Source organism: Camponotus vicinus, unplaced genomic scaffold (genome assembly GCF_025532165.1).
Source record: "Camponotus vicinus isolate PSW18456_S1 unplaced genomic scaffold, iyCamVici1.0 SCAF_4, whole genome shotgun sequence".
NCBI classification, from domain to species: Eukaryota; Metazoa; Arthropoda; class Insecta; order Hymenoptera; family Formicidae; genus Camponotus; species Camponotus vicinus.
The window spans coordinates 1,286,991-1,348,806 of NW_028141976.1; the positions used below are offsets into that span (position 1 = coordinate 1,286,991).

At 34.0% G+C, this 61,816-nt stretch overlaps 4 protein-coding genes and 1 long non-coding RNA gene across 9 annotated transcripts; 1 reads left to right on the forward strand and 4 right to left on the reverse strand.

Moving 5' to 3' along the window:
* Positions 1-3,416: 3,416 nt before the first annotated feature.
* LOC145970958 (protein transport protein Sec23B-like) lies at positions 3,417-7,611 on the reverse strand. 3 transcript variants are annotated; one of them, XR_014438693.1, is made up of 8 exons: positions 7,331-7,605; positions 6,423-6,675; positions 5,461-5,672; positions 5,118-5,367; positions 4,380-5,036; positions 4,114-4,264; positions 3,830-3,978; positions 3,417-3,772 (listed from the first exon to the last, which is right to left on the reverse strand). XR_014438693.1 is itself a non-coding variant. In XM_083098073.1 (8 exons), exons 5-6 carry the CDS (start codon positions 4,417-4,419, stop codon positions 4,144-4,146), a joined length of 180 nt encoding a protein of 59 aa, XP_082954199.1. In that variant the 5' UTR covers positions 4,420-5,036; positions 5,118-5,367; positions 5,461-5,672; positions 6,423-6,675; positions 7,331-7,611; the 3' UTR covers positions 3,417-3,772; positions 3,830-3,978; positions 4,114-4,143. The 3 variants fall into 3 exon arrangements, 1 of the variants encoding a protein (XP_082954199.1); XR_014438692.1 differs by having other exon boundaries at positions 4,114-4,283; positions 5,461-5,609; positions 7,331-7,599; XM_083098073.1 differs by having other exon boundaries at positions 4,114-4,283; positions 7,331-7,611.
* A 4,207-nt stretch (positions 7,612-11,818) lies between these two features.
* LOC145970959 (uncharacterized) lies at positions 11,819-15,015 on the forward strand. Of its 2 annotated transcripts, none has more exons than XR_014438695.1 (5): positions 11,819-13,423; positions 13,570-13,981; positions 14,089-14,228; positions 14,600-14,669; positions 14,895-15,015. It is a non-coding gene; the product is annotated as an uncharacterized LOC145970959 (long non-coding RNA). The 2 variants fall into 2 exon arrangements; XR_014438694.1 differs by having other exon boundaries at positions 13,570-13,648; positions 13,851-13,981; positions 14,600-14,971.
* A 547-nt stretch (positions 15,016-15,562) lies between these two features.
* Positions 15,563-35,672, reverse strand: LOC145970945 (uncharacterized). The gene is made up of 11 exons (XM_083098030.1): positions 35,451-35,672; positions 33,785-34,449; positions 21,902-22,405; positions 18,963-19,914; positions 17,388-18,038; positions 16,860-17,175; positions 16,702-16,772; positions 16,312-16,505; positions 16,106-16,233; positions 15,854-16,033; positions 15,563-15,773 (listed from the first exon to the last, which is right to left on the reverse strand). The coding sequence occupies exons 2-11, from the start codon at positions 33,933-33,935 to the stop codon at positions 15,600-15,602; spliced, it is 3,321 nt and encodes a 1,106-aa protein (XP_082954156.1). The 5' UTR covers positions 33,936-34,449; positions 35,451-35,672; the 3' UTR covers positions 15,563-15,599.
* A 2,568-nt stretch (positions 35,673-38,240) lies between these two features.
* LOC145969833 (uncharacterized) lies at positions 38,241-39,431 on the reverse strand. The gene has a single exon (XM_083096110.1). It carries the CDS (start codon positions 39,429-39,431, stop codon positions 38,241-38,243), a length of 1,191 nt encoding a protein of 396 aa, XP_082952236.1.
* Positions 39,432-45,167: 5,736 nt separating this feature from the next.
* Positions 45,168-56,075, reverse strand: LOC145970943 (transcription elongation regulator 1). Of its 2 annotated transcripts, none has more exons than XM_083098022.1 (18): positions 55,690-56,075; positions 54,858-55,101; positions 54,665-54,754; positions 54,055-54,249; positions 53,516-53,756; positions 53,139-53,357; positions 52,840-53,043; positions 52,326-52,596; positions 52,009-52,241; positions 51,769-51,929; positions 50,984-51,192; positions 50,761-50,911; positions 46,740-47,186; positions 46,410-46,619; positions 46,060-46,326; positions 45,864-45,941; positions 45,578-45,801; positions 45,168-45,461 (listed from the first exon to the last, which is right to left on the reverse strand). In XM_083098022.1, exons 1-18 carry the CDS (start codon positions 55,848-55,850, stop codon positions 45,458-45,460), a joined length of 3,609 nt encoding a protein of 1,202 aa, XP_082954148.1. In that variant the 5' UTR covers positions 55,851-56,075; the 3' UTR covers positions 45,168-45,457. The 2 variants fall into 2 exon arrangements, with proteins under 2 accessions (XP_082954148.1, XP_082954147.1); XM_083098021.1 differs by having other exon boundaries at positions 54,858-55,113.
* Positions 56,076-61,816: the final 5,741 nt, after the last annotated feature.

Here is a 61,816-nt window from a genome sequence, read left to right on the forward strand (position 1 = left end):
AACTACGAAGCCAAGGTGCACGAATGTTCTCAGAGGGTAACATATAAGGTGCACAATTTCTGGTTGTTCCGTGCTATGTGCACAAAATGTCGGTAGCACCAGTGCTGTACAGCAAGGTGCTCACGTATATCAAATAAATTTTAATATAAATGAGAAATGACGAATTTGCGATCCTCTCTCTCTCTCTCTCTCTCTCTCTCTCTATATATATATATATATATATATATATATATATATATATATATACAGGGCGATCCTGAAAAACGTTATGTCTTTAAAATGACGTATTCCTGACACCATTCTAAGACAATTTTTCCTTTACCAAAATTTGATTTGAAGCGTAGTTTTTGAATTATGAGCAAAAATAGTTAGTAAATCACGCGTCGGGTACAGAAGGCAGGCAGGAGCGGCGCGGCGTGCCGCGAGCGCGGGCGCAGCTGACCGCCCGGGTGATTATCACCGCATGAGTCGCTAACTATTTTATCTTATAACATAAAATTATGCTTTAAATAAAATTTTGGTAAAGAAGAAAATGTCTTAGAATTACGTCAGAAATACGTGTTCCTTAAAATAACGTTATTTTAATAATGAAAAGTTGTTCCGGATCGCCGGCCGTCCGACGTTGCAATCAGCTGATTGCTACACGCGATGTGTGTATGGCGGAGTGTGTGCGTAAGAGAGAGAGAGAAAGAGAGAGAGAGAGGGAGGGTAGGAGGGACAGACATTCATACACACGCACGCACTTTTTTCTCTCCCTCTTTCTCTCTTTTACGCAACACTCATACACTCTCTCATTCAGTCTCTCACTCACACTCTCTCGGTCACTCACTCACTCACTCACCTGCTTACTCACTTGCTCACTCACCTTGTAGCAGCGTAGCGAATCTTCATGCTATGTATTGTTGTTATCTGCTGCACGGTTATGATTGCTAGAGATGCGCGACACATCGAAATTTTTTCGATTATTAGTCTCACACTCGATTGACACAATACAGATTACACGATAACGAGTTTACTGTTTATTCACTCACTATTGATTTATCGATACCAAAAATTACTTTCAAAGAAACGCGAATGCAAACAGCACATGACTCGACGCGAAGCGACGGACCGCGGAGACTGCGCGACCACAAGAGTTATGTAAATAAATAAAAATATGTAATTTGCAATTAACAATTCCATATTTTTTCTTAAAAACAACTATGTGTTTTCTTTACACCAATTGATTCCTCTCATTATTTTGTACATAAAACTATTAAGGTAAGGTAATCGAAAAATAAATATTTTACAAGATATTTTACGGTTTATGTAAAATTAAGAAATTATTTCAAGCCTCATAACTCAAAAAGTACTTAACGAAAATGTACTTAATTATAGTGTTTTGGAAAGCTCTCGAGATGAGCTACAAGAATGTACAAAAATATATAGTATGTTCCATTTAAAAAAATTGAAGTGACCTTCACGTGACCTTCAAATGACTCTTCAAGGTCAAACCAATGATACCATCTTATGGCCCCCTCGAAACCATACAACTTTTGTCTAAAACATTTTTCTCTCCCGGGCTTGGTTTTCGAGATATTCGACTGGTCGGATTAAAATGAAACACCCTGTATATACAGGGTGTTTCATTTTAATCCGACCAGTCGAATATCTCGAAAACCAAGCCCAGGAGAGAAAAATATTTCAGACAAAAGTTGTTTGGTTTCGAGGGGGCCATAAGATGGTATCACTGGTTTGACCTTGAAGAGTCATTTGAAGGTCACGTGAAGGTCACTTCAATTTTTTTAAATGGAACACCCTATATATTTTTGCACATTCTTGTAGCTTATCTCGAGAGCTTTCCAAAACACTATCATTAAGTACCTTTTCGTTAAGTACTTTTTGAGTTATGAGGCTTGAAATAATTTCTTAATTTTACATAAACCGTAAAATATCTTGTAAAATATTCATTTTTCGATTATCTTATCTTAATACTTTTACGTACAAAATAATGAGAGGAATCAATTGGTGTAAAGAAAACACATAGTTGTTTTTAAGAAAAAATATGGAATTGTTAATTGCAAATTACATATTTTTTCTTCAAAACAACTATGTGTTTTCTTTACACCAATTGATTCCTCTCATTATTTTGTACGTAAAAGTATTAAGGTAAGATAATCGAAAAATGAATATTTTACTAGATATTTTACGGTTTATGTAGAATTAAGAAATTATTTCAAGCCTCATAACTCAAAAAGTACTTAACGAAAAGGTACTTAATTATAGTGTTTTGGAAAGCTCTCGATGTCAGCTACAAGAATGTGCAAAAATATATAGGGTATTCCATTTAAGAAATTTAAGGTGACCTTTATGTGACCTTCAAATGACTGTTCAAGGTCAAATCATTGTCACCATCTTATGGCCCCCTCGAAACCAAACAACTTTTGTCTGAAATATTTTTCTCTCCCGGGGTTGGTTTTCGAGATATTCGACTGGTAAGATTAAAATGAAACACCCTGTATATATATATACAGGGTGATTCTAAATAACTTTATGCTTTTGCAAAAACATAATCTTGACCGAATTCTAAGACGATTTTTCCTTTGGCAAAATTTCATCCGAAGCTTAGTTTTTGAATTATTAAAGGAAGTAGTTAACGTATGACGGGTCGAATACAAGAGGCAAGCAAGGGTGACGCGATTCACCGTCAGACGCGGGTGCTTACGCGGGGCGCCTGCTGCGATCAGCTGGTCGCTATACACATACAGACACACATGCGAACACATACATTCTCTCTCTGTCTGTCTGTCTCTTTCTCTCTCTCCCCCCCCTCTCTCGCTCATTCGCCCACTCACCTGTTTTTTTTTTTTTTTTTTTTTTTTTACGAGAGGGGAAAATGCATTTTATGCATACCCACCGGTCGATCCAGTGAGTTATGTGGGACTCGAGTACCAAGTCGAATTACCAACTCGGTACTCCCTACCCACTAAAAACCCCTCTCTTTTCACGAATTTCCTTTGACACACTGTCCCTCTGACTTCCCGAGATCTGTTTTCACATAACGTCAAAAAATAGTTATTATTACCTTGTTCGATGACTTTTGATGTATTGCTGTAATTGCTTGAAGGAGAAATGAATTTTCCGATAGATCGTACGTTCTCAAATTTAACGTAGATATCACGTTGCAAAAGACAAGAAATCCACACTAAATTATTAACTGAAAGTTTTTCTCCTTTCATGAACTGTATTCTTTTATAAACTTTAACGTAATCACATTTATTTACTCACTCGATGAGACGAGAAATTTACTAATGACTCTCACTAATCACTATCACTTACACCTTGTATATAGAACGACCACCATTTTCAATTTTCATACACCGATTGTTTCGAAACTTTATCAATACTAAAATCTATCTATTCGTAGTTTACGTTACCTTTATTTCTTCGAATCGAAAGATTTTCTTCAGCTTGCACAACCACAATCACAATCGCACTCGATGAAAGATGGGAACAAAGGAGCATCTCAGATAAAGTTTTCATTTATCTTATGATAGCAGTCATTTGTCATAAGTTGCTAGTGTATTCGCAATATATACTGTGTCCATTTTGTGTGCAACATTCAATTTAATTTCAAATAACTGCATTATTGCATATTTGCAATACATGCACTAGCAACTTATGACAAATGCTGCTATCATAAGATAAATGAAAACTTTATCTGAGATGCTCCTTTCTTCTTTCAGTTAAAAAGAATGTCAAAAAATATATATTGATATATGAAATATGAGACCTAAAAGAATCAATAAGTTTTAAATATATCATGTGTTTTATACAAATAACAACTTACCTATAAAAACTAGTTTTATTTGGGGAATTATTGAATACTTGAATACGTGATCTGCGTAAATGATACATAAATTGTGGATACAAGGAAAAATTTTCTGCCAATCTAAAGCTAGTTGGATCATCTTTTGCATATTCTCCGAATTTTTGATACTGCAATAATAAGATTTTACACCTCAAAATAGATACAATATATATTTATGTGTAAATCTATATGTATAAATATATAAAGTTTAAGCTTTATATTAAGTGTAATTGGGCACAATTTTAATGATAGAAACTACTAACAAGTCTAATCAGAATATGATCAACCCATCTTCAAACATTTGGACCATCATCACTTTCTGCTCGAAATACAGTTAAACGTGATATAAAAACAGCTGTTGCTTCCTCAAATTCTATGCTTACATGATGCAAAGATGATGATTCATCTGCCCAACTGATAATTAAAGATATTCCTATAACATCATAAATATTTATGATATTATATTATTATTTATGATATTATAAATATTTATGATATACATATAATGTATAATAAAAAATATATTTACTTTCTTGCAATAGTAGTAACTCTAATTCGCCTTTGTCCATTACTATGTTAATATTGGATAATGAATTGAATACAGCCTCTTCCACTTTGCGGAATTGGGGCTGTATGTTAATTTGCAACTTCAAAGAATAATGCTGTTGTTGTAGATGGTGTCAATGAACAAAATTTCCACTGACAAGTAAGCCTACTTCTTGTAGTACTCCAACACTTGATCCTTTCTCCCACTGACATACAAAAGATCCAATTGCTCCAGGAACTTTAATTTTCTGAGATGTTTTTACTTCTAAGATTGCATTGAATGCTATTTTCAAATCACCCTTGGCATCTGTAGCAAATATTCGTTGAAAAGTTTGTTTGAATAATGAAGAATTAAATGAATCCCCCATCATCATATGACCACCAGTAGAGTTGCAATATTGTCGCCTTTCTAATAAACCAGTTTGGTGTCAAGAGCACAAAAATAAATATCTATTATAAATATCTATTATGGCCATTAGTTGCAGCACGTGATGCAAGTGTATCATAATGCTTAATTGCCTTTTTATGCTTAGCATTATCTTTTTGAATATCATGATGTGATCTGATTGGTTGTCATAAATCATCAGTTACAACTTGGCCAGGTCCTTGAGAACATGGTCCGCCAACAAATAGCATAATCCTTAAATACATTGATAGCATTATATGTAGGATTACAATGAAAAACATAACATATATACATCATATTACAACAAATAAATACCTAGCATCAGTATTTGCATAACTAGCTTCTAAGAGACCCGTGGCGACTGCTAATGCCACACTTGTAGATCGCAATGAACGTTTCTCTGGCCCAACAGACCATGGATCACGTTACAGTTCTCCTAAAAGATCTGTCGAACTGTCTCATATCACACTTATGTACTGGTTACAAAAAGCGATTAGCAGCTGGCAATAGATACGCACCAGGTCCTCTTGATTTGGATTTTGTCCAGGAATTAGTCTACCTATACCTATCAAAATGTAATGTGAATAAAATGCTAAAGTAATCATGAAGAACAATGACTAATATAGTAAATATAACTTGGGACTTATTCTATTCGTACCTAACATATCTTGAACTTTTGGTTGAAGATCCTTTGTGCTTCTAATTCATGAACTTGAATCATTTTGCCAAATGTGATAAGACCGATAAGAGCATTGAGTGAAAGCAGAGACAATGACATTTGTAATGAATCTTTAAGTGCCTCTAATTCTTCATCATCCAGACATATGTATCCGCAAAAAGTAAAAATATTAATGGCAAACATTGGGCACGCTAAATAATACATATAAATACATACAATTGGACTGAGATAGAATAATATTTAAAGTAATATATAAGTAACATATATATATATATATCATAAATTTATATATAATAAAAACTATAATAAATTATGTAATGTCAATAAATGATAATAAAAAAATGTTCGAAAAGAATCAAATCTTAAAAAAAGTAAAATCAAAAATATTTGTTTCATAATATAACTATTCAACATATATAACACATATATAACACTATTATTCAAATAAATGCATACATTTTGATCATTTAAATATATTTCCCTTTTGTTTCTTATTTCGAAGAATTTCCTCATAAATTCTTTTTGCAAAGTTTTTTTCTCATAATTATTAATATAACTCACAATATGTGTATTATAATGTAACTTAAAAAAAATAATATATAATGATAACACAAATTTAGAATTTATTGAAATATAAAAATACCTTTACAATATTTTTATGAATACTATATGCTCCTAATAAATAATTTGATTTTTTAAATTATCTTATATGATATAGACAGAAAATTACAAGAGAATTATGCATTAAATAAAATACGAATTTAAATGAAGTATAAAGAATAATAAAGAATATGAATGTAAATACATCGTAATAAAGAAACACATTAAAATATACTTTAATTTCTAATAGAAATAAACTACTTTAATATTTTTCAAAATGTTTCTTGTGATAAATAAAAAATGATTTTTGTTCTATTCATTTATAATATCTTATTACTTACCACGATAGTTTACTTGATATAATGGATTTAAAATAGCTCTGCATGTAGATCTTGTACATAAAACTGGATCATATTGAATTGGCGGAAGATCTACTTGTTCCTTAATTGGTTGAGACAAAGTTTTCAATAGTACAACTAGTCTAGTAGTATCAATACGCGATGATGGCCAAGCATTCCATTTATGGAACGCACACCGTCACAATCTTGTTGAATAAAATTTTGTTGAATAAAATCTTCATATGTTGTCATAATGCTGCAAAAAAAATATACAAAAGATAATTAATATATTTTTTTACAATATAGAGTTTAATTTTTTTACACATACATACATATACATATATATATATAACGTAGCATAAAGTTGTAAGCGAAATGAACCAAATCCATTTCCTACTATGGCCATGTTCCAAAATTCACTGCCAGCGATGAAAATATATAATATACGTAACGTGAACTAAAGATTTTCAGCGCTGATAGTGAATTTTGGAACACGCCCTAAGCCCATTCTACAATGGCAATAACAAGGCTGTAGGAGTAAAGAATAAACTGTTTCTAATGAAGTAAAGACAAGAAGTAACGAAATAGAAATTCTCATTAGTACTCTAAGGTAATAGTAGTACAAAATGAGAATTGTCTATTTCATTACTTCTTCTTCTTTACTTCACTAAAAACGATTTAATCTCTACTCCTACAGTCTTGTTACTGCCATTGTAGAATGGGCTCTATGTATGTTCTACGGCGGACGCGCAATAAGAATTAAGAACGCAGAATTCTTCCGTGACTGCGTATGCGAGACCACCGTAGAACGCACGAAATCCATAGGAAATGGATTTGGTTATTTCGCTTACATCTTACAACCTTATGCTATGGCCATTGCAGACCCGGCTTTAAATATCATTAATTCTTACCTGTGCAAAGCACTGCTCAACTTTGGTAAATGGAATAATTTATTTTCCAACTCGATCCCGTCTAATGCCTGGCTGGCCTGGCACCGCGGCCATCTTAAAAATGGCGTCTTAAAGTAAATGTTCTTAAAAACATCAGAAAGACGTCTATTGGTCAGGTCTTAAAGACGTCATAAGAAAGGCATGTTTAAGACGTTTAAAAAAATACGTCTTAAATTGAATGTCTTACAGACGTTAGAAAGACGTCTATTGGTCAGGTCTTAAAGGCGTCATAAGAAAGGCATGTTTAAGACGTTTAAAAAAATACGTCTTAAATTGAATGTCTTAAAAACATCAGAAAGACGTCAATTGGTCAAGTCTTAAAGGCGTCATAAGAAAGGCATCTTTAAGACGTTTAAAAAAATACGTCTTAAATTGAATGTCTTAAAAACATCAGAAAGACGTCAATTGGACAAGTCTTAAAGGCGTCATAAGAAAGACATGTTTAAGACGTCTTCAAGACATGCATGTTGTGTGGGCAGTCTTTTTCTTTGTTAAGATATCATAAAAAAGACACCATTAAGGCAACAGTTAAATAGATATCGATTTAAAGACATACATAGGTTATCTTAAGGTAAAAGCACATAAAACTGCATAGGCGCATAACCATAAGCATAAGGAAATTGATTGGTCCACAAATATATGCATAAGAAAATGAACCAATCAATTTTCTTATGCTTATGGTTATGTGCTCCTGCAATTTTATGTGCTTCCACCTTTATAGTAAAATCGTAAAGGCAACCTTAAAACGATAACTTATAGACATCGAATGGACATTAATGCTACCTGGGATCATTTTGCTACCTGGGGCGGCTTTAAGCCGTTCGGCTAAATTAGCCGTAAACGACCGAGCGTCGCCGATGCGGCCCGAACCGCCGACCGGCGAAAGCCCGCGTTCGGCGCACTTCTCGAACCCCTCCGAACGGGCCCAACCGTACCGCTTTTCCGAAACCCGTTCGGAAGGGGTAATACCGCCGCGCGCCGACGCGGGTAATTAGCCGGTATAAAAAGGCCGAGTTCGGCGAATTAGACACCTATTTTCCTATCCGCTCACGCAAGTGATACGATCCGAAACCTAGACCGCTCCAAAGAATTAGCCAGCTATCAAGATCAGGAGGTAGAGAGAACTCTTCCTCCATCGAGCACTCTCGATTCTTGACACAGGCTCCTTCCATCTGAGCATTATCCGACCGAGAGAAACCGAATCAGAGTGCACTCCGGTTCGATCGAGGGATCTAGATATCGGTCTACCATCCGACCGCCTAAACGCCGGTGCATACACCTCGAGGTTGAGAGGAGAGCTACCTCGGACGAGGCATTCTCGTCGGCACGGCGTTCCCGGAATTGCCTATCTCCGTCAAGGAAATACTCGCGAATTTCCAAGAACCGTACACTTATCACCTGCGTAAAAACGGGGCTAGACCGAAAGCCCAGACGCGCGACAAAAAACGCGAGCCACGCTACGTCAAACGGTCGTTGACCGTGTCGTTTGTAAACACACGCGGTATACGCGCATTCCAGCGTACGAACCCGCGAATAACGCACGGGTTACTTGTGCATCGCGACCGCATACCCGCTGCGTCGTACCATCGTGCCACACACACACACACGCCGTTACATACATACGCACTGCAACGTGCAGTCACATCATTCTATTAGACAAACTATACATTTCACTTTTGTACACACTCAACGTGAATAAAGTATCGCTTTTATTTCTGACGAAAATTCCGAGCGTAATCTTTAAGCTTGCCTAACCGACAACCGAATCCTGATCCCGGCTGCGATTATCCGCCGGCACGCGCGGAGTTCGTCCGTGACACATTTAAGCTTATAAATTCTCGATGGTCCGCAGCTACTACCACATTATAGTAATCTTTGATATAAAATTTTCTCCGTGTTGCGAAGAGTAGTCGGTGGCTGCGTGGTACGGCGAGACGCGCGGCAAGACGTTCGAGAATTGAAAAGAGATAATTACGGCTCGTCGGGGAACTGCACGGATTTCACGAGAAGGCGAATAAATTAACTACGACCATGAAATCGGAATGAAACGTTACCCATCGAGAATACGAGTAAATTCTAAAATAATCAGTAATAATAAGTAAGATATGAAAACTTGGCGTGCCCCCCCCCCCCACTCCGTCGTTCACATATCTCGAATAAAATAAAAAATTTGATTATACAATATACATATATACAATATATGTATATTTGTTAATCCTTTCATTTAGTAAGTACAATTTACATTTTTATAAAATAAGCTTTAGACTACGAATGTGCAACAGGCAGCCTGTGGGTAAGAAACGACTTGCGAAGCTTTTCAATCCGACTTACAACAATTAAACTTTACTTGCAGAGAAAATAAAAAAAACTCATACAAAAAGAGATTTTACTTTGCTTAATCTCTATGTGATGATTTCCAGGTAATACAGAGGAGACAAGATATATTAGTTCGAAATTTAGCTACACGCGTGCGCGGTCCGTAGTATAATTTTAAATTTTACATTGGGCCCATCAAAAATCTAGCTTTTTCTTGTTTTAAACTATATGATTAGTAGTTAGGACTAGGCCGGTTCTAACCCAGGTCCTCTCAGGGGGGGTGAGGCGCAAACTGATTTTCGTGTACAAAGCACGGATTCTTCTTGGTTAAACCAAGTTAAATTTTTTAACCATTTTTTTAACCACTGAACTATTCAGACTCTATGCCCCGATATTTACCCTTTGCCTATATATAAATGTCTATTGTAAATAATAACACCTCTCTCGCCGGTGTGATAACGAATTAAGAAGATAGAATAATGCTCGATTTCACCAACCGCGTTTAACTTTAATCTTGTTAGTTTAACTGACTCTTTGTCTCTTTCTAAAGAAACAGTTAGAAGGACACAAAGAGTGAGTTAAACTAATTGAAAGATTAAAGTTAAACGCGGTTGGTGAAATCAGGCATAAGAGGCTCTGTGTGAAAATACAATTATTAAGTATTATAGGCTATAAAAACCAGACGTGGATGTAGTAAGAGTGGTAAGAGCAGTCGCCTGGCAAACGAAAGCTCGGGCCCGTATTCATAGTCGAAACTTATATACATATAAGTAAGATTCAAGTAAATGCTTAAGTTTGCGACTTGATGCAGAGACGAAACTACGCTTGAACTTAAGTCGATATGAATAAGATTTGCTTGACGAAGTTGGACTTATTTAGATTTTGACTTAATCGGATTTTTAATAATTCATAGTCGTAACTTATTTATAATAAATAATACCTTAAGCATGAACGTATTCATAGTTATTTAGCATGAACTTATTAAGCAATAAGTCCACGAATAAGTTTTACTTTGTCAAGTCAAGGTATAATATGACTTAAGTATGTATATGCTTAATTTTAAATAATAGCATTATTATATAAAAGATTATTAGTATTTCCTAATCTTGTTGTATAATATTAATTTATTGATATTTTTTACATCTTTATTTACAAAAAATTCTAAATATATATAAAAATATTTAAGAAATAAAGATTTTATGTTAGGAAAAAATCACATTAATGCTTAAATAAAAATGGCATAAATTATAAAAATTTTTCCACTTGGAAGCTTAAAGTCAAAATGTATTTATAATATGAAATTAATGATGTTATGATATTATGAAATTAATTTTTCATATATATTTTCGTAATCAGTAACCTAAAAACATCAAAAATTAATTAAATAAAAACAAAATTAATTTAATAAAAATGAAAATTTTTATATGTAATTTATTCATTATATTAGATTTATTATTTTAAATTTTTAAATTATATGTAAGATTCCTAATCACGATTTCAAACATAGCTACATAACTACATACACATAACATTTGAATATGACAGAACAAATACTATCATCAATAATTAAGTTGGTTGATTTATTAATTTGTAATTTTATATTTTCTTCCTCTTTTTCCTCAGAATCCAGTGTACTTTCAAGACTATTATTTCGAATCTGCTGCTTGTGTTCTAAAATTATTGCAAAAAATATATTTATTACATACAATCAAATTATCAATTAATTAACATTAGTAGGATTCATATGATTCACATTCACCATGTATCTCAGTTTCTGATAAATCAGATGAAAATTGTGTTGGTGCCATCTCAAGTAAATTCGATACAACGATCGCAATATTTGGATCAATTTTAGGAGTTTTTTCCTCTGAACCACTTCTTGTACTCAATCTCATTTGCCGTTCTTTTATTAAAGCGTTTCGTTGTGTCGCTTTCATATTTGCCCATAATTTTTTAAATTGTTATACCGATCTCTATAATTAAATAAAATAATACATGTATATGTGTATATACTTTACTATTATGTATTATATTAATATTATAATGTGTTACAATTTAAAATAATACTAACCTCTTGAGTTACATCACGCGACAAATTATATTCTTCAGCAATTTTACTCCATATTATCCCTTTTTCTTTTAAAGTGTGAGAATCACTTTTCCTGTTTTCAATAATGTCGTTATATATTTTTAGTATTTCAATAAGTATATTTCTTTCGAGTACGGTATAATGTACGGTGTTTGCCACTTCTTTGCTTAGACATATTGCCGAAAATAAAATAATATATAATATAAAACATAACAAATTTCCATGATTATAAATTTCAAATTTCAACGCTGACATACAACTGTCAAAGAACAAGGAAAGATCGTTATACATATTTAGAAAAATTCTAATCGTGAGCAGCGATTGGTGGATACATCGGAAAACTTTCGAATATACCCGAACGCGCTTAAGAACATGTTTAAGCATGTGCTTGATCAAGATAGACTTGATGCCAATAAGTCAAGCTCAGTCAATGACTTCTTCACGAAGTCCGACTTATTTCAGGAATATTTAATTTATTATTAAAATTGTCTAAAGAATTAAAAAAAACAATTAATACACAAAAACTTATAAAGGCCGCAAATAAATGCTGATTAATAATCAAACTGTGTACAGCACATATTTGATCTGGTTGGGTACAAAGGGCTACTAAACAAATTAGCCAAAGTATCTGTAGATAGTTAGAAAAATACATGTTTTGAAACAAATTGTTTATTATTATTATAATGTACAGAATAATAAAAGGTAAATGTTTACTTTAGGTTACACAGCTCGAGAAATTTTTATTTTGACGTATATTGTAGAGAGTTCATTCCGGAGTAATGTACCGTTTGAATTTTGCGGCGGTCTCTTCGTTCCTGAGATATGCAATTTTGAAATTTCATTTTTATTGTTTCATTCTTACCTGTATTATCTTTTCGCGATATCCTAAATATGCTTATATTTTTGTTGTTTACATTTACCGAGATCATCTTTCTGAATAACTTTCAGAAGGTTATTGTAGCCGCTTGTTATTTATTAACGAAAAAAGTCTCATGAATAGAACATAATTATACGACACCATGTACATTTAAGAAGAAATATATTTAATGGAATATATGTATGTTTGTATGTAACTTTGCTTCGTCTTGCAAAATACATGCATGGGCACTTATTAAAAGTGTAGGTAAAATAAAAAGTGCAATTTTTATATTTTATTAAAGTATATTTATCTTATAGATTGTGTAGGGGATATAATTCTGCCATAATGTTAAAGAAATATAAACACATAAATAAGATATAATGAAAAGGTGATATAAGTAAGTGCAAAATTTCAAAATCACAGGAACGAAGAGAGATTGCCGAAAAATTCAAACAGCGTATTACTTAGGAATGTATCTTCTACAATATATGTCAAAGTAAAAATTTTTCGTGCTGTGTAACCTAAAATAAATGCAATCAAAAGATTATTTCTATATGTTTTAACAAATTACACATTTAATTATATATTCCAATACATTAAATCAGACTACGGGTTATTTGTCTATCATTATCGACAATGGTCATCTTCAGGAATTCTTTAAAGACTTAGCTGGTGATTTGTACTTACATGAATGAAGAAAAATGGATCGAAATTTTGATGTAGTGGATGATTGGATGATTGTCCCACAAAACACAAATGCTCACGCATGTAGACCTTATTTTTGCGAAGGGTACATTTTTTTACATATCTACATCTTTTACATAAAATAATACGAATGAAAGATGTGCTTGTAAATAATAATTATCATAAATAATCTGTCTCTAATTAATGGTGAATTTTCGCACACACATTTTTTGATATAATGCCTGCATGAAGAATAAGTCCCATTCTTCGTCTAAAACACTATGTTGGTCCAAAGATTGACATACCCATTGACATACCGTATTTATGACTAGTAAGTATTAATTATGACACAAGTTTATATCTCTCTCTCTCTCTCTCTCTATCTGGATTCCTTTCTGCCCAATAGAAAGTAAGAAGTGAGTGTTATATATACATTTCCTTTATTGCGACATAGGAATATTTATTTTAATCTTTCATTTTTTTTAAGTATTGAATATATTGATAATTATACTTGATACATCACATTTGATTAGGGACGCTATTAAAGAGAGGAGCGAAGAATTCGTTATATCAAATTAACAATGACAAACGTGGGAAAGCGGCCGCTTGTATGGATCGATCACTCAATGGGAGAATATTAGTTAAAAAGATGCTTGTAGAAGGGGTAAATTGAATTTATATATATTTTTATATGTTTTAATGTATATCAAGAAACTATTATTATATTGCTATTGTTATTGTTAATATTATTACAAAACATATTGCTTATAGAGTGGAAAAACTGGAGATAAACATGATATTTGAAAGAATACCAAAAGTATTTTATTTTACGATACTCCTCACCGAGGTTCTCATGTGGCAGCTCTGAAGCAAATGTTGACTAACAGTTGAAGTTCAAGAACTGCGCGAAGGTAATCTTCTTGATTTATCTTAATAAATAACTATATATACTATTCTAACGTTACAGATCGCCACAATTGCTAAGATTGCATGACGAATTCCTAGAAATGTTAAAAGAATATCATAGAGATTGTTAGTTTTGCCGAAGCCAAACCTACGCTTGTATCCGCGCTAAAATTTCCCTTCCAATTCGTCAGTTTTAATTCGACAGATAATACATTAATACATTTTAATACATAAGATTAGATTTTTTATATATGATTTATAATATGTTTAAGTTTTAATGTAACTTAATGTGTATTAAATCTAAGCTGCTATCATCACAAGATAATATATGTCTATATTAACTAATTCGTACTATATATTATATATGTCTTTCCAGACCCTGATAGAGAAGAATTCTTCGAGATTTCACAGGATCATTTATCAATATGCAATTTAGCTAGCAATAGGTAATTTAGCATTTAAAATACACATTATTGATAAAGAAAAAAGATATTCCAAATGATCTTAAACTTTATTTTAAAATGTAAGATCCAGCATGTGTTGAGTTTGTATTTAATTGCCAATGATGTTTTGAAATTGTATATTTATTAAATATATTCTTTTATTGGAAATTAAGTACAACACGAAAGAAAAAATAGTAAATTCATGCTATTTTATATTTTTATGGATAGGCTATCATTTTTATATCAAAAACTTTTGAGCGTGCTCAAATACCATGTAAATCCTCAAGAAAAAACGACGATTTCATCGATTGGAAACTTATTTTCGCTCAAATAAATTATTTTAGATCTATATATAAGAGTTTTATATATTTTTTTATACAAATTTGAATATGTCAAAACAATGTATATATGAATAATTGTTCAAAAAAATTTGTACAACATGTAATAACTTAGTCTTAATATCTCGTTATTTATAAATTCGTTGTCAACTTTTTTATCACCTAATTCTATATCCACAATTCTAAATATATCGCGATATCACATAGATGTGATCTATCGCTGGACCAATTATACAAATATTATCGATTATTTATTATTCTGACTAGAATAAATAAATTCATATTAAAGTGAAGAAAAGATTATGAATAAATGAATAAATTCTCGATGACAATTTTCGCGAAATAATGTATAAACTCGAAATATTAACATATGTGTGTGAAAATACAAAATAACAAATTCATATATTTAACATTTTTGCACAAAGGGATGTGTAAAATTTTGTATCAAGATACTGCGATATGCACATTTTTAGAAGAACAGTATATATATATATTTTTTTTAGGATCTTTCTCGTAACTGCTTACCTGAGACGCCGAATAAATTAAATAAAATCTGTATTGATAGAAAAAATTGCAGTTTTTATTGCCGTTAAATTTAAAAGTTCGTGTCATAATCAGGATGGTGACGACTCGATAAGTTCGTGGTACTATCATAACCATACTTGCTGCTCGTATGCGAAGGATTGTAATAATAACCATTCCATTCAGATCGCCAACTATCATATAGATTGTACTTTTTGTTGTCCTGGAAAGATTTATCAACCAGAATCTGAAAAGCAATAGGATCGATGTAAACATATGCGATTATATGTGAATTAGGTCATAACATGTGTCTACGCGTATGTTTACCTTGTTAGAGGTTGATTCGAAAGATTTATCATTCCAAGAAACGTCGGGATCGGACCATATTGTATGCACCGGTTTCGAGTAATCGCTCGATCGGTGACTCGACGTGTGCTTGACTATTTCTTCATCGTAAATAGTGGATATGGTCGGCTTCAACTTGGATCCGTTTTGTCTATTGACGAGCTGGAAATAATTTCGTTTATTAGTTCTAGTTCGAATTATACATAAAGCTTCAAACAGTTTTGATTAAATTACCACAGATACACCAAACACGATAATGAATAGTAAACCTCCGACGCCTATCACTATCACTGCGATGGCCCACTGAGGAATCAATCTATCGTCCTTGTCGATATACTGTGGTGTAATCGCTTTAGGTATTACTGAAAATACATAATAATGTATAACAAACATTCAAGAAACAAGAATATTTGACAAAAATTTTGCATGTGATAGCGTACCTACAAAATCAGTGTATTTAGGATCGATAGTAAAAATTCCCATCCTTAATGCACCCTTTGAACCTGTTTCATTCCACCGATTGGCATTGTATGTTCTGAGCGAATCGTGGAAAATCACTTTTAGCTCCTGCGTGTTCACTTTTTGTTCTATATTAGCTAATTCGACAAAGTAGTCTACCAGGATGCTACCTTGACTGAAAATGGTTATTACATCTTTTATTATATTTTATATGACATCATGTAATTTGTAGTAATAATGTTCAAAATATGCCAAAAATTTTAATACGAAAATTCCATTATTCGTGAAATTAAAATGTTAGATTTAATTTTAATTATTTTTTTATCTATTTCAACGTCACTACTTCAAACTACATTTACAAAATTAATTACCTGAAGGAGTCAATCCTTATTTTTTTATACCAATTCATTAAAACACTAGACTTTGAGAATATAAAGTCTACCTAAAAATACAATATTGATTTAGTGATTTAATAAATTAAAAACTTAGTGAATATTTCACGAAATATAGGAAGCTTATTAAAAGATACCTCTCGTTCCACCTGATTCGCAAGCTCCTGCCACTCACGAGTGTTCCGATCGAACAGTTCTGGCACCCACGTCGCGTTTCCGATGATGCGTATCGTGCCGGCGACCTCGCATTCATCGTCGCATATACCGGGAGTCGTTGGTCTCGGCGTCGTTGTAGTCGTTGTCGATGTCGATGTGCTTGAGATCTCGTTTGTACTGGGAATCAGCGACATATTCACCGATGCTACCGTAGCTGTGCGCGCAGCTTCCAGCAGCTTTTCGATAGAAATCGGCGTTGTAGACGGAGTTGGCCACCCAGTGAATTCCGTAGTAGCTCTGAAAATCGCATGATTTAATGATTACTAAAATGTTGACACTATAATATATGTACACTGGACACTGTTATTTTATAGTAATTTCTTTATCGCGAATTATTATCAAAGGACGTAGAACGTGAATGAAATTACATCTGCAATGAATAGATGAGACATCATTTTGAATTGTTTAAATGTAATAGAGATGTAAAAAATTATAAAACATCGATTTACCTAATTGGCCATCCCTTTTGTATTTTTAGCGTCACCGCACCTGGACCATCTCCACGTGGAGTGTGTGGAGTAGTTATTTTGTGGATAGGCTTGCGACCGCCTGGTCTACTAGGAAACACAATCTTCAAACTGCCGGTTTTCTTCGTGGTAGGCGACTCAGAATCAGGTCGTTCTGTGACCGTTGCATTCTGTTTACTATTTGCATCACCGATTTCGCTATCTGAAGTAAGATCCTTTTTCTTTTGTTCATAATCCTTAGGTAACAAGGCAGAGATGTCGACTTTGGATGAAGCGAAGAGATCTTGAATAGAAGATGCGATCTTTCCCGGGGAAACGTGTGTACTCTTCGCTGTTGTTGACGACGTGATCGTTGTCGTCATTGTGGTACTCTTCGATTTGGATTCTTCTTCGAGCTTTTTCTTATTATAGTCAGGTGGTAAGAGAGCTGAAATATCAACCTTGGACTTGGCGAGAATGTCACTCAAAAGTGAACTTTCTGTAACAGCTGTGTCTTCTTTTTTGTAGCCTGATGGCAAGAATGCGCTAATATCTTGAATAATAATATTGGTTTTAGATTTTGTTCGTGGTGTAGTCGATGTGACCTTTGTCTCCGTTATTTCCGTGGACGTTGTCGGTTTTGAGGAAGGCCACCTGAAAGAAAAATGATGCATAATTTTCAATTATAGGATGATTAATCGCTTTAAATATTTAGAAAAAGATGGAAGAAATGTTTCCTACAAAAGTTTTATGACTTTGAAGGGCACATAAGATGGTATCATTGATCTTGGATAATCATTTAATTGTCACGTTTAAGAAAGTCACCTTTAATTTCTTAAAAATGGAACCCCCTATTTTTCATTATTTATTTTTGTAGCTTATCTCGAGAGCTTTCCAAAACACTATAATTAAGTTATTTTTCATTTAATACTTTCCAAGTTATAACGCTTGAAATAATTTCTTAATTTTACACAGACTATAAACTATAACTAAAATATCTCTAACTATAACTAACATACAATATTCATTTTTCGACAACCTTACCTCAATATTTTTATGTACAAAATAATGAGAAAAATCAATTGATGTAAAAAAATGCATAGTCATTTTTTAAAGAAAATATATAACTATTAATTGTAAATTACATATAGTTTATGTAAAATTAAGAAATTATTTCATGTCTCATAATTCATAATGTACTTAATGAAAAATAACTTATAGTGTTTTGGAAAGCTTTCAAGATAGGAATATGTAATGAAAAATAGGGAGTTCTATTTAAGAAATTGAAGATGACCATCAAATAATTATTCAAGGTTAAACCAATAGTATCATCTTATCTCCCCTTCGAAGTTATAAAACTTTTGTAGGAAACATTTTTTCATATCTCCCATATTTTTCGAAATATTTGTCTGGGATTAAAATAAACCACCCTGTATGTATCGTGTATATGTCTGTATATATGTATATTTATATGTACATATATAATTAATAATTTATAAATTTATGTCTCTCTCAGCACATCATAGAATCTCTAGTTATCATTTAATATTTGATAAAAATATATAATATATATCCAACCTGAAATTTATCTTGGAAACTGCCGTGCTCGGTGTAGTTCCTCCCAATACATAATTCCGTGGCAACAAACCTTCCAGATTATCGATCGTGGTTTCTAATCGCGGCTTCATCGTGCTGATAGTACCGCCATGATCTAACCTTCTATCATTATAACGTCGAGGGACAAACTTGCTAATGATTGGCGTTTTGATCGTAGTGGTAAAACTCCTGCGAGTCGTCGTACGATCCTTCTCGGCTAGCACGTCCAATTGTAATGTATTGCCGGCGTTCCGGAAACCACCGGTACCAAGTATGGCGGCTGGCAGGAGATCACTCGACAGCTTGGACTGCGCCCAGTCGAGTTTGTCGATAATGCTTTCCGTTGACTCGGACGGAGGCTGAGACGTCTTCTTGCTCTCGGGCGATTCACCATGCGCCTCTACCTGTTCCACGCGATCTATTACCGGAAATGGCAAAAAGCGCGCACCCGATATGCTGCGACTGGTTTGCACGGAAGCGAGAATCCTCGAGGAGTCCTCCGTGGTTATTTCTAGATGTTGTTCCGTTGTTTCGGTCGACGAAGACGACGGTATTGGCGGCGAGACTTGCTCCGTCGTGGTAGGTGAGACCGTCGTCGGCACCGATATCGTGCCGTTCACCACACTTTTGGTGGTCACCACAGATACCACAGCACCGCCTATCAGGATGGAACTCGCCTCGGCGGAGACGTTGTCGTCAGATTTGTTATCAGACGCGCCGAAAATGGCGAATGTTTTATCGCTGCTCTCCATAGATGAGCCTTGTTCCATCGATAATACCACATCGTCGACTGGTTTTTCGATCAATGATGAGTTGGTAGATGATTCATACGAGACATCTTCGTCTTCTTTCTCTAGCGTTGATTCTGGGACATTTTCCGGCGTGATGTCTTCTTCTTCTGAATCGGCGTCTGAGTAATCAAGGTTTTCTCCGTCTAAAGGGAAGAAATAAGTAAAGATAGTGTTTACGTTTTAAAACGTAATCAGAACATAATATTAACATCACAGATGTCTAGACATCTATGATTAACAAAAAATTTATATTTATAATAAATTAAATACACTACTCAAAAGAATCTAGGGAACACTTTTCATACCCTAAAAATTAGGCTATTTTCAAACCGCTGAAACTCGTCGAAAAATCATCGTAAAAAAAAAATTAAAAAAGCATTTTGAAGCATGAAGTTTCAACTTTAACTCGCTATCGGTGATTTTTTAAAAATCTTTTATCTTCCTTATTCTGCGCTTTAAAAAGGAACACATTGTTTAGTTCCTTAAAATTATGTATTTTTAACACGCTGCAACTTGATGAAAGAAATTTTTTTCGAGAAATTCAACTCAAGCTCTATAAATTACAACATTTTCTCTGTAAAATGCTTTTTTAAAAATCTTTCTACGATTTTTTTTGACCGAGTAATGCGATTTTGAAAATAAACCAGTATTTTTTAGATATGATATCGATACTCGGTGAAAAATCATCGTAGATGAAAAATAAAAAAAGCATTTTGAAGCTTGAAACTTCAACTTTAACGCGCTATCGTTAGATTTTTTAAATTTTTTATCTTCTTTTTTCTGCGCTTTAGAAAAGAACATTGTGTTTTTCCTTAAAATTACGTTTCTTTGACACTCTGCAGTTCGATAAAAAAATTTTTCTCAAAAAATTCAACTCAAGATCCATAAACTACAACATTTTACCTACAAAACGCTTTTTTAAAAACTTTCCTACGATTTTTTTTGACCGAGCTACATAACTTCGAAACCAATATGTAAAATGATGTATACCGCCGGCATTAGCGTTATCCAATGTACACCACGTGGAGGTTGCCGATCAGATTTTGCACATCATGTGTTGTGTGTGTGTGTGTGTGTGTGTGTGTGTGGGTGTGTGTGTGTTACATAGCAGAGATAAGGACCCCGCAGTTCGTCACTCCTGCAGTATTTAATGACTCCAAACCCTCTCTGCTCTCTCTCTTTCTCTCTCTCTGTGTGTGTGTGTATGTGTGTGTGTGTGTGTGTGCGCCAGCACGCGTGCGCGCGTGAGTGCATATGTGTTTAATAGCGTGTGTTACCTCCTCTCTGATCAATTACCGCTTGCAGACGCTCTTCTTCATATTGATTTCGAAGTTATATAGCTCGGTCAAAAAAAATCGTAGGAAAGTTTTTAAAAAAGCGTTTTGTAGGTAAAATGTTGTAGTTTATGGATCTTGAGTTAAATTTTTTGAGAAAAATTTTTTTATCGAACTGCAGAGTGTCAAAGAAACGTAATTTTAAGGAAAAACACAATGTTCTTTTCTAAAGCGCAGAAAAAAGAAGATAAAAAATTAAAAAATCTAACGATAGCGCGTTAAAGTTGAAGTTTCAAGCTTCAAAATGCTTTTTTTATTTTTCATCTACGATGATTTTTCACCGAGTATCGATATCATATCTAAAAAATACTGGTTTATTTTCAAAATCGCATTACTCGGTCAAAAAAAATCGCAGAAAGATTTTTGAAAAAGCATTTTACAGAGAAAATGTAATTTATAGAGCTTGAGTTGAATTTCTCGAAAAAAATTTCTTTCATCAAGTTGCAGCGTGTTAAAAATACATAATTTTAAGGAACTAAACATTGTGTTCCTTTTTAAAGCGCAGAATAAGGAAGATAAATGATTTTTAAAAAACCACCAATAGCGCGTTAAAGTTGAAACTTCATGCTTCAAAATGCTTTTTTAATTTTTTTCTACGATGATTTTTCGACGAGTTTCAACGGTTTGAAAATAGCCCAATTTTTAGGGTATGAAAAGTGTTCCCTAGATTCTTTTGAGTAGTGTATATTACAAATAAAAAGATATCAAAAAATCCACAGTAAAAGAAAAGAATTATCAAAATTTGTTTCTTTTAATATTTTAAAAGAAATAAATTTTTTTAGTTACTTAAACTCACCTGTGGACTCGTATTGAGAATGATTTCCATTTTCATATTCATCATAATAATAATATGTATTGTCATACTGATTCGTGGGGGGCTCTTCGAGGTAATCTCCTTCCCTGGAATTGTCTATTGCTTCAATATTCGATGTGCTGCTTATTTTCACCGGAGATCTCTCTTTCTTCGTTGCGCTATTGTCGATATCAGAGGAATCTTTTTCCTCCTCCTCTTTCTCCTCTTCAACCTCTTCCTCTTCATGCTTATTCTCATCTTCGTAATCTTCGGCGTCATATGTTAGTTTAGGCTCTTTCTCCTCTTCTTCTTCCTCCTTCTTCTCCTCCACATGATCGCCTTCCCCCTTCGATTTTGACATGTCCATCACATTGTTCTCGTCCAGTGAATGCGTCAACGATGTATCGGCCTCATTATTGGACGGCGATGCATTTCGATCTTGTTTCTCCGAATAGACCGAATTCGTTGGTATTAACTGTGAGAGTTTGTCCCAGGATCTGACCGTTTCTATAAATCATTGATAAATCAAGTGATTAACACGAATAATGTTATTAGCAAAAAATATGATTTTTTTTACATATACATATTTTTTACTTTAGTTTCTATTGCAATATTTTCTGACAGACCAAAATATTTTTTTAAGATATCACAACTGATATATTTTCAATATAATTTATATGCATATGTGGAAATTTCTTATAAAATAAAGCTATAGTAACGAAAATTTTGAAGAAAAGGAAGACTTTCGTATTGTCTTCTGCACTTCGAAAAAAAATGAAATTTATTTTATTTTATTCTATTTTTTTAATTTTATTTTGTTTTATTAATTTCTTTTTCTCTCAAATATTTATTTAAGCAATGTTACTTATAACCAAGATATTAATAAATAATTTACTCAGGCATTGTGTGTTCCCCGTATTTGTATCTGATATAAATGCTCTGATATATCTCACAGTAAGTAAAAATTGTATTGTCTATTTAATATGTATTCTTATATATAATTTTATTTTTTCAATTCGCATAGTTGCAGTATTTCCTTAACGATAAAAAACGCTATGAGCATAAAACGCTGCACAGCCGCGACTTTTACTCGCTCTTCATTAATCACGGGAAATCATGACGGTTTTCAGCGACCGATTTTCGCCGGTCGTTTCCGTGTAATTGTGGCCCAAGGTACTGCAACGATACGATGGCAGTTATCCCAACCGAGCACAATGCAACGGAACAGAATGCATTATCGTAGCAAGGTGAAAGGCGAAGTATCGTGCATTTCGCCGCAGCACCGTGCATTTAAACGAGTCGCGCAGGCATAATTTATTAGCGGGGTTTGCGCAATATAAATCGGATAATAATCTCCGAGATGAATATAACTGTGGTGCACGAGTCGGAGGAGGCAGCTCTTGGATACGCCTAGATGAGATAGAGAGCAATGAGGAATACCGTAACGAGTACCTGCGATGTTATGTGCGCTATAATAAAGCCACGTGAGATACACATCAATTTGCGGCGCGTGAGAGAAAGGAAAACGAGGTAAATTGCATAATATATTTATTTACGAAAATACTTAAACAAAAGCAAGGATATTCCTTGTCATTATATTTTGATCAAAAATTTCTTTTTTTGTAATCTTATTTTAATATTTTTTTATTTATTATTCATAATTTGCAATTAATATTATATAAATAATATAATTTATATAAATTATAAATTTATAAATTTTTATTTATAAAAGTAGAAAAATTCAGATAAAATCGAAAAATTATATATTCTATTAGAAATAAGATATAATTGATATGTTAAATGATAAATTTTTTCACGATTATGTAATAAATAATTATAAAGAGAGGATATAAAACATAATTAAACATTCTTTCTCAACATGGATATTATAAGCATTTCAAATAAATACATTTCTCAAAATATGAAAGAAAGTTTCACTTCAACATAAAATTTTACTCGATATCCATTCACTCCTATTACTGCAATTATTATCCGCCATCATTACATAATTTCTGATCAATTATAGACCTTTGCGCAGCAGTTAAGATAAAATCACTCTCTCTTTCTCTTTATCTATCTGTTACTGGGCACTGAAATTCTGCGAGTAGCCTCGGGATATGCAATTTATTCCTAAAGTCTCTTTGTTGTCCGCGCTGTAATGTTACATCGTACTTGTATTTCAGTGTCGTAACTAGAATAGTTCCGTAGGCGTGAACGGCGATCAGATCGACGACGAGACCTCGAAAACTCAACGCGAATATAAATTAAGACAGGGTTATATGCTACTCTCTCGAGTGCACGAGATGTTAATCTTGCGAGGTGCTTCAACTCGTTCAACCGTATATTTTCAGTGCACGATTTTGATTGAAAATTTATCTCACGTGCATTTTATTTGTTGGAAAACCTTAAAAAGTAAAATTGAGGAAAATCTTGAATACCTCGATTAATTAAAATTTCTATTAATTATTTGATAAACAGCGAGGTAGTATAACGTTGGTCTGCAAATAAAAAAAAGAAGAAGAAACAATTTACAAAATAAAATTTAGAGAACAGAAGTAATTTTCTTCGTACTATGTGTGTACGCAAAGAAACTCGAAATCGACATTCTTTTAGCGAATTTCTATTTCCTCTAATTTTAGAACTCGCAGAGAAAATTACGCGATTTCTACTACTCGCTCGCGGCTTTCTCTCGCGAACAGCCACCGTATAATCTACAATAAAATTAAAAAAACGTGTTATAAACCAATGCCTCCGTTTTATCGCGCTCGTATGGGCATTAATCATGGCAATGACGCCTCCTGTAAAAAGACGACCACCGGAATGATCTACGAGCGTCGTCCGCGGAACGATCGCGCCGCGTTTTTACCGCGCCTCGTCGTGAAGCCGCAGCCGTGAGTTATGCGGCTGCAAATAGCTAGGATAATTATAATTACGCGTTCCGCGCGCGCCGTCGACCGGCCGATCGCATTCACTACGCTTTTACAATCGGTCGGGATTAATAGATCGGCATGGAACGGTTATAAATTAAGGGGTACGACGGCGCTACTCTCTCGCAGCGTTGATCTTACAAGGTGTTTAAGCATCTCTCGCCTCTCGCTTCGTTGATACATCGCCGCGAAACTGACACGCACGACCCAAGGCTCCGCTTAAAGTGTATAAATAGAAAAATATGGAGAAGAAAAACACGTTATCGATAAAATAATACCGATAAAAGATGGTGTTTCTACCGAAAAGGAAATGTAATTAAAAGATTGTTAATTAAATTAATTACTAATCCATTAATTAAATTAGTAGTTTCATGTCTATCGGAAATACAAGTCTCGACGCAATAATAAAAATGAAAAATATAAATAAATTAAGAAGAAAAAATACAATAGGCAATAGAGAGCAAGAGAATTAAATTTAACTTAAAGTAAATAATCAGAAAATATAATTCATTTAATATGTGATATTAATATTCGGGTAATAAGAGCCTATCGCGGATGTAATTGCGTAATGATCAAAACTTTACTTGGAATAATCTCTTGGTTTGAGATTTAATTCCAACAAATTCCCCTCTAACCCCCCTAGATGGAAGTAGGCGAGAAAAATATCGGTCCGAAAGTCGCTGAATCGGGAATCGAACCCGAGTCTTTCGCTTGCCGGGCGACTGCTCTTACCACTGAGCTATTCAGACCCTTTCGATCCGATACTTCTCTCATTGCCTAAAAACACTAAGTGTAAAGATGCTTCTTTTTCACCCTAAAGCGTAAATAAACATTAAATTTCTTGATGTCGGCTCTCGAATATAAAATATGTGATATTAATATTCGTGATATTATAATTCATTTAAGTTATACAAAAAACTAAAAACACGGTAATAGAAATAAGTACATGAAAAGGCGAACGTTTCTGGCTCTCGTTTGAGCCTTCTTCAGCGCATTAACAAACGGTACAAATTTAAATACGTAATATCTTAAAATCGGACAGACATGTTGAATTCAATGCTACGCAACTAATCGTCAATGGATCCTGTATAAGTAGACCTGAGACGCATCGTTGGTGGACTCGCGTTCACCGTAAAAGGCTCCATGGTGGTTGAGCCAAAAGTCTTCTGCGGAATACTTATTACCAAATTCCGACCTGATAATGATACCAATCATATCAGAGAGAGAACATTCGGTAAAAATATTATAACGGATGAAAATTCTCAACGCTTATTAAATTAAGAAGATATGATAAATAGAAGTCACAAGAATAAAATACAAATGTTAACTTACAATAAAATAACAAACATGAGATGTGATTATGAAAAATGAAGTATAGAATAATAGTTTCATGAACGTGAATGAAATGATTTGATAATTTCCATAATATGAAATATTTAAAAAATGCAAATTCTGTTCCACTTTTTTTTGCTGCAAAAACTGAAAAGTCCTAGTTTCGTTGGCTATTTTTAATGTCTTATTTTTTTCTTTGCACGCTGTGGGTTTTAAGGTCACGACGTGAAGATGCCTTGGCCAAAGAAAAAACCACCTCCGTAAAACGCCAATTACATATACGCGACGATAATTGCTACCTCGCGTCGGCGATTAATTGACAATAAAAACAACACCCTGAGTAACAAGTGAATGTAAATTAAACCACGTTCATGTTGTATTCTTTTTAATCAGCTGTCTGCGTAATAACTCATTTGTTAATCTATTCGTGTGTATGTATTTTAATTATTGGTCGCATGAAAAAAAGGCATTTTTACATCGTGTAAGGAACGTTTGCACACATCTTTGCGACGAAGGATCAGCTCGTGCTGAGCTTCGAGAGACTCGAAGCCGGCTATATTTTATACTTAACGGCAGATATTATCACTACTACAGACGATACGCGCGAATAATGAAATCACGGTAATAGATAATCAGCTCGCATTACTCGAGAATGGGATTAATGATTCGCGCGGTAAAGATCCTTTTTAACTTATTTTCAGCGGCTAAACAGAGCGTAACTATAAAGTGCATTACGTGTATATTGTTTAAGAATGCAAATATATTTTTTGAAATTTATCATAAATTTTACTTTTCTTAAATGAGAATTTAATGTATATTATAATATGTAAATTTATCTTTTCTAATAACTTTCCTAAAATTATTATCAATATTAAATTATTATTATATTTCTTAATAAAATATATCTTCCTATAGATACTAATTGCTAAACAAGCCTGAAAAATACATTAGTATTATAAGTTGAAAATTATTAGGAATCTTTTTCTATAATATAATCTCCATAATATCGAAAAAAATGCGCGAGAGAACAGATCATTTTGAAGTGAATTTAATTTTCTGCACTGATGACGATAACGATGCTAGAGACAATACTCTCTCTATGAGAGTATTACGAGATTATTATGCATAACTTATGTAACTTCGCTAACTTCTCAAAATGTCTCGCGCAATTCCACGCACCGTGAACAGACCGTAAAAGATACGGGATCTGATTTTTTAGCGCGTATTTGAGATAATTTTAATCTTACGAATATAAAGAGAACGTAAGATTTGCGATGTGTTAACACGATTATTCAAGCAGATCTTTTCCTTTTCGAGTTAATGCGCCTGTCTTTATTCAACGTAGAACATTAAATATGTATCGTTGGCGTAATTCGAAACTCTTACATGGTCAGTTTAACGTGTACTTCCCGCACAGAGCGTTACTTTCACGATCGGGACACGGTCAGGAAGTGCTTATTCGATCGAAAATGTAACGCACAGAAAAGGCACGAGAAGCTTAGGCAACGAAATTGCAGCCGTTCTCCTTTCGATTGTCCTTCGATTCGAGCTCCTGCTCATGGTTGCTTGCATGACTTCTTAGGTACGATTGTAACTTCACAAAGATTACTAAAAAATATTTTATATTGAATTATTTTAAATATATAGTATATATATATATATATATATATACATATATATTAATATTCTATTTTGATATAAAAAATAAAAGTGAAAAAATAATCCATGTATTATATACTTTTATATTTTTAGAGTTTTTTCTTCCAATATATTACTCAATCAAATGAGATTCGAAAAAATCTCTCCATATTGTATCTCAATAAAATAAATTGAATAACTTTCACTTTTATAAATCTTCTAAATTAATTTAATTATATATTCTTACATTTTGATGCAAAAAAATAAATTTATTATATAATTTATAATGTACGATATATATCTTTAATAAAAGTTTCACAGTTAATTAAAGTATATAAAATGTCTTCACATAAAATTTAAACTGATATCAGTTAAGTAACATATTTAAAGGAATGATTTTACATGTCTCATTTCATATAGCCTAACGTTGAATGATTTTTATCGATACGACGTTTTGATTACTTCAGATGTTAATACGCAGAGTCCCGAGCGTAAAATTTATTCTCAGAAAAGGGGATATTGCACAACTATGAAATCATAGGCACTTCCCACTGATACATAAAGTGAACCCAGATCCGTTTAAGCTTTGTCAGTGACATTTGGACGAGGTCACGTACCTTGTTAACGTGCAAATTTATCACGCCTTTTGTCGAGAAATTTCGCTTCATTTGTCGTGTCGCAGAAAAACAGTGAAGAAATTAATAGTAATGAATGTATATGTTTGTGTATGTGTTACGGCAATATATTTCAAAAAATTTGGATTCTTGCGTTTATTGTAATAAAGCTTCTTTAACGTGTATTTGAGACGCATGCGAGCGCGAAGAGTTACGCATTGTTTAGGAGAGATGCGTGTTTTGCCTACGCACACCGCCGACCTGCTTTACAATCCTAGTGAAAACGGAACCCAAATACGGTAATACGTGTGTGTCATACGAAACTTGCACGAGGTGCACGCACGAAGGGGTATGTACTTTCTAACTCGATCGCAGCAAGGAGTGTATCGTTATTTGAATGAAAAACAACTTTTTAGCGATGATTATAGCTCGCGTATAGCACTTATTATTAGTGTGAATAACATGAATGAATAAAATATTACTATATGTAAGAGAAAGAGAGAGAAAGAAGTATTAATCTTCTTATACAAGGATATTTTTTTAAAATTCTGAAAAATATGTAATCTTTAAAGGAATATTTTTAATATTTTTTTGGTAAATATTTTGGTGAATATGCGTTTTATTATTTTTTCTTATGTATGTACAAGAAAAATTAATGCAAAGAAGAAAATAAAATTCAAAATATAATCAAATAAAAAATAAATATTTCATTAATTAATATTGCACCGTTTGCTTCATTCCAATATTAATGGGATATTAATTACTCTATTAATAATTGCAAAATTTTGTGCGGTAGTTATTGCACAAGCAATACACTATTAAAAGAGAAATGACATTTGTATACATATATATGCACACATATAAGAAAGTTTATTACACATCTACATCCATACTCGCTCATTAAGTTGATGCAATTTGAAAATTTTATATATGAAAGAAAAGAAGCATAGCAGCGAAAGGAAAGAGAGAGAGAGAGCAAGTGAAATAGAGTGTAACGGATAGACAGGTAGTAAATATCTAGTTACAGAGAGTAGTATAAACGAACAGTAAGTAGATATAAACTACACGTATTTCTCCTAGATTTTATTTCTAGTTATTTATGTGATTTTATAAACTTTCTCTAAAATGAAGATCTCTTCAAAGGCTACCGCTACTCTTGAAGAAAGGTCGAATCGTTGCTATTACGTGGAGAAATTCGCTATGCATGTATTATTACACTTTCTCAAAAAAATCCGCAATCTTTCATTTCCGCGAAAACATATAATTTTAGGGAAAAAAGAAATTAAGTTTACAGTAATATACAATTATATAATGCGACTAAATGAGTATAAATAAAAAATAATTAATATTATTATTCAATATCATTATTTGTAATCGACAAAAGAGAATCAATGTTTTCATAACACGTGACTTTAAACAAATTATTGTTACTATTGTTACGAACAATTTTCTTATGTTAGAAGTTTGAGTCTAAAAAATAAAAACTTAAGAGATATGCCTGAATATAAAAATAGTCATAGATTATTTGTTAGTAAATCTCTATTATCTTAGTCTTAGCTCATTAAATATTATCAAATAATATAATATAAATATAATCAAATTTAATTAATTAATATAAAACATCAAATTTAAAAAATAGATAAAAAATATATTAATTAATTCTAATTCTAGATAAAAAAATAAATTCCAGATTCTTATGAATATTCCTTTTAACAATAATTAGATTTTGCACCATACGAATACAAATGTGTGTATAAAAGATTCTAACTACATAACATATGTATATTATTGTTTAGCAATCGGCGTTTCCTTCAGGGAGCACAAGCTAATACATTCTTGGGTTCTGAATGATGTGTTAGACTTTCCCAATCTCGCAATTTCGCTCGCGATGTTGCGAGATGTTTCTGATGACTACCATCCGTGGAGGATCATAAAAGCAGATGGGCGTCGTGAATCAGATTGCATTGAGAAAAGGCGTCACTCCTCTGGGAAATAAGTCGCGCGGGGAAGGTCATTTGCGTTCTGAGTGCATGTAATATTTCTCAACTCAACGTCAATGCTCCGAATTCCGTGATCACTGTTCCGTATCGCATGTACGAGGAACGATCAAACCGAAAGAAAAAAGGTACTATTACGTGTTACAACGTACGCATGAAATGGAAAGCACGGAGGATCTGATATTTCTTTCGAAACAAATCGGTTGTAGATTAATATCTGATACAAATCGTATATCTCGAACTATTTCATATATCATAACATTTAGCATTTACTTTTCTCGTACTTTTCGTGTATAAATTACAACTTTCCATTAAAAAAAAATCTCTTTCTCTCTTAAAAAATTTATTATTATTTTTTGATAATACTTCTCCTTATTTTTTAATAATTGAGTTGTTGCACAGTTTATTCGGTATTTTATTGGCTGTACATTTTATGTTTCATATTGTATGCATTTGACATTTCAAGGTATGCGAGAATTACCTCTCCATATAGCACATGCGCGGTATATATGAAAAATAGCTCACGAAATATTATCGTGATATCAATTACGTGAAGTAAAAAAATCATGGAAGATCAACGCTCAGGATACCAAGTGCATTTGATATTTTTATGTCCTTCGATAATTCATCCAACTCGAATCGCGTAAATTCCTCCCGGTCCACGTATCTACCTGCCGTTTTATGGGTTGACTCATTAAAACGATCTAAACGCGAGGAAGGTCGTTCGTTGCTACCAAGGCAGGGCTCTTAACAAGATTCAAATTCTTCTGCAACATTTAATGCCACTCGAAATGCACTCGAGATAAACAAAGACACGAGGCCGAACTACTTCGCCGGACAACATTCACTCGTATGACGTAGGGACTATTTTTGGGATCGCAGGTTCGAATAACAGCGGATTAGGAAGACACGACTGTTTCACTTTCTATCATATTGGAATTTTCGTGAGAGTCTTTGAATGGGCAAAAGAGTTGTTTCGACCTTTTCGAGAAGCCTCGCGCATCGCGTGCGCGAGATTTCATTAAAGTCACTGGCGATTGCGAGAAACTTTCATGGATTGATATTTCATTGCAGCTATTATTCCTCAATATGCTGATTCAATTCTATAAAATTGATAAACTGATTCAATTCTATAAAAAAGCGGTTCTATAAAATAGCGATACTCGAGTGGATATAAATATATGATGTTTTTATATCATTTCTTTTTAGCGTAAAGAGACATCAAAAAATAATTTAAAAAAAATTAAAAAAAAATTAATAAAATATTAATAAAAAATTAATAAAAAACTAATAAAATATTTTTATTTGTAGCGAATGATAGACTTATTAACAATTAAAATATATTAAGAGGTTTAATATGTTTTAATTCTTTTTAATGTATTGTGTTATAAATTATATATCTAGGAATTTTTTCAACTGAGAACTACGCATCAATATTAAGGGAACATTAATGTATATTACATCCCGATGCTTGTTCATAAAATAAATCTTTTTCTCACGTTTCTAAATTATCCCCTTGAAACATAAATGTTTCATTTTAATGAATTTTTAATTTGAATTCAGAAAACATCGAGATATATCTAATCTTTAATAAAAACAAATTATGACATATGGTAATTTTTGAGCAAAAGAACGATCAGCTTGTATGCATCAATTGTTGTAAAATGATGCAGTAGCTCCGAGATAATCTATATGACTGTAAAAACCTACAAATTGTGCAAGAATTCGCAAGTCCTTAAAGTATAATAACATCGCATATTTTCGCATTCATTTGAGAACGCGTTTATAACGATGCATATCCATGCATAATCGTGGTACAATTGTTTTGACAATCATACCTTTGCGAATTCGCAATGTTCGCATGCGTCGACGATCAGCATAACAATGGTGAACAAAGGCAAGATTGCGAAGTATTGTACATACGCTGCTCGGTATTACAAATCGAGAGAGTGCTCCTTCGATGCGATACACAAGCAACACGACAACTCGCCTCTGTGTCCATTAAGCCCGACAATAAGGAGCGACTGAACCACCGCTATTGGCAACTGTATCGCAATTCTATTGTATTGCGTATCGCGCTGCCACTTTTAGAATTACACGTAGCGCGGGCAAACATGAGGGCCCGTTCGTGACCACCGACCATTATTTACGCGAACTATGTTTCGTTTGATGTATTCGCGGTTGCAAATGAGATTATCTTCGAGTGCTAGTAGTTACGGTTGCATTACCGCGCAGACAATGATCGAAGAAACAAATAAGGTTGCTCCAATAAGGCGCGTATTTCGCAATTGAGATAATCGCTTCTTCTCAATTCTACCGCCTAATGACAGTGTCTAGTTAATATGAAGTCAAGTTTGTCCTAATGATAATGCGTGTTCGAAGATTTTTAAGTAATTTAACGGTTGGAAACAAGAAAGTTAAGCGAAGGCGAGGGAAAATTAAGTTTTATATCAAAATGAATAATAAATAAATATATATTTTTAAAATATATTTATAATATATATTTATTTTATATATATATATATATATATATATATATATTAATTTTTAAAAATATATTTCTCAATTTCAAGTAATCTCTATTTTATAACAGAATTTTTATTGGAAACTTTTATAAAAATAGACCTTTTATGAAAATATTAAATGCGGTAAATAATGTCTTTCCATTGATACGTTTATTGAAAAAACAATCGACGCCAAACTATCTTAAGAATCCATCATTAAAGTATAATGAGGTAGAAAGTAGGACCTGCATAAGTATGAGCAATACGTAGCATCTGTCATGTAAAGTGAATTTTAAGATGTTCCACTTTTAATTCCGTTTATTCCTGATATCATTTTAAATCTATAAATCTTTGAATATGTATCGCCCTAATTCATATGTTATATATTTACAGATTGAAAAATAAAAACATGCACATGTATTCTCGGATTTTAAAATCTGCCATTCACTAGCAAATTAATAAAATTACAGATTTGCGATGAATAATAAATTCACAAAAAAAAATCCAAAAAAAAAAAGAATTTAAGTAGCATACTTTCTTAAAAATATTCGAGTTACGTTTATAAAAAAAATTCTCACAATCCAACGATTAACGCGAAAAGTCTTCAAATTTCCCATGCAAAGTCTTGAAACTTCCACCGATTGCCGCGATTCGTCGTCAAGCCCATCACACGTACCCTCCACGAGTAATATCCTTCACGTTCACCGAGAAACGTATCCATGGAAGGCTCGCGAGAAGAGAATATCATTAATGTCAGCGCGCTCTGACAAGCAAAACGCAAAGCAATAAAATGATGCTTTAAACACTATCATCGTGCTTAAAGCACCGCTAAACTCCCTCAGGGAAACAGGGGTATCAATCTAAACGAGCTTACCCTCTTGGCGACTAATGACAATGAGAGCGCAGGCCAGCAGCAGGCGTAGGAGTAAAAAAACCTGGCCGCGCGAAGTCGCTCCTCCTCCTTGGCTCCTCGACATATCCTGGCTGTAAATCACCGCCGATGTTCCCGATGAAGTTGCACGCATCGAAGGTCCTTAGCCGGGGTCCTTAACCGGGTCCTCAGCTCATCGCGCCATCGACCGACCGGTCCCCATTCGACGCGGCGTCGTGTTGGCGGATCGCAGCTTCAGCAGACACGAACTGTCAACTGCTGGTGCCGTTAACTGCGTGCGACAAATATCGCCGCGAAAAACGGCGCGTTCGTCCGCGTTCACGGCGCGCTTGTCACTGGCGAGCGCAAACGAATAGAAAGCAAAATCTCCCACTTTCACTCGAGGCGGAGCTGGCACGTCGAGGCCGCCAGGATCCACCGTCCCTTCCACAACGGCGCTATGCCATGGATCTCTTTTCCTCTTCCTCCTCCACCTTCTCTTGCGATCGATGGATCTTACCTGCTGCGTGCGTTTTGGCGCTCGTGAAAATAATCGGGGACAGGGGGGAAGAGAGCCGACGAGAAATAGAGTCGACGATGAATCCCGATGACAATAGCTGCGGTTCTCGTCAGCAACGTCCTGATGAGAATCACGCAAGTCTTGTATCCTATTTCGCAGTAATGATGTATGAAATATTTTTAGAGTCAGATCTCAAGTGTTTTCGATTATTTAACAATAATTTAGAAAGGGATTTATTTTCATGTTGAAAGAGTTTCTGAATTTTATAAAGATAGCTTGAGTTTGCACAAATCGCCTATCTGAGACCTAACATGCAAGCTTTAAGCATAGCTATAAAATATCGTCTTTATTCTGTAGAGCGCTCGTTTAAGGATGTTTTGTACCTATTTTCAAAATATTGAGAATTTAATGAGAATTGTACAGAATGTCCTTACATATGTTTAGAATCTTCAGTACAATTTTTAAATCGATTCACTAAAGCGTTCACAAGTTATAAGGATTTTAATTTGCACCGAATTAACATGTGTTCTTATGGGAAACGTATAACCACGTCGATTCAAATGACAAAAACACATGGAAATAATATTCAGAATTTGTTTAAAATTTGCAAAAGTGTAGTTACAGAGGAAATATTTGGTCAAATAATATTATACAAGTACTAACTGGTTAAAAAGAAATTAAATATAATTCAATGAAATTAGCCATATATCTGACACAAGGCGAAATTCTCTGCCAAAAGTTAATCATTTCGATTAACAAAATTCGGAATATTTCAGTAAAAACGCAATAAATATTAAAAAATACATCTCTGCACTGTAGCTAAAATCAAATTGTAATATTCCACGCAATTTCTCATACTCAAAATACACCAAAAGTGGATATATTCGTCAATATTGGTTTTCAGCTACTTTTTGCTGGGATTGTACATACAAAGCATCCTTAACGGTCGAATCATCCTATAACAATAATGCATTTTATTTATTATTTTTAGATAAAGAAGAAATGACATTTCATGATACGTTAAAAAAGATTCTTATAAAAAATCTATTATAACACGCACAAATTATATTAATAATGAAAATGGATGCCCTCTCTCTCTTTTATAATTTACATATCGATTGTATTATTAGAATTGCAAGAGATACTCACTCATGCCAGAGAATCGGATTTCAAAGTCTCTTCCAGCACTTCCTCGACCTCTAGGCAGGCCTTCGCAAAAATTTGCTCTCTCAAGTCCATCCTGTTATCCTACCCGTTCGTTAACCCATACTGGTCGCTGGTGACCTTTACCGGTCCCATAGCATCGAATGTAGATTGATTCACATCCGGAAAGACGCAAAAAGAAATAAAAGACGAAGTCGCAAGGTTGGGAGAATCAGAGAAGGCAATGTCACGTAATGTAATGCGATCGATGATAATTCTTCGATGTTTCATTGATAACATATATACGCTTGATAATGCATCTTGAGATCTGAAATTGTACTTTTATTTTCGTTGCAAATTTATTTTAATTTGTTGTAGAAAATTACCATTTCTGGAATTGTTTCTCTTATACCGCGATTTTAGCTTATAATTTTGTTCTTATAATCTTTTTATTATTATTTGTACAATTATTCAATGAAATTTAAAATATTGTTAGGAATACTGGATGTTAAAATTTCGTAAGCATTCTATGAGAATTCCAGAGAATGAGATTGTATTCTCAATTGTTTCATACATACTGACGTAACGCTCGCTAGCTTCGACTACAAGAATCTACCGGTTGTTTACTTACCAATTTATATTCTTACCGAAGTAGCAGGAAGTGCAATGCGCCGTTGTGTATCGTAACGGTAACATGGAAGGTATACAAATATCTGCATGATATTTATTAGGCAGCGACGCGTTTACTGATAGCTGTCTCAATCAATTTTTATAAACGTATCAAAATTTTGCATTATTATTTATGAATTTTCACATATTATAAAACATATATAATCAAATATAACATACATATGTGATTGAGATTAATAAAAAGAGCATATAAGATATAAAACAACTTATATTATTTTTAAAAAAACTTATTTTAAACATTCCGTAATATATATATGTATATACAGTGTCTTCGATAATAACCGTATCACCTCTTGCGTGCAGAAGAGATCAAATTAAATTGAAAAGTTTTGTACCGTTTTGCGATTTTCAAAAGAAATATGAATAAAAGATATTATATTATATTTAAAAAAATATTAACAAGAAATTAAATAATAAATAAATGTTGGGAGGAGCATTTTTCAAATAACAACAATTACATACAAATTGTGCGTAATGCTAGATTCTCGCATCTTAACAACCACGTGATAACAAGCTGTCTTTTTTTGCCGCATGCTAATATTGAATACGAATTAGTCGATTTTTTAAATTAATTTTTCATTAATTATTGTGAAAATCGCAAAATGGTAAAGAACTTTTCTATTCAGTTTAATCCGCTCTACTTACACATGAGATATAATTGTAAAAATATGTATTAGTCTTACTTTTTCAATTATTTTCCGTCAATTTCGTGATACATGATTAAAATATCAACGGTTGTGTAATTTCTATCATTCGCTATTTTATATATCGATCACTATTTTATCCAGCATTGAATTCTTCGATATTAGAATTTAATATTCAATCCAGCATTGAAATCACTGAGATTTATTATGCGATCGTCGAAGAACATATATATCAAAAGCATGGACCTAAGAAGATATGGATGGAGTCTAAAGCGCTCATATGGGCGAGGGGGCTGTGAAATTTGCGGTAAGGGGGGTGTATAGGTCTGTCTCTTTCCAAAAGCAACCTTCGGGTGTTTCCGTCGCATATCCGATAATTCCCGAAAGGTTATATATCCCATATTAGCTAACTTTCGATAAAAATACATGTATTTTTATCGAAAGTTAGCTAATATGGGATATATAACCTTTCGGGAATTATTGGATATGCGACGGAAACACCCGAAGGTTGCTTTTGGAAAGAGACAGAGCTATACACCTCCCTTACCGCAAATTTCACAGCCCCCTCGCCCATATGAGCGCTTTAGACTCCATCCATATCTTCTTAGGTCCATGATCAAAAGCATATTATTATTTATTGGCAAAAAAGAAAAGGAGTTTAGCCATCAGGTACATGCCTATTAGGCTAATATGTTCACAAAACAAGTAATACACTTTTCTCTTAAGTTTACTTTACAACGCAGGAGTATGTACGGTACTCCCTAATGTCTTATCCACATTTCGCACGAGTATGCCTATCTATGTCTATTAAATATTCACAGCCCATATCGTCGAAGTCTTTCGTTAGAACAGATGAGCTAAAACTAAGAAATCTTTAACTTTGTTATAATAAGCCTTAGATTAAATTAAATTAAATTAAGTTAAATTAACATTAGAATTAAATTAAACTAAACTAAACTGAACTACACTACACTTAAATTCAAACTAAACTAAACTTAGATTGAATCAAACCGGATTAAATCGACGTTAAGACTACAACTCCAAATGAGATCGCACTTGTACAGAAGACACTAACTATTACATTTTACAAAAAAAAAAACAAAAAACCCAAACACTAACTAATACAGTAAAACGATTTGATCGCTAGAAAGTAAAATAGATATCTAAACTATAACGTAGCTACATTTATTATATCCGTCATATTTAATCCTTTAGCACATTCTTTTGTCCCTAGGCTAAATAAAATTGAAATTATAAAGCAAATACACATGAGCGCAAACTAACGATAACCTAGATTGGTATAAACACAGGTCTTAGCATCATTTTATATATCCTTATTAATAGAACATAAAAATTTTTCCATAACGTATACTATATCTTCTCTTAAAGTCGCCAAAAGATACTCGACAGGGTGAGGAAGGAGGCCCCTCTTGTCAATCAAGGCTTTCTGGAACACCTTGCGTTATTCCTCGTATCCTATACACCCCCAGAAAACATGATTGGGAGTTTCTTCTACATCACATCTCACACACATGGGAGAATCCACTATTTGAAAACGAAACAGGCTCGCTCTCAGCGACGTATGCCCAGAGCGAAGTCTATTTATCGTGGTTACCGTCCTTCTACTAATGTTAAATTTATTAAACCAAGTGTACCTTGATTCATTTAAGAAGTTATTACAATACCACGCCCCTCGTCTTGTCGCCTCCTCTTTAACCCATTTAAACATATCCTCATACATATTCAGCTTCCAAACATTGCTCACCTCCGAAGTTGGAATGCCATATTGAATATCTCTGCCCGTACGTATCGCTTCTCTCGCTAATCTATCCGCCGATTCATTACCCTGGATCCCTACATGGCTGGGTATCCATATCAGTTTCACATCCATCCTCCGCTCCTCTTTCAGTCGATATATTGCCTCCTTAATCCTTAGAATCAGATAAGAGCTTTTACGGTAATCATAAGGAGCTCCTACGGCACTTAACACCGATTGTGAATCCGAAAAAATCACTAATTTTTCCCATCCTTGGTTTCTTCCAAAGTCAATAGCTGCCAGAATCGCCATGGCTTCCACACAAAATGATGACACAAATCCCACAGTTCTAAATCCACAGGATATAGACCCATCATGCGAGACAAATGCCAGACCTGCGAACGGACTGTTCTCTATCCGTGATCCATCCGTGTATACACACATATTAAATTGAAGCTCCTTACTAAAAATTTCCTGGAATTCAACATTCGCTTTTCCTCCCTTCCGATTGATTTTGTTTCCTTCAATGATATCTACCTCCGGCAGAAACAATAGTACCCCATATTCTACTGAAAAACTTATCGGGGGTCCACTATTTGGTAACAGATGAATTTTATCTTCCACCTCCCCAAATGAAGACACAAGTGTAAATCCGCTGACTCGGTCCATAACCGTCGAACTTTCCGCACTATCTTTCAAAGCCTCTAAAGATCGTAGAAGTACGTGTCTATCACTTGTCGCAATACGTGTGAGATATTTTTTACACAGAAATTTGTATCTTATCACCAACGGAGGTTCCTTTGCCTCCCTCAACACTACATTGATGGGAGTTGATTGTCTATAACCCATGGTCGCCCGCAATCCTCGCAGCTGGATCTTATCCAGCCGTGTCCCCATCTTATCGGAAATGTTTTGCATCAAAAATCCACCATATTCCAATCTAGATCTAATAAACGCCCGGTATATCATCATGAGAATACGGGGGTCCGCTCCCCACCACGTCCGTCCCACGCATTTAATTATACGAACCGGACATGCACATCGAATTCCAATCTAGTTTATAGTGTATTCCAGCCCAAATCCGACTGGAAAGTCATGCCTAGAAACTTTACCTTATTGGAATTAAAAATTTCCGAGTCTTGTATGTTAATAGAGCAAAGTCTTTTTCGATATATAGTAGAGTTCCCTTGTCTAATCGGAACCTTTAGTGCTCTATTATTACGACTGAAGACACACATCTTCGTCTTTTCAGCCGATAAAGTCAACCCCCGCTCTTCGAGAAATCTCACTGTTCTTTTCGTGGAATCCTCAGTATCCCGCAGATTCGAGTCTATAGACTCTATTGAGGAGAAGATACATACATCATCCGCATAACTAATTATCCTGCAATTTCGACCTATGACAGACTCCATATCAGCAACATATATATTGTACAACAATGGGCTTAATACGCTGCCCTGAGGAAGACCCTTAAACATCCAAAAGACCTCCTCTAATTCTCCGAATCGACACCATACCTGTCGAGCCGAGACCAGATTATAAATAAAATGACAAGTCCTAGGAGGAACGCCCATCTCAACCAGTTTCCGTATGAGAATATTCGGTAGCACATTGTCGTACGCTGATCGAATGTCGAGGAACACTGCGACAGTGTTCGAGTCATTTTGAAAGCTACCCAGTATCTCCGTATACAACGTCGCCAAATTATCCATACATGACCTGTTTCTTCTGAAACCGAATTGTGAATTCGGCAACTTATCTTTGAACTCTAGCCACCAGTTTAATCTATTATTAACCATACGTTCCATTACCTTACACATGCATGATGCCAGAGAGATTGGGCGGAATTTAATTCCATCTGTCTTAGGAATGAATCTTATTACGTATCTTCGCCATTCCGCCGGGAATGCACCTTTTGCTAGAATATTATTAAAAATATGTAGTAGAACGCACCTACACATTGGGGGTATATTTTTGATGATCTTGTAATCAATGTTATCTAAGCCGGGACTAGATTTGACTTTCAAATTATTTATCACCACGCTCATTTCCTCTTCTGAATAAGGGTGATCCAAGAAATCATCCTGTGCCCCTCCCTCAAATGCCGGTACTTGCTCAATCACCCAACTTGTTCTGAGTTCATCGATATGTACACTCACTCTGTCCAGTTTTTCAGGAGTATATTCATGGCTAGATTCAACTCGGTTGAACCTAGACTGAAACTTTTTGACTGTTTTCCATACTAGAGATGGGTCCGATTCCTTTCTAAGGCTCTCACAGAATACTTGAAACTTCTCCCTTTTGATTCCTCGTAATTCACGTCTGGTGATGGCCACCCGCTTTTTATATTCAATGAAATCCTTCCTTAATCCCGTAAATTGAAATTTGAGCAAAGCCGCTTTGCGTAATCTAACCAATTTATTGCACTCTTCCGTCCACCAAGGACATGGTGGACCACATATACCTGACTGAGTACTTTGATCCCTACCGCGGGATTTTGCCTGGGGTGAGGAGCCAATCAACGCATCTTCAATCACAGCGACAACCGTTGAATATAGGACCTCCACCTCCATTGTCGCGTAGTCAGGCAATAGCTTTAATTTTTTTTCTAGATCATTCTGAAATTTATTCCAGTCAGTATTTCCCCTATGTAATCTGGGGCTTCTTTTAATATTATCTGGCGAAGCTATCTTAATATTCGATTCAATTATAATTGGGAAATGATCGCTACCCCACGGATCCTTGCCAACGCTCCAATGAAAGCTGAGAGCAATTGAGTCATGAACAATAGACAGATCTATAACTGAATTGGTGTGATAAGCCGCACAGTGAAAGGTGGACGTCCCATCATTCAAAATCGTCAGATCCAAATCATCCAAGGCCTCACTTATATCGTTTCCCACCGAATTAGTATATGTAGAACCCCAAATAGCATTGTGTCCATTGAAATCACCTCCAAAAAAGACTTTATCATCAAACTGAGAAAAGAATCTTTTCCACTCACTAGCTAGAATATTATCATCATTTGGAGGACGGTAACACGAAACGAATGTAAGCGACTCACCATTTGTGTATATTTGAACCGCGCATGCTTCTATCTTACTATCGCACTCATAGATATCCGTAATACGTTTATATTTGACGCCATTGCTTATCAAAATTGCAACTCCTCCTCCCATACGATCTATTCGATCCTTCCTCACCGTGTCGAATCCTCTGATAATAAACTGTTTCTTTGCTGTTAACCAAGTTTCTGAAATTAAAATAATGTTAAAACCTTCAAAGTTCATTGATAATTCTGTTACTCTAGGTAAGATTGACTTAGCGTTCCATTGTAAAATTCTTAACGATTCCTTATTATTACTGTACATATATTTCACTTCTTACCCTTTTGACTTTTAATCATAACATGTAAATCTATCACCTTTTTGACCCTATCTAGTAAAACATCCGCCTCGGGGTCCGTCAGTAAAGCTTCTATAATCTTTACCATTTCGTCTCTGTTGTCTCTTTTGCCACTCTTCATCGTCGCTAGCTTGAACAAACCATTTCCATCTGGGATTCCTTGCGCCGACCTTTTAGGTTCCTCCAGACCGTCTCCTCTCGTCGGCAGCAACGGGAACTCAGATAGAGTTTTTATCGGTGATGTTTCTTTTCCCCCCGTGTTCTTTTCTACCAGTAACCTCGCCTCTATAAATGGCAGATTGTCATATGCCATAACCTTTGCGATATCCATTTGTTTCTTGAGGGCCGGACACCTTCTATCCATCGTACTATGAGGACCTTCGCAGTTAATACATTTTTTTCCCCTCGAGCAAGGCTCTTCCCTCGATGAACGATGATCCTCTCCACACATCAGACAAGCCTCTGGCCTCTCGCAGAACTTGCTTATATGGCCTATGCGACCACATTTAAAACATAGCCTTACAGATTGAACATACGGCTTCACTGGGACGATTGCTCTCCAAATAGAGATTTTTTCCGGGAGCATTTCCCCTTTTATCTCCATGCATACCACCTCTGAGTCTTCCATTACTCTCGTAGCCCTATTGCGTTGCTTCAATCTGAACATATTGATGATGCTAACACCAGAGTTTTCTTCCTCGATGACCTCCTTTAGTTCCGTCAATGACACATCGATTGGGATCTCCTTGATAACGACTTTTCTGCTTATCTTGAATCTGGGAATGAACGCTACAATATTTGATTCTTGCAATAATTTGTTAGTAAAGACGTTATTGGCTAACATTTTCGACGTGAATGTCGCTCTCCATGTATCTCTTGAATATTTGACAATACGACTGAACTTAATATTCATTTTATCCAGCTTCTTCGACACAGATATAAGAGAAAGAGTCTTCTTATCTACCTCATTACAAGATTTAACGCGAAAGTGAACAACGAAAGGCGCTCTTGAAAAGATATCGTATCTGAATTTCTTTTCCAAATCTTCCACGCCCTTATCATTTCTCACATTCTTTAAGTAACCGTCTGCTTTCTCTGGTCCTTTACTGCTTAACTGTTTGCCTGCGTCACTTCTCACGTTAGCTTTAATTGACGCATTGCTCTTCTTACTTATAGATGTCTGCATCTTTCCTGTTTCTCGAAGGACACTGCTCACCATCTTCTTTGTTATCTTTGCATCATCCTCGTCCGTCGTTGAATGGCCTCGCTTATTTGCATTGATCATCTCCACTTCCATCACATCTTGCTCTTTACCTTGATTATGTCCTTCCATGGTTTCATTAATCCCGGCTTTCTCCGAGATAAATTGCATAAAGTCCTTCCTAATTTCCTCAAAACCCGGCGATGGCACGTGCCCGTCAGGTGACGAGCACGTGCTTTGGAGGTTAGACTGAATCCTTACAGTTGTCTCACACGCCGATCCGCTATATATATTAACAAGGGCCTTCCGGGAAGCGCTCAAAATATCAGTCCGCTCAAAACGCGACTTGGCACTTAGTATTTATACCAACAGAAGGGATGCAATAATCTAACTCTCTATGCCATGGACCTAAGAAGATATGGATGGAGTCTAAAGCGCTCATATGGGCGAGGGGGCTGTGAAATTTGCGGTAAGGGAGGTGTATAGCTCTGTCTCTTTGCAAAAGCAACCTTCGGGTGTTTCCGTCGCATATCCGATAATTCCCGAAAGGTTATATATCCCATATTAGCTAACTTTCGAATAAAAATACCATAGACTAAAGGTGGAAGCACATAAAATTGCAGGAGCACATAACCATAAGCATAAGAAAATTGATTGGTTCATTTTCTTATGCATATATTTGTGGACCAATCAATTTCCTTATGCTTATGGTTATGCGCCTATGCAGTTTTATGTGCTTTTACCTTAAAGGTGAAAGCACATAAAATTGCAGGAGCACATAACCATAAGCATAAGAAAATTGATTGGTTCATTTTCTTATGCATATATTTGTGGACCAATCAATTTCTTTATGCTTATGGTTATGCGCCTATGCAATTTTATGTGCTTTCACCTTTATATAATAGACCGCGCCATCTTATGGGCGCACGCACGCCGACATAGAAGGACAGAGATAGTGATGGAGTCGTCCGCTCTCTCTCATATTTGAGAGAGAGTGGGAGAAGACGGAGAAGACGGAGAAGGCGGAGAAGGCACTATATCTTATTCTATCTTATTCTCTCCTTTATCCCCACCTTATCACATTTAGACAGAGAGAGCACAACTCCAGCTATTGCTCTCTCACTTTTGTGCCAGCGTGGGTTGCTCTCACGGTTGGCTTGGTCTATTATATAAGTCTATGAAAAATACATGTATTTTTATTCGAAAGTTAGCTAATATGGGATATATAACCTTTCGGGAATTATCGGATATGCGACGGAAACACCCGAAGGTTGCTTTTGGAAAGAGACAGAGCTATACACCCCCCTTACCGCAAATTTCACACCGCCCCGGCTCTAGACTCCATCCATATCTTCTTAGGTCCATGCTCTATGCTGTCTAATCTAGCCTTCTCGAGTCAGTGATTTTTCGACCACTGATCAAAAGCATATATATGATAATTTCAGTCTCTACATCTAGGACACATTGCAAGAACTAAGTGGACGGAATCATTATCATCTCATGGTCAAAGTGCACGTTATTTCCTACAATAAATTATAAATATTAGTAAATTTTCCTAAAAATGTTATATTAGCAACTAATAAAAAAATTATTTAACAAAAAACAATATAATACAAATTTTTAGGATAAATTGAAATAAAATCCTTATTATCGACTGATTGCATGAGCTTATAAAAGAACAGAATAAATTTGACTCACTGATTCTCTTCCTCCTCTAGTTGTTGAATTACAGATTTAAAATTTATTTTATTAATACTTTATCTTTACCATAACAAAAAAGTATATTGACGAACATCTTATATTAAAGATTATAACAATTTGAAAATTGAAGGATAATCGAGAAAATTACAAAGGATTGTTGGAATGACCATAATTTGTTTAATGATAAAATAGTAATATTTTTTAATAATTTTACAATAACTGTCATTTTTATTATTAGAAAATCAGTGCGTTTTTTTTATCCAATGTTCTCAATTTTTTTGTAGCTTGAACTTATATTATTAAACATAAAATCTTAGACAAGCATATAGAGAATCCATTCACTGCATTGTTATGCAAAATAATTATGTTACATAGTATCACCGACATTCATTTTCAGTGAAGTCTTATTTAATATTGTTCAACAATAATATATATGTGCTTACATTAGTATCTCACAATGTAATACAGTTTTAATTATATAGAATTGGCATTCATTAATTTTATTGAATCCTATACAGGCAATAAAATCTTGTGTAAAGTAGTTCAATTTAACTATACCTATAAATTCATTCATGTTTGTGTCACTGTAACATTATACTTCGATGTAGACCATTCTTCAACTGAAACAAAGGCAAATGTGTTAAGGTCTGGAAGACATTTACATTTTATCTATCAAGAAAACAAAATGTAAAAATTTGCATTATCTCTCTCTTTCTTCTTATATATTAATATTTACTTTGTAGTTGGTCTTCTTGATGGTTCTGAAGCAGTAGGAGGTGGTGGAGGACCTCTGCGTGCTAACTCTTCTAGATAACCCATTAATAAACGAGTCCGTTCGGTGGCGGCAGCTTCGAGTACAAGAAATCTTCGATCCTTTCTGAGAATTTCCTCGATTTCTGCTAGATGCGAACTATTTTCTTGAACTTTTTTGTACGTTTTATCAGTAATTAGTTTTGTTTCCTGAAAATCATATTTTTTTTAGCAAAAACTATATCAAAATATATATATATATATAAACCCACCTGTAAAAGCTCTCTAAAATCGGCTTTGGCAGCAACAAGTTTGTCCTTAATATATTCTTTAAACTCCTTCTCGCATTTCTGAAAAGCAAAAAAATGTATGTACATACGAAATATAATAATGAATTGATGATAAGTAATAATGAAAATTTTAAATCAATATTTATTTTTTACAGTTATATTGACGATTATTACGTACCCGGTCACTGGAAGAAAATTTCAAGTATCTAGGATCATCCTTCAACAATTTTTTAATATCCTTCCAGGATGCTGTTAATTCAGTCGATGCGCCTACTTCATCAAGCAACTCCCGAAATTTATCGCGTTTTTTGCGACCTAATTGCTCGATGTGTTCATTAAACAGTCGTTCTTTCTCCTCGCGATCTAAACTTTCAGCAAGCTCCCACCTATGATCCTTTCTAAGTTGTCGCTTTGCTTCTCTCCATGCCAGATCACCGTTTCTCACCTAATTCAGATAAATATTCAAAATATTATGATCTGAAGTATCGATAATTCATATCAAAAATATTATGCAATTGAAAATAATACCAAATCAGCGAGAAGAGCACTAAAGTGTTGAACCGCCTCTGTGTGACGATGATGCTGTCTCTCTTTATCCCTATCGCGAAGATGCGTAGCAAGAGTCCTTTGTACTTCTCTTTCTCTCTCTCGAAGACTAGCTTCTGCTCGTCTTTCACGTTCTCTTTTTTGTTTTTCCCGATCTTCCTCTGAATCGGAATGATCATCTCCATCTTCCTTCTAAACAATAACACAAAATTTATTTTATAAAAAAATGAAAAAACTGCAAAAGTGTTGAAAATATAAAAAAATTATAAGTGTAAAAGAAAAGGTAATATTGTTATTGTTAATTATTCTTACATCATTTTCTTTTTTTACACTTTTGTCATCACTTTCTTCGATTTCCCCGCTTTCTTTCTCTATCACCATCTCCTTCTTCTCCTTTCCATTTTCCTCCGCAGGAACTTCGCTCTTTCGTTGCTTCTTTTCCTTCGTATTATCTTTATCTGTTCTGTCCTTATTAGATTTCGCCTCTTTAGCTCTGTCTGAATCTTTACGATCTTTATCCTTCTTCTCCATCTTGTGATCTTTTTCTCTGTGTCGATGGTCTTTGTCTTTCTCCTTCTCCTTTTTCCGCTCATCCTTCAGTATGCGAACATAATCTCTAAACCAATCTTCCCGCGTAGTCGCCGACTCTACGACTCTGTATCTCCAATCCGATTCCAATTTTTTCTTACAATCGCTCCAATGCGAATGCCTGTCGATGTCTTTGTGTTCACGTAGCATCGCAAAGAATTCCTTTTTCACCTGAAACGCATTTAACATAAGAGTTTTCATCGCTGAAAAATAATTACTGTTTGCTTATGTACTATTATACAATTCTTTTGGTTTTAAGATCAGATTTTCTTGGCTCTCTTATATCATGCACGCTTTAATAGTATTTCCAATCAATTATTACACGCTCAACCACATTACAATCACTTTTATAAACATTTATAATATAATGACTTGTAATGTGGATCAAACTATTTCAACTTGCAAACCTTTTTTTAATTGATTTTCAAACTATATTTCATTAGGGGTAGAGAAGAAATAGTCATTCATGTTCATTTCTATCAGGAAGTATCACAACGTTAAGGGCTCTATTTTTTGTCGGATTTTTTTTTATTTTAATGTACTAAACTGGTTCATTGTGGCTGAAAAAAATTATGGACTTATTATTCCTGTAAAAATGATTATCATGTATTATGTAACCAGTCATCATTAAATATATACAGGATTAATCCTATGCACACATTATATAATTCAAAAAATGACTCAATTGATTTAAATTTTAATTTTTCAGAAAAACCATGTTCATTATATCTACATGATGTATTCGCATTTAATGATGACTAGAAGTGTAAGGTAAGTACATATTTGACTGCCGTCCTTGCTGAAACGAAAAAATGTGGTTAGTACATTATGATTATTATTGTATTAACTCCAAAAACATTAGAAGCTCGCAGCCGTCCAAATTACGAAACGAGTTTCCATCTAATTTATTTTTTGCTCCTATTATTGCTAGACTCCAAAATATCTTCCGAAGAATCCATAATTTTATTTAAACAGTGTTTCGCGTATTTTATATAACACATCGCATCGTTTACAAAAATTGTAACGCAATTTTTTTCTTAAAACGTATATATTTTTTTTTATAAAAGTAACTATAGAGATTCTTTTATTAAACTATTTTATATAAAAAAAAACGTTACATTATTAAAATAAAATATACTTCCTTCTCCTAAACCTCGATACTTCTAAATTATAATAAAATAGCAAAATTAAATACAATAGACAGAGTTTTGAACTGTCTAATCTATGCAACGTAAACCCAAGAATTATTCTATAACTTTTCTTCCGATTCCCATTGCGTAATTTGTAAACGACTAAAACGAAATATTTTGTGCAATAGCTATAATCTTTTATTGCATTAAAAAGAAACGTTTAGATGATATTATTTAATAAATACTAATCAAAAAATTAATGATAATTCAGACGATGGCACGTTTTCGTCTTCAGATTGCCATAATATTCACTACTTGGATCCTGAGCCTATGAAAAATTTTTTAAGATACTAAAAAATTTGTGCCAATTGTTTAAATTTGCTTCTTTATCCGAGTGAAATTATTGTAAAAATCCTTGTATTACTTTTAGAACAATAATAGTGAATATTTAAGTCAAAATCCTCAAGACTATAAGCCAAATTTTTATAGAGAAACGCATTCATTTTAACGATGCCAAATCTAATTTATATTGTTACATATTAAAATTTTGTATTATAACTTATTGCAATCCTCTAAAATATATCTCATAATAAAATTATAATTTCTTTTTATATTCTTGATAAGAATTTTTGAGAGAATCTTAAAATTGGCTTAGTAATATACATATATATATATATATATATATATATATACATTTTTTTTTTTAAAGTTATATGTAAAAGTTCAAAAATGTCTATAAAAGTTTAAAAATATTTTTGTAAATAAAATTTATTATATTATGTATTGACATAAAAACAATAGAAAAAATTTTATGAATGTATATTTAATCTAATCATCTACATTTAATCTAATCATCATACAAAAAATAATTTTTTACTTAACAATATTAATAAAAGAAAGAAGTAATGCTATACAATCTATACAACTATTATTGAAAAATAAAATAGCAAATTATATACATACATAATTTCTTGCATTAGTAAATTTGTTTTTATGTCCATACATTTAATATAAATTCTGTGGTAGCATTAGAGAATCGACTTTTTCCAAATCGAAGTAACTGAGCTCTGAGAAATTGTTCTTTGTGGAGATACTAATGCTACCTCGGGCATTTGCCTTTTTTTCATCTTCCATATTAAATGATGAATTTACGTGAAAATTCTCAAATTGATTTTGACTCTGGGGAAAAGTTAATTTTTTGAAGAAACGAGGATTACGAGTAATATACAAATACCGAGTTCGTTCATTGTCATGACTCTGCTTTGGAGTAAAGAATGCGGCGCGCGAGGGTGTGCCAACAGTGACCCGCAGTGTAGGTGGGAATGGTAGATGACATCATCCATGCCACCAACCAGCTTCAGAACCAAGCCACTCCACATACGGAACCTGTCCTGCCTGCCTCCTGACTGAAGTGGAGAGTTCAGAACACATAAGTATATAAAGGAACCGTGACATACTAAGATTTTATTCTCTACAATTCCCATCTTAGAGCTACAAAACTTTTCGATTTCTATCGAGCAAATCTACTGGATTAGACAATTCTTATTAGAGAAATATATATATCTCCTGGTATATGTGTTCTTCAGCCAATATAATTTTAGGTATTCGTATTATCTTACAAGTGGAACAAAATAATAACATACCTATGAAACCTGAAAGAAATTAATCAATTATCGCTGTAAACATAAACTTTATTAAATATTATCAAATATATCCTCTCCTATCTAAAGTTAAAAACGCTTTCTATCTATTCTTAATTTGATTTTTATATCATCGCGCATTACAAAACTTCGCTTGATAAGGGGAGATAAAATTCTTGGATTTAATTAATCAAAATAATGTAATTATTTTTAAACATAGAAGCAGGTACTGAATAAATATATATTTAGCCCATGCACAACTTATCGCAAATGTAGTATATACTACATTTACAAACTGCTTCAAGTATTCGTCGTAAAGCATTTATGGAGCAATTTATTATAAATGTATGACATCGGCCTGGAATGGAAGGAAAAGTTTATTGGACAGGATTTAAAACTAGGAAATGTGGTTTGTATAATGATGCTCTTTTCTTAAAATATAAAGAATTTAGGTACACTTTAGTAAAAATATATGTTCATATAAAATTATAACTCATTTTTAAGAAAATATAACTTTAATTATATAATTTATATTGGAGAAGGGGAAAAAATAATTCTTAACAGACTTTTTAAACTCATATGAGCAATATGTGTGAAAATTGATATGTGTAATATCATGTGAAATTTAATACAAAATTATAAAAATTTTAATGGATAAAAGTTTGCTGAATTAAATACATATCATTAAAATTATTTGAAACATAATTATAAGATACCTTTTTTAAATATTATTATAATACAAAATTATTCATTACTATTTATAAAAGATTATAAAATGTACCTAAATCTTTTCTCCATATTTGTTAATATATACATATTTTTAACGGAATCTTAGAAAGGGATATGTTGCTAGAATGTTTATTTTACTTATCATATTAAATGTTAAAAGTTTAATAAGTTAATTATAATGCCCTGAAAATCTTTTGCATTGCCACACAATGCGCTCATTTAATAATGTTAATAAAATGAAAATACCTGTTCTCGTTTGGCTGTTTTTTCCTCTTTCTCCTTCTTTCGTACTTCCAGGAGATATTCGTTGAAAAGGCTTTCTCGTTCACGCATCTTTTCTACATTCTTAAATCGTTCATCTCTTCCGTGTTTTTGAGCAAAATCACTAAACGACGATCTATAAAATAACATCAGAAAAATTAATAAGATAAACAGAATTTAAAAAAATACATTTTCCACGTATACATACTTTCCGTGAAGTCCGGCCTCCTCTAGAAGCTTCTGAAATTGATCTTTCCGTTCTTTCATCTTATTCCTCTTCTCTCGCCTTTCTTCTTCCGCTCTCTCCTTCACATATTTTTCAAAAACCTGTTTCCTTTCCTTTGATGTTAGAAGTAAGTAACGCGGATCAAACACTATTTTATGAAGTTCTTTTTCCCAAGTACTGAACGCAGATACCTAGAGATATAGTATAACATGTTACAACAGAGCTAGGATTTACTTGCATATTTTGGCCAGATTTCGTGATTCATACTTTTCTCACGCGTGTTAGCAACAAGTCATCGGATATATGTAAGGATACACGGCATTTAATCTAGAAGTATCTATATGTAATCAGACGCAAATTTAATATTTTTTTAATAATATCGCAGAAATTATGCAAATAAATACGAGTTAAAAACTTGGAATAAAATATCACAAAAATCTGATTTATTATAGAACACATATGTACATATTTAATAAAAGAAAAAATATTATATTATTAATAAAATATAAAATATCGAAGAAAAAGTTTTAACTTTGAAAATTCTCGCAATATTAGAAAAGTATTATCTTATTACATTTGTATCTTATTATACACAGACACTTCTGAGGCTAAAATATACGTTTTTTTATCACGACTTTTAATGACTCGTTGCTAATGCGCGAACAGTGAGAAAGAAGCAATGGGTATAAATTACGAAATCTGGCCAAAATATGCAAATAAATTCCAATACTGTATCACAATAGGAATAAAGATATATGATAATTTACATCTTTCTCTGCAAGCATATCTCTGAACGATTTGATTCTGGTTTCCAACGGAACTATCGCTCTCTCCCTTGCTGCTCTCACCTCGGCCTCTATCGCAGCTTCCTTACCGATGTCGATGGTTTTCTTCTCTTCCTTTTCTTCCTCTTCTTTTATAGGTGTGCCTAAAATAATACAAAATTTATATTAAAAATCAATGTAATTATGTACATTATACTTATTTTAGAGCAAGAATTATTATACTTTTGCTATCGTCGTGCTTTATTTTTTTTGCTGGTGTGGGTTGTTCGTCGTCACTGCTCTCACTAGTATCTGATTGGCGTGTTGGTTTCGCAGCACCGATTGCATCTGGTGGAGTTGATATCATCTTATCGACATCTTGACGACCAATAAGATCATCCGGTCTTTCCCAGACAGATATCCGTGAAGAAGGATTGTAGAAAAATACCCGTGCATCTCCCGTCCAAACGACGCACCTTCACATATAATATATAGATGTTTTTTTGTTTCATATAAATATATATTATAAATATATATGAAATAAATATAGTTAGATATACCATGGAGTTCCAGGCACTGGTGTACTAGAAATAGGTCTAGACTTGTCTTGAGGTTTTGCAGGTTCCTTTGCGGTGCTTTCTTCCTTCTTAGGCTTAGCGCTATCCGCGTCTTTTGTGTTATCTTTGGTTTCATGAGTGTTTTCTTGCGGCTTCTCTTGTTTGTTAGGTTCAGCCGTGGTGTTGTTATTGGTAACGGTAGTGGTTGTAATGACAGTATTCGTAGGAATAGCATTTGCTTCCTCATTTTTCTGCCGTAATGCCAATTTTGCATCTAATAAAATATTGAATATGAATATATCAAAATTTAAGATTTGTGTTACAAAATTATGTCAGATTATATTATAAAGATTTTTGATGCAAAAGGTGATCAGATATTATAAATTCTTATTAATTGTAATAATCCAGTTATAAATATACATATTTACTAATTACAGTACTAAAAATACTCTATTTATGAATATATACAGATATGTAAATATATACAGAATATACAGATGATTGAAATTACACATACTTTCCAAATCTTTCAACGGTTGTGGTTTTTCCCATACCGACTCTCCTGCTTTACTATTGTAATAGTACAATCTGCCATCTGGTGCACGATGCTCAGTCCAAACCATAGCAGCTGCCACTAATTCAGCATCGAGTTGCGCAAGTATAGCAGGATCTTCAGCAGCTACTTGAGGCGCCATTACACCATGAGGCATTTGTGGCATACCTGAAAGATGCAAGTGCGCATTATTTTAAACTACAATCTTTAAATATTTTTCCTTTATGTAATACTTGTTAAATATATTCTTTTGTGAGTATTACCCCAATTCGCTTGTGGTGGTCCATAACCACCAAAGGGTTGGAAACCCGGCGGTGGCATTCCGAAGGGTGCCGCTCCAAACTGCGTAGCAATCGGACCACCAAACTGATTTGGCATTCTATGTTGCATAGGTATCATATTTGGCGGCGGCTGCATCATGTTTGTAGTTACAGTCGGTGTATTTATTGGTGGCGTATTGGTAACTGTTGTAGGTGCTGTACCTGATATTTTAATCGATGACTTTAATTTATTTTTAACAAAAATATTTTTATATATTTCCCATAAATTTAAAAGATTTTATTGCTAAGATAATTATAAAGCATCAAGAATGTTTTAAAAATTAAGTAAAAGTTTATCTTCTCCAAAACTCACTAATTACCATTAGATTGATTTGTATCAGATGTTTGATTACTGACATCTGATGTATCATTCAATGTTGGAGGTGGCCCAGTACCAGGAGGTGCTGTACTTAACTGATTGATAGCATCTACATTACTAGAAGATTGTTCGCTTTGAGAAATCCTATTTTCACTAATTTGAGTCGGTGTACTACTTGACAAAGTAGGTGTGGTGGAACGTGTTGTCGCTTGTTTCGACGCACCATGTACTAACTGCTCTAACTATAAAACCATGAAATATAATTTTTTTTTGTTTAATTAAATTAAATTTATACAATATTAAATTTCATATAAGAACAAAATAAAATTTTATTTTCTAATATTCACACATTTATTATGATTCTTATAATAGCAAAGAAAATTTAACACAAAAATATTAGTTACAATTTAATAGGATATTTTTCCTCATACATATATTCATATACATATTTTTAAATATTTGACTTTTGACATAAGTAAGCTTACTGTTGCATCTTTGTTATTGATAACTATCAACAAGTTCTTATAAATATGTACTTACTTGATCCTGCACCATGACCTTCACATTTGGTCCCTCTGGTTTAGTCCATGTAGTATCTCTTGTACGAATATTGTAGTAATATGACTTGCCATCAGCAGCTTTTGTCTCTACCCACACTTCCCCATTGAGATCTAGACCTGGAATGTTTGCTTGTTGCTGTGATTGTTGTTGAGGTGGCTGTTGCTGTCCTGGAATCTACAATATATATTATTTAAAAACATAGTCTTAAACTTTGTGAATATTTTGATTTGAAATATCTATTTTTTTTATTTAACTCTATTCTTGCAAAAGTGTGTGTGTGTGTATATAAATTTTTATGTAATTTATCATGCATGTGTGCACACGTGTATTTTAAGATTTACTTTATTTATCTAATTTGTGAAATATTATATAAATTGTGCTATAAGATAATAACACTGCTTTTTAAGAAAATAAGTTGCAATAATAAATAAATTCACACTATACAAATTAAAATACATTAGAAAAAACATCAATACTTTAATACAAGTGAGATATAAGTGAATACAAATATAAATGAATGCAGATGAAAATAAGATTAAATGTATGTATTATAAATATATAAATATTTAAAAGTTATTTTTGTACATACGCTATTCATGTTAGGTGGTCCCATTCCAGGAGGTGGCCCATATGGACCCGGTCCTGTACCAATAGGCCCATTCATTATATGTGGCGGTGGCTAAATCAAAATAATTATTTTTAAAAATCCTCATTATATTTATATAACTTATAAGTTTGATTTAAATAACAATTCGACTCATAATTATCGAGTGATGCATTACCATTCCTGGAGGTCCCATCATGTTAGGAGGTCCCATGAGATTTGGCGGGCCCATAGGTCCCCAACTGGGGTCAAATGGCGGGGGTCCTCGAAACCTTGGCCCAGCAGGGGGACAATTTGGCCTAGGTGGGCCCTCAAATGGAAATCCATTATTTGCGCCACGAAACATAGGTCCACGTGGTCCAAACCCTCTTCCTCGAAACCTTGGAGGCCCACCGCCCCTCATAGGGAAATCAAACCCACCTCTGCCACGACCCCTTAAATTATTTTTATATGTTTTGACTAGGATATCTTATCATTATATCATGCCACAGAGAGGAAGGGAGATCAGACGTATCTCTCGTATATTCCGAATCTTTCTCGAAAAAGCTTCATTCAACAATATACGAATCTGATCTGCTCACTTCGAGTACAACTACATTCCCCATAATGTTTCTACAAGACGCTGTAAAAATATCTCTTGTAAATAAATCATGACATGAATTTCACACAAAAATCCATGATACGGAATTGCGTTCCACGCAAATTGTAAGTAAAAATAAAACCCCGACATGCTGCTTATCAAGATCTCGTGAGAAAGAATACGATATTAATAAACAGATGCTGCGATCGGTCCTAAATCGAGCAGAAACATTACGGTGGGAAAACATCAGGAGGGAGAGACGCGAAGGGAGCGCGTGATGCGACTAGAGGGGTGGAGCGATGGCGGCAGAGCGGACGAAAGGGGGAGGGGGGTGGTGAAGAGAGCACATAAATCTCAGCGGTGCCGCGAGCTGGTGATCGCGAAAATCAACCGGCAACCGCGCAATCATGCGCCAGCCTGTCATACGCACCGAAAACCGCCACGGCCACGCGGCATGAAATGCCTATAGTCGTCCCCCTCGTAACTATACTCCTCCGTCTCCTCCATGGCTTCGTCATTGTGCTCCTGTTCGTTGCTAGAGACGACGGGCTCGGCCGCGATCGCGGCCGGCTGTTCGCTGCTCGCGTCCATTCCGCTAGGACGATGAATTATACGGAAAGAATCGGGGACAGCTGCGTTATAGCTCCTCCAGCTCACACGCCCATTTACCGATATCACTGCTGTCGCGCTCTTCCCGCGGCCGCTCTCGTTTCTCGCGGAAAAACGCGCCGCAAACAAATTATTACTATTTTACGCGATGCGAGCTGTAAACATATTGCTGCCAACTGCGCGATTACACGAATCCCCACTCGATGCGCCGCCGTGGCATCAGAGAGAAGAATGAGAGGTGTCATGGCCCGCTTTTAGGTGATCCCTGAAAGCGATACGCCCTCTGTGGACCTTAAAAACGTGCACCTAAACTACGAAGCCAAGGTGCACGAATGTTCTCAGAGGGTAACATATAAGGTGCACAATTTTTGGTTCTATTCCGTGCTATGTGCACAAAATGTCGGTAGCACCAGTACTGTATAGCAAGGTGCTTACGTATATCAAATAAATTTTAATATAAATGAGAAATGACGAATTTGCGATCCTCTCACACTCTCTCTCTCTCTCTCTCTCTCTCTCTCTCTCTATATATATATATATATATATATATACATTTTTTTTTTTGATATATGAATTTGCAATGAGCAGCGACATATTTTTTCTTAAGAACAATTATATGTTTTTTTTACATTAACTGATTCCTCTTATTATTCTATGCATAAAATTATTAAAGTAAAATAATCGAAAAATGAACATTTTATCAGATATTTTATAATTTATATAAAATTATGTCAACTTAAAGAATCAAATATCTCGTTAACTGTTCAATTTTTGACTATACTATCTTTATAACTTTTTACACGGAATATTGCGAAGAATCGATTTATATAAAAAAATTAGGATGGTTCCATTAAAAAATATGAAAATAATCTTGAAATTTCTAAAACGCTTCCACTTACGAAAACAATATTACTAGCATATCATGGTCCTTTTAATCGTACAATTTTCGTAATTACAATTTTTTCATATCTGTAAAAATAGCGTAGATATTTCAAGTGAGCAAAGTTTTATATACATATATATATATATATATATATATATAGTTGTGTGTGTGTGTGTGTGTGTGTGTGTGTGTGTGTGTGTGTGTGTGTGTGTGTGTGTGTGTGTGTGTGTGTGTGTGTGTGTGTGTGTGTGTGTGTGTGTGCGCGCGTGCGTGCGTGCTGCGTGCGTGCGCGCGCGCGCGTGTGTAGCGTATACGGGAGTTATGTGAGCAAGCGAGAAGGTAATAAGAGAGAGCGAAATGGCAATAAGAGCGAACGAGATAGCAATAGCACGAGCAACGAAGACTCGGAAATCGAGTCTTTCTTGCAGCCTGGCATACTATTTCTCTCTCGCTCGCTCCTATTACTATCTCGCTCGCTTCTGTTATTGTTTCACTCGCTCTTACGTACTCATATACTGTCATGCTCATCTCGTTATCAAATCTGCCGCTGGCAAGCGGCTGATGACAAATTATGACAAATAAATAAGTTAATTATTTTAAGATATATTTATAAGGGTATAGAAGTAATTTTAATGGAATAATGAAAATTTTGCGATTAAAATAACATCAAATACGGTATCAATCGGATAAACGTAGTTAAATATATAATCAAAATTTTTATTATCAGACCAATTAAAAATTATCCGATTTACGTCGTGTTTGATATCATTTTAATCGCAAAAATCTCAATAATTCATTAAAATTACTTTCAAATGGATAAAATAAAAATTAGAAGTTTCAGTTTTTATTTTATAAGATGTTTACATTCGCGAGGAAGCCGAGTCCGCTTATCTTTACGACCTGTCAAGTGCGAGAGCGACAGCGAAACCGCGAGTCGAGAGCGAGCGAGATGACCTATCATCAAAGAATTCCGAAGTCTCTTACAATCGGCTTCTTCACTTCCTCTATCCATTCGCAATTTACGAGATTATAAAGTAAAAACTGAAACTTTTATTTTTTAAACATTAAATTTCTTTTGATGTCGGCTCTCGAATATAAAATATGTGATATTAATATTCGGGTAATAAGAGCCTATCGCGGATGTAATTGCGTAATGGTCAAAACTTAACTTGGAATAATCTCTTGGTTTGAGATTTAATTCCAACAAATTCCCCTCTAACCCCCCTAGATGGAAGTAGGCGAGAAAAATATCGGTCCGAAAGTCGCTGAATCGGGAATCGAACCCGAGTCTTTCGCTTGCCGGGCGACTGCTCTTACCACTGAGCTATTCAGACACTTTCAATCCGATACTTCTCTCATTGCCTAAAAACACTAAGTGTAAAGATGCTTCTTTTTCACCCTACAGCGTAAATAAACATTAAATTTCTTTTGATGTCGGCTCTCGAATATAAAATATGTGATATTAATATTCGGGTAATAAGAGCCTATCGCGGATGTAATTGCGTAATGGTCAAAACTTAACTTGGAATAATCTCTTGGTTTGAGATTTAATTCCAACAAATTCCCCTCTAACCCCCCTAGATGGAAGTAGGCGAGAAAAATATCGGTCCGAAAGTCGCTGAATCGGGAATCGAACCCGAGTCTTTCGCTTGCCGGGCGACTGCTCTTAATATCACATATTTTATATTCGAGAGCCGACATCAAAAGAAATTTAATGTTTATTTACGCTGTAGGGTGAAAAAGAAGCATCTTTACACTTAGTGTTTTTAGGCAATGAGAGAAGTATCGGATTGAAAGTGTCTGAATAGCTCAGTGGTAAGAGCAGTCGCCCGGCAAGCGAAAGACTCGGGTTCGATTCCCGATTCAGCGACTTTCGGACCGATATTTTTCTCGCCTACTTCCATCTAGGGGGGTTAGAGGGGAATTTGTTGGAATTAAATCTCAAACCAAGAGATTATTCCAAGTTAAGTTTTGACCATTACGCAATTACATCCGCGATAGGCTCTTATTACCCGAATATTAATATCACATATTTTATTTTTTATTTTATCGATATGAAAGTAATTTTAATGAATTATTGAGATTTTTGCGATTAAAATGATATCAAACACGACGTAAATCGGATAATTTTTAATTAGTCTGATAATAAACATTTTGATTATATATATTTAAATACATTTATCCGATTGATACCGTGTTTGATGTTATTTTAATCGCAAAATTTTTATTATTCCATTAAAATTACTCGCATACCCTTATAAATATATCTTAAAATGATTAACTTATTTATTTGTCACAATTTGTCATCGGCCGCTTGCCAGCGGCAGGCTTGATAACGAGATGAACATGACAGTATATGAGTACGTAAGAGCGAGTGAAACAATAACAGAAGCGAGCGAGATAGTAATAGGAGCGAGCGAGATGGTAATAGGAGCGAGCAAGATAGAAATAGCACGAGCAACGAGGACTCGAGCTCGAGAATCGGATTTTTCTTGCGCGCTATTATTTTCCTCTCGCTCGCTCCTATTACTGTCTCGCTCGCTCCTATTACTATCTCGCTCGTTCTTGTTGCTGTTTCGCTCGCTCTCGATTCTTGGGTCCGCTTATCATTCCGGGCTATCTATCACGACTGCCAAGTGTGACAGAGAAAGCAAGACCATGAGTAGAGAGCGAGCGAGATGACCTATCATCAAAGAGTTCCGAAGTCTCTTACAATCGGTTTCTTCGCTTCCTCTATCCATTCGCAATTCACGAAAATGTAAACATCTTATAAAATAAAAATTGAAACTTTTATTTTTAATTTAATCGGTTTGAAAGTAATTTTAATGAATTAAAGAGATTTTTGCGATTAAAATGATATCAAACACGACGTAAATCGGGTAATTTTTAATTAGTCTGATAATAAAAATTTTATAATTATATTTAACTAAATTTATGCGATTTATATCGTGTTTATAATAATTATTATAAATAATGAAAAAATTCCCGATGTCGCAGATTCCGAAGTTTCTTACATGAGACTTCATTTATAATATTCACGAATATATGTCAAAAAATTAAATGCATTTTTTATTCATTTGAAAGTAATTTTAATGGAATAATGAGAATTTTGAGATTAAAATAATATCAAACACGATATAAATCGCATAAATTTAGTTAAATATAATTATAAAATTTTTATTATCAGACTAATTAAAAATTACCCGATTTACGTCGTGTTTGATATCATTTTAATCGCAAAAATCTCTTTAATTCATTAAAATTACTTTCAAACCGATGAAATTAAAAATAAAAGTTTCAATTTTTATTTTATAAGATGTTTACATTTTCGTGAATTGCGAATGGAGAGGAAGCGAAGAAATCGATTGTAAGAGACTTCGGAACTCTTTGATGGTAGGTCATCTCGCTCGCTCTCTACTCATGGTCTTGCTTTCTCTGTCACACTTGACAATCGTGATAGACAGCTCGGAAAGATAAGCGGACCCAAGAATCGAGAGCGAGCGAAACAGTAACAAGAACGAGCGAGACAGTAATAGGAGCGAGCGAGACAGTAATAGATGCGAGCGAGAGGAAAATAATAGCGCGCAAGAAAAATCTGATTCTCGAGCTCGAGTCCTCGTTGCTCGTGCTATTTCTATCTCGTTCGCTCTTATTTCACTCGTCCTTCTCGCTTCCTCACGTAACTCTCGCATCGCTTTTATGCATATATACGTACATACATACGTACATACCACACATACCCCCACCCACATATATATACAGGGTGACCCATTTTAACTTAGGCAGCCAAATAACTCGAAAAATAAGCAAGATAGAGAAAAATGTTTTAGACAAAAGTTGTATGGTTTCGAGGGAGCCATAAGATGGTATCATTGGTTTGACCTTGAAGAGTCATTTGAAGGTCACGTGAAGGTCACTTCAATTTTTTTAAATGGAACATCCTATATATTTTTGTACATTCTTGTAGCTCATCTCGAGAGCTTTCCAAAACACTATAATTAAGTACATTTTCGTTAAGTACTTTTTGAGTTATGAGGCTTGAAATAATTTCTTAATTTTACATAAACCGTAAAATATCTTGTAAAATATTCATTTTTCGATTACCTTACCTTAATAGTTTTATGTACAAAATAATGAGAGGAATCAATTGGTGTAAAGAAAACACATAGTTGTTTCGAAGAAAAAATATGTAATTTGCAATTAACAATTCCATATTTTTTCTTAAAAACAACTATGTGTTTTCTTTACACCAATTGATTCCTCTCATTATTTTGTACATAAAAGTATTAAGGTAAGATAATCGAAAAATGAATATTTTACAAGATATTTTACGGTTTATGTAAAATTAAGAAATTATTTCAAGCATCATAACTCAAAAAGTACTTAACGGAAAGGTACTTAATTATAGTGTTTTGGAAAGCTCTCGAAATAAGCTATAAGAATGTACAAAAATATATAGGGTATTCCATTTAAAAAAATTGAAGTGACCTTCACGTGACCTTCAAATGACTCTTCAAGGTCAAATCAATGATACCATCTTATGGCCCCCTCGAAACCATACAACTTTTGTCTAAAACATTTTTCTCTATCTTGCTTATTTTTCGAGTTATTTGGCTGCCTAAGTTAAAATGGGTCACCCTGTATATATATATATATATATATATATATATATATATATATATATATATATATATATATATATATATAAGAATAAAAATGTTAAATAATAAAGATGTATGTGTATATATATATATATATATATATATATATATACAATATATATATATATATATATATATATATATATATATATACAATATATATACATACACATTTATATACAGGGCGATCCTGAAAAACGATCCGTCTATAAAATGACATATTCCTGACACCATTCTAAGACAATTTTTCCTTTACCAAAATTTGATTTGAAGCGTAGTTTTTGAATTATGAGCAAAAATAGTTAGTAAATCACGCGTCGGGTACAGAAGGCAGGCAGGAGCGGCGCGGCGTGCCGCGAGCGCGGGCGCAGTTGACCGCCCGACGGGTGATTATCACCGCATGA

What these genes read in the sequence shown, in the direction of transcription:
- LOC145970958 (XM_083098073.1), bottom strand. Translation starts at nt 4,419, where the DNA reads ATGGACAAAGGCGAATTAGAGTTACTACTATTGCAAGAAA. An exon ending in GTTACTACTATTGCAAGAAA is followed by an intron (nt 4,284 to 4,379) that starts GTAAATATATTT and finishes ATGATGTTATAG; the next exon opens with GAATATCTTTAATTATCAGT.
- LOC145970945 (XM_083098030.1), bottom strand. Translation starts at nt 33,935, where the DNA reads ATGCGTGCAACTTCATCGGGAACATCGGCGGTGATTTACAGCCAGGAT. An exon ending in TTCTCAATACGAGTCCACAG is followed by an intron (nt 19,915 to 21,901) that starts GTGAGTTTAAGT and finishes TCTTCCCTTTAG; the next exon opens with ACGGAGAAAACCTTGATTAC. An exon ending in CAAAAGGGATGGCCAATTAG is followed by an intron (nt 17,176 to 17,387) that starts GTAAATCGATGT and finishes TGCGATTTTCAG; the next exon opens with AGCTACTACGGAATTCACTG.
- LOC145969833 (XM_083096110.1), bottom strand. Translation starts at nt 39,431, where the DNA reads ATGGGGACACGGCTGGATAAGATCCAGCTGCGAGGATTGCGGGCGACC.
- LOC145970943 (XM_083098021.1), bottom strand. Translation starts at nt 55,850, where the DNA reads ATGGACGCGAGCAGCGAACAGCCGGCCGCGATCGCGGCCGAGCCCGTC. An exon ending in TGATGGGACCTCCAGGAATG is followed by an intron (nt 54,755 to 54,857) that starts GTAATGCATCAC and finishes ATTTTGATTTAG; the next exon opens with CCACCGCCACATATAATGAA. An exon ending in ATTTTAGAGAGCTTTTACAG is followed by an intron (nt 45,802 to 45,863) that starts GTGGGTTTATAT and finishes TATGATTTTCAG; the next exon opens with GAAACAAAACTAATTACTGA.